This window comes from Amblyomma maculatum, chromosome 2 (assembly GCF_055883805.1).
Source record: "Amblyomma maculatum isolate TAMU_Amacu chromosome 2, ASM5588380v1, whole genome shotgun sequence".
Classification (NCBI taxonomy): domain Eukaryota; kingdom Metazoa; phylum Arthropoda; class Arachnida; order Ixodida; family Ixodidae; genus Amblyomma; species Amblyomma maculatum.
This window is the reverse complement of record NC_139345.1, coordinates 113,138,812-113,200,733: the sequence shown is the minus strand read 5'-3', so window position 1 is coordinate 113,200,733 and position 61,922 is coordinate 113,138,812. Positions and strand designations below refer to the sequence as shown.

At 43.0% G+C, this 61,922-nt stretch overlaps 2 protein-coding genes and 1 pseudogene across 4 annotated transcripts; 1 reads left to right on the top strand and 2 right to left on the bottom strand.

Annotated features, from left to right (window-relative positions):
* Nucleotides 1-2,620: 2,620 nt before the first annotated feature.
* Nucleotides 2,621-15,029, top strand: LOC146199591 (proton-coupled folate transporter-like). 2 transcript variants are annotated; one of them, XM_084595106.1, is made up of 6 exons: nt 2,621-2,805; nt 4,089-4,899; nt 6,458-6,700; nt 7,222-7,305; nt 7,857-8,013; nt 11,994-15,029. In XM_084595106.1, exons 2-6 carry the CDS (start codon nt 4,092-4,094, stop codon nt 12,076-12,078), a joined length of 1,377 nt encoding a protein of 458 aa, XP_084451232.1. In that variant the 5' UTR covers nt 2,621-2,805; nt 4,089-4,091; the 3' UTR covers nt 12,079-15,029. The 2 variants fall into 2 exon arrangements, with proteins under 2 accessions (XP_084451232.1, XP_084451234.1); XM_084595108.1 differs by lacking the exon at nt 2,621-2,805 and adding an exon at nt 3,476-3,498.
* Nucleotides 15,030-33,195: 18,166 nt separating this feature from the next.
* LOC146199590 (carbonyl reductase [NADPH] 1-like) lies at nt 33,196-44,833 on the bottom strand. The gene is made up of 8 exons (XM_084595105.1): nt 44,603-44,833; nt 41,488-41,569; nt 39,581-39,763; nt 38,886-38,994; nt 35,297-35,422; nt 34,984-35,125; nt 34,076-34,139; nt 33,196-33,511 (listed from the first exon to the last, which is right to left on the bottom strand). Exons 1-8 carry the CDS (start codon nt 44,624-44,626, stop codon nt 33,408-33,410), a joined length of 834 nt encoding a protein of 277 aa, XP_084451231.1. The 5' UTR covers nt 44,627-44,833; the 3' UTR covers nt 33,196-33,407.
* Nucleotides 44,834-47,060: 2,227 nt separating this feature from the next.
* On the bottom strand, nt 47,061-61,460 carry LOC146199589 (carbonyl reductase [NADPH] 1-like; annotated as a pseudogene). The gene is made up of 8 exons (XR_014705096.1): nt 61,255-61,460; nt 56,182-56,263; nt 54,445-54,624; nt 53,402-53,514; nt 51,140-51,265; nt 50,830-50,971; nt 48,961-49,024; nt 47,061-47,353 (listed from the first exon to the last, which is right to left on the bottom strand). The product of XR_014705096.1 is annotated as a carbonyl reductase [NADPH] 1-like (transcript).
* Between the last annotated feature and the right edge of the window lie 462 nt (nt 61,461-61,922).

The following is a 61,922-nucleotide window of genomic DNA, read 5'->3' as shown; positions in this document are numbered from 1 at the left end:
AATCCCAATTTGTAGACTTTATAAGGACTTGCTTTTGTGACATCCCTTCCACGTGTTTCCAGGTCAGTGTACTAGCCAAAGCTCTTAGCAAGCGAAACCGTGACAAAGGACAAGTCGATGCAGGCGGCAGTCATCTGGCCTCGAAGCAGACATGGCAGTAGTTGAATTACTGTAATGAAATTGCTGTAATTTAATTACTTTTTCCGGCCATTTGTAATGTATTGAATTACTTTTCCGGTATGGTTATTTAGTAGTGTAATGAATTACTTTGTGGCAGTAATTTTGCAGCAAAAGTAATTATTTCTTTTTGAAATTACTTTTACTAAAGTGCGCCACTACTCCTTCAATAGACAATAAAGTAGTGCCGCGAAAGCAGGAATGATGTGCGGCAAACCGAAGCCAGCGTAACGGATCGGCAAACGGAGACAGAATTGAGCAGAACAGTGCGTCTGAGACCTTCTGTGCAGCAGGGTCATTTAGTGCGGTTGTCCCATGGCAACAATTCTCCAAGCAGCAGGATATAAGGCGCCAAGGGAATACCGAAGGGGCAGATGGTGTAAGAAGGCCGAAGTTGAAAACTATAGTCCGGAGCGTGGCGTGTTGCGTCGGCTAGGACACATGGTGTCTGGTTACACTCGTTATCACGGGGCAAGGGAGGGTTGGGGGAATGGGGGAGATGGACGGAAAGGTCCATGACGTGAGCCACCGTGGTGTGAACATTACTGAGCGCAAGGTGCCGACTTCGATTCTTGGTACTGCGGAAGCAATAAATAAGCTAGCTTCTTCTGGCCCTTCAAATGGCGGAGACAGCTACGGTCCAGCAAGACGCTGGGTTCGCCGCTCATTTCACGACCGTTAGACCATGCTTCTGCTTTTTTTTTTTTTTTTGTGCTGTTGCCTTGTTTTTGTAATGGCAAGCGCTGTAGGAAAGAGGGAAGGAGTAGCTCTCTGAGACAGAATTTCGCGGGAAGATGAAATAATGTATGTGCTTCACGTCTGGAAAACAAGTTAGTTTTAGTTTACTAACTTTACATAGTTTCTGCATGAATGAAACCTAGAAAGTAATTTAAAAGTAACTGAATTACTAAGCAGAAGTAATAGTAATGTAATTTCATTAGTTTTTGGGAGCAGTAATTAGTAATGAAATTTAATTCCCTTCCAAAAGTAATTTTGCCATGTATGCTTCGAAGGTAGGTTATGCTGTTGTCATTTAAACGTCATTTGTCTGTCCAGAGAAAAGACCGGCAGACTTGCACTTCGCGCACATATGTTTCTGCTGCCCCAATTTCGCTACAGGCTCTGAAATTTCCACAAGTGACTAGTATGGTTTGGTTTGGTTTGTAGGATTTAATGTCCCACGACTCAGGCTATGAAAGACGCCGTAGTGGAGAACTCCGGAAATTTCGACCACCAGAGATTCTTTAACAAGCACTGACATCGCACAGCACACGGGCGCCTTGCTTTTCGCCTCCATTGAAACGCAGCCGCCGGAAGTCGGGTTCGAACCGGGTACTTCGGCACAGTTGTCGAGCATCTTAACTACTGGGCCACCGCGGCGGGGCTATAAATGACGTGTGGTGGAGTGGCCATCAAGTCTCAATTGTTGAACTCTCGAATGGACTGCTTGGTTCCAGACACACTCCTTTGAGAGTGATTTTCGACCATACGCGTATTCGTTGTCACTTTTAGGCGGTACATCGACCAAAGAAGCCGGAATATCATTAAGGAAGCCGATCAGTAATCTGGTGACGTCCACTGGTCGTTGTGAATATGATGTAGATAGTATCCGTTCAGTCGGTTCTTCGATCAACAAGCGATTCTGAGATGACTGCGTGAATGTTGAGTGGTACGCTCGGACCAGCTGCTAGAAATAGGAAAGTTTCGAGCGTAAGCAGCGGGCATTGCACTGGAATATGTCGCATATGTGAAAGATGTGAATGGCCAACTCAACTGACGCTGTCGTAGAATCCATGATCAGTGCGGTGTTTGTGCGGTGCTGGCTCCATTGCGCTTTTCTTTCAGGAGAGCAGGACGAATTCTCTCAGGATTAAACACGTGTAGATCTTGTCAAACCACGCCTAAGCACCTAAGTATAATTATGATAAAAGCTTTAACAAAAGCGGGCTTTTAAGAATTTGCTACTCCACGTCAGCCACATAACAGTGGTAGTAAACTGTTACTCTTATCTATTGTTTATACTGTTTATACTTCGCGGCAGGTATAGTGGACGCGATCAGAGCGCCGCTTCGCGGTAAAGTCTTGATGTCGTCGTTCTTTCGGAGATCTAGCAGTCTCGGAGGCTGCAAACATGCAAGTTATAGTGAACTAATGCGAAGAGATATGGTTTGTGGAAAAAAAATATGTTTCAGGGACCATACAAGGGTCAAGACTAAAATTTATGAAACAAACCTACCTATCAAGAGAAAATTAATCAGACTAATGGAAAACAAAGCACTTTTATTTAGAATCTGTGCTTTGATACACAATCTGTTCTTGGTAAGCAAAAACAGTTGAAGAAGCACAAAAAGAATCAAGGATGTCGCGTGAAAATCAAAACCGAAACTGCGGATACTGCAGCGCTCAGAGCCCTCCAGTGCCAGAAACAAGAGGCAGCCTTGCTTGTTCACGGAGTCGGACGGCTGTCTGGGCTGTCCGCGTACGCGTGTAGCCGCTGCGTTACCAGCTGTGTCGTCTTCACACGCGCTACAATAACAGAATCTCGTGCTGCAAGCTTGAGTGACAGATTTTCTTGCCGCGCATTTCGCGCGCCGGTTAACACTCGTGTAGCCGCATCCAAATTACCAGGTAAGTGCCGAGAAGCACAGTACGCATGCGGCTATTCATTTCTAGTTGACGTGACGCGTAGCGCGCTCTTGAACGTTTCTTTCTATCGCGAACCACTAACGACAGAACTTTTTTATCTCGGTAGACAGCTTAAACTGCCCTTTCATTTCGAGCGCCGCACCTATTGTTGTCTGGGGGCTTTTGGCTTTTGCCATGAGACGGAAACATATGCGCTGGTAATTGTTTTGATCTTTCGATAACCTGCCACGAGCTTTCTGGCTCGGAAGAAAAGGAGAGGTCCGTAACTAGGCCAGGCGGTCTCTCGTAGAAGCTTACGTGAATTGTGTGCAAAGGAAGCGCTTTCAAACCGGACGTAGGATCATGTGGCAGGTGCAGTCGGCGTGAGCAGTGTAACTATGTTTTTATTGTGCCCGAAAATCATCTTGTCAAATTCTTGTTCTCTGTTTCGTTTTTTGTGTAAAAACTTCGCAGCTGCACACGCACTCACAAAAAAAAAAAAAAAAATGCTGACAGTCGGCGGTTTCAATGGTTTTCCTGTTAGAATCTCTCGATCTTTATAAATGTTTTTAATAAAAAGCGTGATTTAATTGATTAAAGACAAGCATTAATATGGTGTGTTTAGGTAATTATTAAGGCGACAACGTTAAAGGCCTCGTTCTCCAGAAAATCCAACATCGGCGCTGCCGTTCACAGGTACGTTTCTGGCAGGTGGTAGTTTGGAGGTGACATATGCTCGAGCACTGGTTGAACGTTGGCTTGTGTGACGTCACAAGACCACATGACATGATCTGGTTAGCGGGTGGTGGTGGTGGAAGGCATTTTGGGATCCACTAATGCTGTCGCGTCATACCCTTAAACGCGGAACTCCTGTGTTCAATTTTTACGCATACAGTGCAGAATAACAAGAGAGCCTTTGCATGACGTTGCTGTGTCTCTATCTCTGCTATAAAGGGGAGATAACGTCGATAACCTAATTGCCGGAAAAAGAGCTTTCGTAACTGGCTGTTGGTCATAAAATCTGCTGTTTTTTTGTACTGTGTAGCATTGTTCAGAGTAGACATAGATAATGATATTTGTTTGAGTTGGCTGCTAGAGGATTTTGTCCTTAATTCTCTCGTTGGTACCATTTTCAAACAGGAGAGAGCGAAGCATGTGATCTTTTGCAAATGCTTTTTACTTCGTAGTCATTAAAGCTTCAATCTGCTAGGAGCCTTGTGTCTGATTTTTTCTCTTTTGGTTAAAAAGCATATTTTTTCCTTTAGCCTATATACATCTCATTGCAGAAAATGGGGATTCAAGTCACAGTGGAACCAGTGGTGTTCCTGTTCTTTTCTACAATGCACCTGGAGATGAGTGCCGTCCAGGATATCATAAACACGAAGTGCTGCTTCAGGCACCTCAACACGACCAATGTTGCAGAATGTCACTCTGCCCAGAACCAGACACGAACTGACATTAAAGCCGAAGCCTCCCTGTGGATTGCTTTCTATTATGGAACAATGTCTGTGTTGACGTTGATCTGTGGCATGTGGGTTGGGTCCTGGAATGACCGCTTCGGCCGCAAACGCCCCATGCTTGTCCCTCTTGTTGGGGGGATGGCAAGTGTCCTCAACTTCATTTTTCTCTCGCACTACCTCGACAGTAGCGTCTCACTCATCATGATCAGTGCTGTCCTGGTTGGTGTGTCCACTGGAAGCTTGGGAATCATCTCAAGCTGCTTTGGCTACCTGACTGACGTGACGCCCTTCCAGTCACGAAGCCGGCGAATTTCTATTTTGGAGGCCATGATCTTCACGGGTGGGGCACTTGGAATGTATCTGGTGGGAGGCATGCTCAAGACAACCACATACGAAGTTATCTTCTTAGTCGAGCTCTTCATCTATGCTGTTGCTGTCTTTTATGTCCTTGTTGTCATCCGTGACAAGGTACCTGGTGAAACAAGTGTCGACACTGGACTGGAGCACCCCGGAATCTTTTCTTTCCGACATGTGACCGACATGATGATGACTGTGTTCAGGCTGCGTGACCGTGGCAACAGAGGCCATATTCTTCTCCTGCTCCTTGCTGCCTTTGCAATGTTCTATGGCCTGGCAGGCAAGTAGTTATGTGTATTTTTCTGAGCCCATTGGCATAGTTCTGAAGCTTAAGTTATTTCTGCATGCTGTTTGCCTCTTTTTTATTTATTGGTTTCTTCTGTTTTTACTTCCTCAATTTTTCCATTCATTTCTTTGTTTCTTTATGCTTTGCATCTGAGGGAACTTGATGAGTACAAAAAATGAGACAGTCAAGTGTAATTTTCACACCTTTGTGACAAAATAGAAGTGTCAATAAGGTGTTCGAGCTCTAAGGCCCAAGTGCCTCCATCTGACTTGAAATTTTTTTTACTCTTTCAGGAGGCATCACTAAAGAGACTTGTTTCCCTCAAAAAAAAAAAAAAAAGGCTTTCTAAAGAGTCTCATTATAGCAACCTTGCTGCCATTGTAGCCAAGCCAAGCATCTCACAATTCCCTTGATGTTGCGTTCTCCAGAACAACTTTGCCAGTTGATAAAGAGCTACTATTGAATGATTTACGAGAAGTCTACATCGCATGCCCTTTCTGAGCTTTACTTTCAGCTGTGTGCTTTCTCCTGCTGCCTAAATGTGGCTGGCCACAATAGTTGATCACGGTGATGTGCCTTGAAATATGGCTACCGAAACAGAAGGGTTATAAACCATGCTAAGATGTAAGTGGCAAGCTTAGAATGAAACTGTACTTATTTCAGGAACTTTCAGGAACTGAAAACTTAATGCGTACTTATTGTGCATTCCTCGCAAGAAAACATATGCAGACTGTAGTCAGATGCAACTCAAGAAAAAATCGGCTTTTGCTCCTCAAAGCACTTTCTTGCACCTGAGGATGTTGACCGGTTCTCATGAATGATCCCGGGCCTACTAGCAAAACAACGTAGAGCGTTGCAGTTGAAAGGAAGCTCACCACCCGTTAATCGGGTTAACTGCAGTTTCGAAAAGTTCAGTCTACGCCATTGATTGAAGGGCCTTGTCTGGGGGCATCTGCCACTTTTTTCTTGAGTTGTGAAGCTAAAAGGCTTATATCCTCATGATGAAAAACAAATATTTCACTCAAAGAGAAGGCACAGTGCATAAGTTACTGAATGCTGGACAAGTATATTGCCAGCCATTCTAGGTGGCAGTTGGTCTCTTTGCTGGCAGCTACATTGACATTATCACTGCTGTAGTAGGCATGCGCAAAGTAATTAGATTGGTTAACTCAGGCATAAATTTTTGCTGTCTTTTGCAGCATGCATAATACATGTTCTGTAAAGGCAGTCATAATTACCAAATGACTATATAAAGCTGTGCCAAATGAGCATAGTTACATTTGCTTAGTTGGAACCCCCAGACCTCACTAGAAATTCTGTAGTATATAGGGCGTGTTCTATATGCAGTGAACTTGTGAAAGAGATGTAACTGCGGTATTGAAATAAGTTAATTTGGTCATTGCTATATCATTCGTTTTTTTTTTTTTTTTTTTAATAAAAACATGCTTGATCATATTTTCCAACAAGACTTGAATCCGCACTGTGTCTGTTGGATGCACAGCATGGCCTTCTATCACAGATGTGCTTACCTACATCAATTTGTCCTCTACAGCCCAGACATACCTGACGTACACATTCTTGACTGATGAGCCACTTCGCTGGAGTGCAAGTCACTACAGTTTCCTACAAGGAGTCAATATTGCTGTCGAGGGTGCAGCCCTTCTGATAGTGCTACCCTTGGCTTACCGTTGTTTGAATATCTCTGATGCCTTTGCTGGCCTTCTTGGATCCCTGTCAAGATTCTTGGGTCTCTTGTGGCTCGGTCTATGCACGACTTCATCCATGGTTTACTTCAGTGAGTGCAACCAATGTTAATATTTTCATCTTTTTCTCAGCAGAGGCAAATCTGGGAATTCACTTGTAAGCATGTATACCTTCTTTGCAGACATTTGGTTTGTTATCAGAAACCTTTTGAAGGGAAACATACTATCTAACCGTCTGAGCAAATGCAGGATTTTAAACAGTGATTTTTGAACGGTAAATCGAATTCTACTTTGATGAGCGAGAAAAAGTGCTGGATTATGATGCGCCTGATGCTAATTTTTTCTTTTGCTATCGGTTCAAGTTCATAACTGCAAGGCATATCCATGACCATTTCTCTTTGTTGTTTGTTGCACACTGACCTCTTAATTTGAAAAATGCATAATGTTGAAATATCTTGATTATGTTATATATTTTTGTACCTCTTCCTCTTGGTATTGGTGCATAGTTTCGGACCATTGCTCATGCTTGTTCTAGGGACCTTATAATACCATTCAGCTTACTGTCTTGTTGTACTGATTTATCTCTTCTTTTTTTTCCTTTTGAATTTTCCAGTTCCAGTTCTTTTTGTGTTTAGCGAGTTCACAAGCCCTTCAGTCCGTGCGTTGCTGTCAAAAATTGTTGCCATAGATGAAAAAGGTGAGATGCTCTTTATGTATCTTATGGATTTTGATGCGAACGTAGAGGCAGGAAAGATTTAATAAATATTCTTTTGCTATATGCTTGACAGTTCTGGTGGTAAAAGGCCTTCTAAGTGCGTGATTGAGAACCTTATTTGAACTCCTCATTCAGCTGTAGTCTTGGTTCAACATTTATGTAGTAGTTTTTAATTTTCTTATGAAAACTTAGGATATGTCCACGATGGTGAAGGCTGGACGTTTATCTGTATAGACATGTGCAAGTCTATTAACTCTTCTGGTGACACGTTTCTATATTTACCATATTTAGTGATGGGCTACCTTAAAGAATTGGGGTAAAGCGCTAGTTGTAGTCATCAAACTAGCTATTTTGCAAGACGATCACTTTTAGAAAACTTTAAAGCATTTTGGCCTTTATCATAGGTATCTATTTTAATGACTGTTTGTTTATATATTACTATCCTTTTGTTTTATTTGAATATGGGTGGTACATTAGAGAGGAAAAATGTACTTATCATTGCTTCTGTGTGTATTCTGTTACACTATACGTAGGCAAAGCCTTTGCTGTGATGAGTGCACTGCAGTCCTTTGCAATGTTCACGGGGTCCCTGCTCTTCAATGGCCTCTACCCAGCAACATCAAAGTTCTTCAAAGGCTTTGGCTTTGAATTCGCTGCTGCTTTGCAACTCATCCCCATTGGAATTTTCCTGTGAGTTAACTTCGGTGAAGGTCAAAGTCATAGGAATAGTTGTGTACCTATACTTTTTCCTTGCAGCCCTATCTGATGTCATAGTCTAAAAGTTACTGGGACACAGGCTTTGCCAATCAATCGTCGCAATTTACACTCTTAAATTTATAACATAGTCAACAACACCGTTTTCGTCAACTTGGGGATTAGTTGCCGAGGTTTCTATTAGATTGCTCTGAAGGTACTCACTTTAGTTTTGCTTGTGTTGCATGCCTTGTTCACAGCTGCCAACTTTACTATGTTATGTACACTTGTAAAGGGAGCATGGAGCCCTATGAGCAGCATGATGCACGATAAAGTTACACGTTAAAATAGCAGTGGCCTGCACAGTGCCGTGAACAAAATACTGGCAGCCTTGTATGTATGCATGCATCCATGCCTTCCGATAAAGTTGAGTTAGAGTATGTGATGTAACTGTGACTGCAATGCTGTTTCGAGAGGCTGCAGATCCACTCAGAAACACTGTTAGTTAATTAAATATATTTGCAGAACATTTAGATCTGTAGTACTCATTTGTTGTATAAGTTACTGCCATCTCTTTAGAACATGTAAATTATTTTTGCAGTTGACTAAAACCTGTCTGCACATGACAATATTGTTACTCCGCTTATGCTGCATGTTTTGCTTAGTGGTGTTACAGTATCAGTCGACCTAAATTCATTGATGAATCTTGTATATGAACAGTGCATGTACCATAATATTTAGAAGATTAGTAAACAATACACCCGCTGTTTCAAGTAAGCTTGCCACAAATTTATTAAAAGGAGGCAGTGTAATAGAGGGGTGGCTTTAGTGGAATAGTAATATCAGTTTGGCGGGCGTCAAAAAGGAATGAATCATATTAACCAGTAAACTGGGTAAGTAAGCTGTAATATTTAACTTTAACTAATGCAGATAAGCTCCTGTTTGTAATTAGAGATATATTTACCTTACGATTCATAGTGGCCATAAGAATTTTTAAATTTTGAAACGCAAATATTATTGGTGCTGTGGCTGAAACAATTTTAGCTATTATCACGCAATTCGAAAGTTGTGCAAAGTAACGTCTGCAGCGAACGGCACTCTACGATGTATGTGCCACGGGTCCTCACCAGCGTCTTGGCAGGAGCAGTTAGCAGCGGCGAGCAGCGCAGCTCAATTAGTGCCATTGGCTGCGCGGGTGGGGCAGAGAAGGTCACAAGCGCAGAGAAGCGTTGCGCTTTGAGGGGTCGTTACGAAGTGCGCAGCCGGAATGCAATTTTTATATTGCTGGAGAAATAGCCAAACTTGCCAAGCTGCAGCACCGAGGGTAATTGCATTTTTGAAATTGTAAAAACAAATGTGGCTGTTAAAAGCTGCCCTCAACAAATCTCTGATTGCAACTAAGTGCTTATTTGTTACCAACGTTAAATTAGTGAACCACTTTACTAGCTAACATGACTTATCTGTTTTTTTAGTGTGACACTAAAAAACAGATAAGTCATGTTAGCTAGTAAAGTGGCAAAGCAACATAAATGTTGGTGGACACTGTGTCCACCAACATTTATGTTGCTTTGCCTGAGAACTATTACCTTTGTTTCAAACAGCCAGTTTTTAGAAATTAATGGAGGTTTCTCAGAAACATGTGGTACAGTGGCCTGAATACTCGGTAGATTTTCATGGGAATGAAATCTTGTAGATGGTTAGTGAGCTTCATTGTGAATATTATTTTGGTAAAAATGGAGGACCTGTAATTAGCTGTAGTGATATGTAAATGTACAGATACATTGCATGCATACTTAAAATGGACCATGATGCTGTCTGACGCTTAACTGTGGCAACTTGACAGCATGCTATATATACTCTCTATGCAAAGTGTGCATAGGAACAGGCAGCATTGTTCAAAAGCCCAAAGCATTTTTTGTGTTACTGACTGCCTTGTTATTACATCCAGCTTAAAGGAGCAGAGACAGCTAATTTATGGTTGTGTGTCTTATTTTCTGTAAAGATACTTATGTTACTATGCATACATGGATCACCATATGTGTCTGCCAAAGACCACTGAGTAATTTATAATTAAATTTCTTCTCTTATTTGTTTTGTTTGGTTTCAACAGCCTAATGATGGCTGTGACGTCAGAGTTTGCATAGGTCGTGAGAGGGATGAAAAAGGTGCGATATAGCTGCTTCTTAGTTACTTTTCTCCAACAATGTTAAAGCCAGCCTCCCTCAAGAGCCAGAATTACAACCAGTGGGGAACAGCGATTATATGAGTTATATCAAAGTTTTCTTCATACCAATCATGACCTATGCATAACTTTCGCATCATAACCACCACTCAGCTGTCGGAAGGGAAACAGGCAAGAGAAAAAATGGAATTATAACTTTAGTGGTCTTAGCTGATTATCATGTGATGATCAACAATATCTTTCACATCTTTATCAAAGAGAAAACATGCACCCAAAAAGTAGATGCCTGTACTCATTTAAATCCTCATTCTATCATTTTTCTTTCTTTTTGCTTGGCATCAGCTTAGGTCAAGCAAATAAATATAATGATTGCCATGAGCAAGTAGTGTCAGATTGCAGTGCTTTGCTGGCTGACCATTATCTGGGATTGTCGTGTGATATAATACCTCGGGAAAAAATATTCTACATTTGAGAAGCATAAATTTCAAAGTATTGTTGTTTTTCCCAAGTTAGGAAAAGGGGAAGCAAAGAATTGTTGTCTTAGTGATGAACGCTTTGATTTTACTAGTTAGCTGTTCACACTAAGTGAAAGTCTCTTTGCATGTTCTTGAAATAGTGCTATTCAAAACATCTGCATCTGTATCAAGGCCATGACAAATACTCTGTAAATTGGTAATTTTTACCTAGTGATACAAGTGTAATGTGGTTTCACTGTAAGAAAGATGTTATCTAAAAATGATATTATTGTAAAAAAAGATATTGTAAAAAAGATATGCAACTTGAAAGGATTCAAAGAAAAGCAGTTAGATTTATTTTTGCAAAATATAGTGCTTAGCTTCGCCTTCTGATTTAATGAATCGCAATAACATACCTATGTTAGAAGCTCAGAGAAAAGTTAGTCGTCTTACATTTCTTTATAACAGTCTTTTTCTGAAAAGATCAAATTAACCATCCCACGATCTGTTAAGCAACATAGTACAAGGAAACACGACACAATCACAAACATTCTTTAGCCCCAATTTTTGCTCACACTAACACATTAGTGTATAGTTTTTTTCCCTGCACAGTCACAGAATGGAATTCTTTGCCACGTAATATTTTTAACAGCAATAATTTTTATGGAAGAACTAGAGGGCCACATATTGTATGTCTAGTGTATTCTATTTTCTTACAAAACAAGCTACTTGTCATGCAATTTCACATCCTACCTTGCAAGAGATTGTTGCCTTTATACACCCCATATTTTTGTCATAATGTTCTTTTTGTGAAGTGAGTTGTTTCCCCTGTGTGCCTTCTCGTGTTGTATGTGTATTTTTTGTGTATACTTATATTATTATGCTCCTCCTGCTTGGGCCAAATCAGTGGCCTGCAGTATATCAAAATAAAAATAAGAAAAATAAGAATCTGTACTGACATTTTTTTTATTCGATGCACAGAAATGTAGAGACTTTTTAGCTTTGAACTGAATGCTGTTTGACGTACCACAGGCCTGTCTTGTAATTGCAATAGCAGTAATTCCAGAACCACGTGCATGAACAAAGCTACACATTTTCTATTGTAGATGAGGATAAAACCAACTACGCTTCTTTCCCCATTTCATCACTGCATTGGGAGGTGTACCTGTCCAGTCAGGCTTGTCTCAATTATTCTTTATAATGTGACCTTGATTGTTGACCTCTGATATTTTGATTTTCCTAACCAGGAAGTGGTTATTTTCACTGCAATCTGTTTTTGGCAACAATTTAGTCATGCAGTCGTCATGCTGTTCCCTTCACTGTCGCTCTCTTTTCTGCAGGTACCTCTACTTCAGATTCAAGAAGGAAGCACCTTATGCAGAAATCGAAGGTGAAAGCATGAGCTCCAACATTGTAGAGAGTTGAAAGGTGCCAGAGAGCAGCGCTAGCCTCACACCTCGTGTGCCCAACAAAGTGTACGCTGGGTGCAGCATCAAACCATGCACAATTTTGACTGGTCGAGTAGTGCCATGTTTTACCTAATTGCACCAGTAGTGAGACTGCGGTGTACATACTGATGGTAGGATAAGGCACAAAAGCTTGAAAGCTTAGTATGCTGCTGTGGTATTGGGGGCGTGGAGCTGTCAATGGTGTTGCATGCACTGCCCTTCGTTGTTACCACGTGGTCCAGTATACGATGGAAATGTGGTGCTTTATACATTGTGGGTGAAGTAGTTCAAGAAACTATTCTACATTCCAAAGTGGTGTAGGCTGGCCAGTTAACCAACTCTGAACTTGGCAGCTACATGTCTATTCTTGAACATTGTGTACTCATTTAGTCTTTATATAGGGCAAATGATGTGCAATTATGAACAAATATGATTTTGAAATTGTGTCAGTAATATAAATTTACCCAGCAAAGGACTGGGTACGGTTACAAATCTGCTGTTTTTAGTTTACTGCAAATTAGTGATATTGTTGACATCCTATAACCAGCTACAAGTGTAGTCATTGTTACTCATGCCATCTGTCATGAGACTCAGAGTCACATAGCCAGGCTGCCATCCTTTTCCATCAAAATGTATTCAGTGGAAATGCCATTTTGTGGTTAACATTCTCATGGTGGTTGGAACTTAACGTGTTTATCTGTGAAGATTTTATGGGTCCATATTAAACAAGAATGTAAAAATTGCAGCAGGGTGTCAAGCTCTGTAGTTAATTATAGCACTTGTGCAGTGACTGCCTACCCAGATGTCAACTACATTTGTTGTTTTTGTAGATGACTACTGGTCACATAAAACGACATCGTACACCCTTTGTCAAACATTTAGAGCCAAGGGGGTCTACTTTTGAGCCATACTTTGTGGTTCATAATGCATTCCCAGGTTTCCAAATTTGTTGAAGGCAAGATTTTTCGTCCTACCCTCTCCGATGGCTAGGACTTCCACGATTCTTAAAGAAGTCATAATATATGGCTTAAAAGCAAACCCTCTGAGCTCTAACTTTTGACAAAGGCTGTATATTCTGCACAATTTTAATGCAGTTTGAAATGTTCGGGGTTTTTATTGCTGCTGAATACTGGACATTTCCTGTGCACTGTTCACAAAGAGTTCAGGTAGAAATGTCATTTTAATATTTTCTCATGGTGTATTGATTGATAGTCTTTCAAGAATTTTCTTGAGAGAAATAGAAAATCAGTTAATTCTGCTGATGATTTAGTTATTACTGCACAAGTGCCACTTACGCAGTGTCGACAATTAGATTGGAGTGATTTCATAGTCATCTGTTGTCTTTCATAGTGCACTGTTTACCCTACATAAATTTTTAGTTTAATGTGATGTTGCATTTACTTTTTCGTCCTGAAAGCATCGAATTGTCCCTTTTGATTGTTGGTGCATATGATTGCCTATTGCGGTTCTGTAGGATTGCATATGAGCACATTACAGCACTGCAATATAGAAATGTCTAGCAATTGTTTTCTGTGTTTAGCCTGTACTCTGAAGCAACTGTTTAAAATGCTTGTTTTGAAAGAATGAGGTTAATGCAGGGAACTAGACTAGCAGTTCTTAGAAGTTTTATGGAAAGTAAGGACATTCTGTCACCATGTTAAGACAGAAGTGGTATTCTAATTTTCTTGAAGTCACTGCAATACTTTGTCTTTTTGGCATGTTTTTACCCTGTTTACTAAGAGCTTGTAACCTTGTTTAAGTAATGAGCTGTTGGCAGCTTTAGTTGTATTACGGCTGTATCAGTGCTAATGGGTTGGAGAGTACCTATATTGGGAATACTTTGCCTTGCAGCTTATTTGAGTGGGTTTTGAATGCAGCCTTGTCATGCTACATGGAGAACACTAAGGAGTGTGAAATGTCAAATGTCTTGTTTAAGCAAATGCTCTCCTTTTTTCTTTTTTTTTTCTTCACATGGCTGTGATACCACTATGTTTAAATACATCTCAAAATAGAGGTGCATTCATGACATGCTGTCACTTTGCGCACAGTGAAGAAGCACCTGAAACTCATTGCATTTCAAATTATATCATTCTGTTCACTCGGTCAGTTGCCTTGTTTTATGGGCCTCTATAGTTGGATATAACTTGAGCCTGCAGTCAGTAACCGCCACAAACAATTCCGTTGTGGCAGAAAGTAGTCCACTGTAAAGGCTTTTCTGATTACCTAAAATAAATAAAAAGCTAACCATCAGACCAAATTAAAAACTCAAGAATTTCGATGCCTCTGGGTTGTTTGCTATAGTCAAGTATTAAAAACTGATCCTGTGTACTGTTCAGCAGAGTAATATTTATGTTGCGGAACGCTGCCCTTAGCGACTACTGTTCACTTTATTTTAGGTTGTATCCTACTATAGCTCAGATTTGTGTTTCTTATCTTTGTACTCTTAATCAGCCTATTTCAAAGGTGGTGGCTATTACTCTCACTTAACATCATGGGGCTTTCATATTTTCATACTTGTTATTGCTGTCGAAGCAGAAGATGCATCCTTTCATTTATTTATATTCTCAGCTCTCCACTGCGGAGTTTTGCTCTTCTAGCATGCAGTAACAAATCAGTTCCCCTTAAAAGAGTTAAACTGTAGGATATTTTCTTTTTTTTTATCTTATTATCAGTTTCTTTTAGATGAGAATATTTATTCAATTTATCTGTTATTGTACTCTTCCCCTACTCAGAAAAGACATTTCTGAGGCACTGCATTCAAACACTGTCCAGCGTTTTCATGTTGATGCAGTATATCTTTAAGAACTAAGATCTCCTAGCAACATTGTAACAACTTTTTGAGAGCCCGTTTATTTGCACCTCGAGCACAAAATGACCCTGCACAGTCTTTTTATAATGAAGCAATAAATTATCTGGTTGTTAAAAATACTTATTGTGACCTCATGTGTGTTGAAAATTAGAATGGTGCATGTCGTAACGAGGTTCGATAAGGAGCACATCTTGCAATAGCTAGCAGAGCACGAGTAGCGCTGGTGCATCTGCAGCTGATACGGAAGTCACGATTCTGTACGTCGTCGTCCGCGCTTCAACCGACGCCAGATGCAGACACGGTAATGTAAGGCCAATCTCGCTCGCGCAGCATCACTCTCGCGTCTCTGATCTATGTTCACTAAATCAGGCGGGAGGTTTCTTCAGTAGCTGTCCCGCTGGCGAGTCGAACGTGTTTAGGCGCCAAGCAGCTGTTGCGCGACACGCTCGTAATATGATTGTAGCGAAGGAAAGCTTGCGCCGCTGTGTGTTCACTGTGAACCCATAAATCTTAAAGTTGCGTTGGAATCTGTTATCGGTGCTAAGGGCGCTATTCACCTCGCTGTCTCGTTACTTCTCTGCATATTGTTCGTATGCGTCTCACGTCACACCCTGCACACCGCATGCCTAACGTGCGGAAACTTTCAAGCTTCTTTTTAAAGCTGCCTGGAAGCGTACGAAGAGGAATGAAGATTTGCTAATAGGTGCATTCGATTCGAACTCGATGGGGCCTGAAAATTTATTCGGGTTAATTGCGTGCAGCTCGAATGGCGGGGAGTCTAGACACGATGTCGGGCCTTGCCGAATAAACGCGGGAGTTCAAATCAACTTTTTTCAGACGTTAACTTTTATTTCCATCAAAGTATTTTCCGCCTAAATACAGACTACTCGTTTAATTTCCAGTCCAATGTACGTATCAACCGGAAATATTTGCCGACGTTTGAGCAAATGCGCACGTATACGTATCTTGAAATTGCAAAAAGAAAAGAAAACATCTAGTGACAGCAGAGAGCTTTAGTACGGCGTAATGAGCGCTACGTACGCACAGCCTACGTACTTTCCGGAACGCTATGGCATGGTCACGTAGTACATGCCATAAAGATTTTTATTGGGGCGGAAACGCATATATACGTACGCAGGAGTCCGAAATGACGTAACATATTTTGCCATATACTTTGTCTTCGAAATATTCGCTAACTTTTAAGCATCTGCCGTGTTTATTGGTGCTCTCCTAAACTGGAAAATTATTTTGGTAAGTTTTCTCTGCACGTGTTTAAAAGGGCATTGCTCCCGACTTGTACGGCCCCCATACTTTTCGCGGCATTTTGAATATACTTCGCCTCTCTAATGATGCTCTAATGAGTCTTCATAGGACCATTTGTTTAACCTGGCAGCGGCTACGCCAGTGTGAGAAATCTCATATACTTACAATGGATTTTTGTTGCACTGGTGTAGCTGGTGTAGAATAAAAAACTGGCCCTATAGTATCACGATGTGTTCTCTGATGTTCATAGTTACTTTTCACCGAATGATGACATCATAGACGCACTCAGAAAACTGCTTTGACATGACATCGTAGTCTCGGCCCAACGGTTTGCTTCTTCGCATTTAAATTTTGCACGGAGTTGTTATTTTCGCTTTTTACTACGTTTGCATGGGCAGTGTCCCGATTCGGTCAAAGTTAGACATTACTTCATCCTCCGCAAAGACGACGAACCAAAGCAGCACCTTTGCAGCATGGGTACCATATCTCGCCTGTCGGGAAAACAAAGAAGCAGTTCCTGCGTTGATAAATTCAGTTATTGGATGTCCGCGAGATGGTGCTACACAGGCTTGCCGCGTTTGCTTTCGGACTCCTGCGTACGTATGCGTTTTCGCCGTAATGGTAATAATAATTGGTTCACTTTTATGGAGGTCTTACAAGTCGGGAGCATTGCCCATAAAAACACGTGCAAAGAAAGCTTACCAAAATATTTTTCTTGTTTAGGAGAGCGCCAATAAACATGGCAGATGTTTGAAAGTTAGCGAATATTTTGAAGACAAAGTATGACAAAATATGTTACGGCATTTTCGAGACTACCAAGTTTTAACGTGCCTTGATAAATCTACGTTGTAAAGACCTACATACCCCAAAAAACTAGCTGTCCGCTGGGTGCACGCTTCTCGCAATCTGGAAAGCTTCACGTGTTTTCCTACATGTCGCGCAGGCTACGTTCCCTCGTAAATACAGCCGCCCAAATGATACAAGCTTTTAAGCTGAGTGAAGGCAGTCCTCAATCGGCACGAAAAAAGAAAAAAACGCGCTCAGCAGCAGACTACAAACAGTCCGTCTGCTCACACCATGGAGGAAGGAAGCTCGCACGAATGTCGTTCACGGTCGCCGGCGTCGTCTGCATGCGAAAGCGGTGGCTGCTCCGCCGTCTGCTACAATGGGCCGTTATCTTCCATTCTCTTGCTTTAACGTTTAAAAAGGGCTTTTTGAATATAGTTTTGTCTATGGGCTGCTTTGAATGACCGGTATTAAGAAAATTTACTACATGCGGCAGCATATCGGGCTATGCGGGAAGCTTGCGCGATTGGGATGAAGCACCCAGCGCATAATGAGTGACCGTATAACGGCCTTTAAGCGGTATGTACGGCTTCACAACACATATTTTAGCGGTGTTTATGAACACACGCTTCAAGAGACGGTGGACACGGTCGTGAAGTTTGTAGCAGAATTAACGTGGGCTTGCATGCTCGCCGGAAAAATCAGATCTGTTTATTTGCAATCTACGGTACCTGTGGAACGAGCATAAAGTGGGTATACAGATTTCGGTACAAGGACAACAAGTGCCTTGGCTATAACGGAGAAACTATTAAGAGGATTGAGCGGCATGTATCTCAAACAGTTAGCCTCATTCGCCGAGTTTCGAGCAAAGGCAGAGGACTTGAGGAAAAGAATTTTCTGCACATAATCCAGGCGTTTATCATTAGTCGAATCAGCTATTCTACGCCATACTTACCCCTTAAGGCAGCAGCACGGGAGAAATTAGGGAGCCTTATCCGCACAAGTATTAAAATAGCCCTTGATCTCCCGCGCTGTGCTTCCACCGCTAGCCTCCTGCAACTGGGCATCCATAACGCTCGGAACGAGATAGCGGAGGCGGTGCGCACTTTACAGGTAGAGCGGCTCCGCCTGACTGCCACAGGCAGACCCATGCTGGAAAAAACTAGGGATCGACACTTGCGGAGGCGCCCAACAAAAATCTGAAATAGGCATGGCTATACGGGATAGGCTATGGATACCTCCGCTGCCAAAAAAACATGCATTCCGAACACCATAAGGAGCATCGGGAAAGGAGAGCTCAAATGCTCAGTAGGCAATTTAGCCTGCCGCCGGAGGAAGTAGCTAGCCTTTGTAGATGCTGCCGGGGGGACAGGCCCCTTTATGGTTGCAGCGGTAACGACGGGGTCTGATAGACCGATCACCGCAGTCACACTGAAAACTATATCTCCGGAGATAGCTGAGGAAGTGGCTGCAGCTCTATCCTACGCCCAGACGAAGACGCGTTTCGTGGTCTGCGACAGCAAAACTGCCATACAAAATTACAGTCGTGGGTTGATTGCCCCCCAGGCGAATCGAATATTACACCAATATCCAATCTCGCGGACTCCGGCGCACACTGGCGTTCCCGGCAACGATAACTCCCATGCCATGGCTCGAGGGCTTTACCACAGAGCTGGCGGCAGAGAGGGGAGGCTTGGAGCCGGTAGCGTATAGTGTGCCAAATCTTACATCGAAATTCTACAGCACTATCGACTGAGTAGGCAGGTGACTACTGAGCCAGCCCCTACCCTAAATTGCAGGCAGGCCGTCGCCTGGCGTCGCCTTCAGACTGGGACATTTCCGTACCCGCTCCTGGTGAGCCATATGCTCCCAGGAGAACGATCAGAATACTGTATAAACTGTGATTCGAGAGGGACCCTCGAACACCTCATCTGGGACTGTCCATTTTCTCCCGGGAGGGGCCTAAATCTGACGCCGCAACTCTGGGAGACTATGCTGCGCAGCTCGGACCCTGGACTCCAGCTAACCGCCATCCAGCTGGCCTGGGACGCCGCCGGCCAACGAAGTCTGCTGGCCTGCGTCTGAGGCGGGGCCCCGCCATCCATACCGAGCGACGGAGGGCCGGAGATCCTTTATCCGCTGGTTTAAATTAAAAGTTATATATATATATATATATATATATATATATATATATATATATATATGTGAAGGAAAGAAGCCAACAGTCGGCGAGGCCAAGGAAAGCGTTGGGGATAATACTTTTATGTCTATTTTTTTTAATGTTTGCTTAGACAATCACAGAAATTAGTAATGTAATCTGTTAGGGGAAAGAGATTACATTACTCATTTCTGTGATTGTCTAAGCAAACATTAAAAAAAATAGACATAAAAGTATTATCCCCAACGCTTTCCTTGGCCTCGCCGACTGTTGGCTTCTTTCCTTCATGTATTATAACGAGCACCCTCATTTCCCCTTATATATATATATATATATATATATATATATATATATATATATATATATATATATATATATATATATATATATATATATATATATTGTGGAAGTAGGCTAGGTCAAGACGGCGAGGTCGTGGCGGCAAGGACAGCGAAGCCTTGTCTAGCGTTTTAATCCGGTCACCAACCCAGGCACGCGCCGGAGCCGGCGCCGCGGGACGATGATGATGGTATGTACAAATGAAAGAAGATGATGATGGCATGTACAAATGAAAGAAGGTCCACAGAAGGCTCACACAATCTGCCCGGGGGGTCGGAAGCGGCCAGCCTGGCCGCTCAACTAACCGATCTACCGCGGCGCACAAACGGTTTCAAGCGAGAGACATGAACAATTTCAGTTCCACGGTGGCGTCGATCGGCTGGGGGATCAACAGGTGTGACTTTGTAGTTAACTGGAGAAGTTTAGCTGATGATCTTGTAGGGACCAAGGTAGCGGTGGTGGAATTTGTCACTAAGGCCAGGGGTGCGCAGTGGAGTATAAAGCAGTACTTCGTCACCGGGACGATAAGAAACCACGCGATACGTAGAATCGTAGCGGCTCTTGCGGTCTTCCTGGCACACTGCTGTGTTGAGGCGGGCAAGATGACGGCATCTGGCCACACGAGATAAGAACTGGGTAGGTACCGATGTGGAGTAGTCGGGCGTAGAGAAGAAGGAAGCGTCGAGAATTGTAGTGGGAGGACGGCCATAAACGAGGAAAAATGGAGAATAACCGGTAGTCCGTTGTACTGCTGTGTTATAGGCGAAAGTGACGCATGGTAGAATAGTGTCCCAATTTCGATGATCCGGTGTGATATACATGGAGATCATATCAGGATAAGGTGCGGTGAAATCGCTCAGTCAGCCCGTTAGTCTGGGGATGGTAGCTCGAGGTTGTCTTATGAAGGGTGGATGACGCGTAAAGAACTTCGGCAACGACTGTCGATAAGAAGGCCGCCCCGCGGTCACTTAGGAGCACCCGAGGAGCGCCATGACGCAATACAATTGACTGCAAAAAGAAATTTGCTACTTCTTGAGCGGAACCGGTCGGTACGGGTGCTGTCTCAGCGTAGCGTGTAAGGTGGTCGACAGCTGTTATAATCCAATGGTTACCCCCATCGGAGAGAGGTAGGGGACCATATAAATCGATGCCGACTACGTCGAATGGCGTGGCGGGACAGGGAACAGGTTGTAGAAGGCCAGCGGGTGAAGAAGTCGGCCGTTTGCGACGTTGGCATAGAGGGCAGGATGCGACGTATTTGGCAACGCTGGACGATAGGCCAGGCCAAAAGAATCGTTTTTTCACGCGGTCGTAGGTTTTGTCAACACCAAGGTGACCTGCAGTAGCGTCATCGTGGAGAGCCGCCAGTATACGTTGACGAAGCACACGCGGCACGACTGGCATCCAGCGAGTTCCATCAGGGCAATACACGAAGCGGAGTAGGATGCCATCTTCGAGCTTGAAATTGCGAAGTTGTCGGCGAAGCCGAGCATTGGGTGGGTCCGAAGCGCCAGTAAGGCGGTCGATGATGGGACGGCAGTAGGCATCGGCTAATTGCTGTGAGCGGAGAGCGTGTTTGTTCTCTGAGTCGTCAAATGAAACTGTTGTGATATACGCCGGGGAAAGAGATGGTCGGCTGTGGTCATAGGTGGAAATGCATTGGGAAGAAAAACAGCAAGCCGATTCCGAAAGTGGACAGCGAGAAAGAGCGTCGGCGTCTTGGTGTTGGCGACCCGATTTATAAATGACGTCAAAATTGTATTCTTGCAGGCGTAGAATCCAACGGCCAAGTCGGCCTGTCAAATTTTTGAGCGAAGACAACCAGTAAAGAGCATGGTGATCGGTCACAACTGTGAAGTGCCGACCGTATAGGTAAGGGCGAAACTTTTGAACAGCCCAGACGACGGCAAGGCACTCCTGTTCGGTAATAGTGTAGTTTTTCTCAGCTGGAGTCATAGTCCGACTGGCGAAGGCAATCACTTTCTCACGCGAAGTTGCATCGCGCTGCAGAAGTACAGCGCCAAGACCGATACCACTGGCATCAGTGTGCAGGATGGTTGGAGCGCTGTCACTGAAGTGGCCAAGAACAGGGTCTGATGTGAGGGCGGGCTTCAGGTTATTAAAAGCAGCTTCGCACTGTTCAGTCCACACGAAAGGGCTGCGTGCTTTAAGTAGTTGATGAAGTGGAGCAGCAATACTTGCAAAATGCCTTATAAAACGCCGGAAATAAGATGCCAGGCCGAGAAAACTGCGCAATTCTGTAGTCCGTTGTGGACAAGCAAATTTCAAGACCGCGATGATTTTTTCAGGGTCTGGACGAATGCCGTCATGGCTGACTAGATGTCCCAATATTTTAATTTCCTTCTGTGCAAAGTGGCACTTCTTGGTGTTGAGCTGAAGGCCCGCTGAAGCGAGACACGTGAGGACCTCATTCAGGCGCGTGAGATGGTCGTTAAAAGTTGACGAAAAGATGACAATGTCATCCAAGTAACATAAACAGGTTCTCCATTTTAGGCCACGAAGCACAGTATCGATCATCCTTTCAAATGTCGCTGGTGCGTTACAAAGTCCGAAAGGCATAACATTAAATTCGTAAAGGCCATCGGGAGTTGCGAAAGCGGTTTTTTCTTTATCGTCCTCGTGCATAGGTATTTGCCAATAACCTGAGCGGAGGTCCAAAGTCGAGAAATATTCGGCGCCTTGGAGAGAGTCAAGGGCGTCATCAATTCTTGGCATTGGGTATACATCTTTGCGGGTAATTTTGTTGAGTGCGCGGAAATCAACACAAAAGCGTACCGAGCCGTCCTTTTTTTTTTAACTAACACTACTGGGGAGGACCATGGACTTGTCGAGGGACGAATAATATTGCGATGGAGCATGTCATTTACATTTTCTTCAATTACCTTTCGTTCAGAGAGGGAAACCCGATAAGGCCGTCGGCGAACGATAGAGTTACCTTCAGTAATGATGCGATGGTGCGCAACACTAGTCCGTCCCAGTGGTGGGGAAGTGGCATCAAAAATGGCTTGGTGTTGTCGAAGCAATGTCAGCAGTTCTTGGCGTTGGTTCGGCGTGAGGTTAGGATTAATAGTCTTTGTGAGAACAGAAAGAGAGACGTCTGTCGAAACACGGTGCTGAGGCTGAGGGGCGGTGAGCACCATCAAGGACAAAGGTTGAACATCCACCTTGCAGGGGAGAGAAGTTCCTTTTCGGAGCACGAGGGATTCACGTGAAGTATTAGTGGCCGCTACTGTCGCTGAGCCGTTGCAGAACCTCACAAGACTAGACGGGAAGGCGATACCGCGTTCAAGATGACGGTAAGATGGTGCGATGAGTACGTCCCCGTCAGCGATGTGGTCAGAAACAACGGTAAGCAGTTTTTCGCACTGAGGAGGCAGAACAGTATCAGCGGCGGCAACGAGGGGATGATGTCGTTCAGAAACTTCAGATGAAAAATCGCTGTCTGTCATATGGATAACACGGTCGCCACAAGAAATTAAGGCCGAAGCGGTTGACAAAAAATCCCATCCAAAAATCATCAGATGCGCACATGGAGAGAGCACAGCAAACTGCACATGATGGCGTCAATAACAACTCGTACGGTGCACTTTGCTAAAGGTCTCAAAGGGACGTTGTTGGCTCCACGGAGTTCAGGCCCATCATATGGTGTCGTAACTTTTCGCAAACGGTAGCACAAATCAGCGTGAATGACAGAAATTGCAGCCCCTGTATCAATCAATGCTTCGACCGGTAATCCTTCAGCGAAAACAGAAATCACATTATACGGGCGATCTGGAGGACTTTTGGTAAGTTCGCAGACTGCAGTTTGACCTCCGGAAACTGCAACGCTTAGTTTTCCGAATGGCGGACAGGGAGAGTTGTTGCGGGTCGGAGAGGGGAAACTGAGCGGCGGTATGGGGATAGGGACCGACGTCGGGATGCATGGGTTCCACGAGGCTCAGACGAGGATTCTGGAGGTGGGGATGATCTTCGAGGTGGGCTGGAAATAGGAGGTCGTCGCTGATAATATGAGGGTACGTCACTTTCGAAGGCGTCATAACCACGCCGCTCGTTCTGAATACGGCGACGGCAGAAGCGGGATATATGTCCTCGTATTCCACAGTAGTAGCACACTGGGCGAGAGGGGCGCCAGGGTGCGTAATAGGGTGGCGTAGGCTGAGCCGTCGTCACGGCGTTGATGTGGTTGTAGGGCGATGCCAGTTGGGGCGGCGGAACAAAAGGAGGGGGTGATGCTGCGACGTGCGCGTAAGTCGATGCTTGGCGGGGTGCAGGAGGGTCGGACGGCATAGGTCGCGTGATTGTTGCCAGCTCATCTTTAATGATGTTGCGTAGACCGGCGTCATTAGAAGGTACGGAAGAATGATCGCACCCGTGTCGACAGACAGGCTTGAGGGCTTGGAGCTCCTCCCGGATGATGGCTCGAATCAGTGCCCGTAGATCCAGGTCAGCATAGGTCGGACCAGTAGCAATGCCGGGCTGCAATCGGGAGGACTGCAGCTGGTCGATGCGTTGGCAGGTCGCAGTAATGGCGTCAACAGTAGAAGGATTCTGGGCAATCAGGGTATTATAAGCCACAGAATTAATTCCTTTTAAGATGTGGTGTACGCGTTCAGGTTCCGGCATGGTGGGACTAACACGCCGGCAGAGTGCAAGTATGGCCTCTATGTAAGACGCGTACGACTCATCGGGACCTTGGAGGCGAGAGGCGAGCTTGTTCTTCGCGACCTCAGTGCGAACTGCTGGGTCGGCGAAATATTGGCGGAACTGCTGCTTGAATGTTGTCCAGTTAGTGGTGTGGGGTTCGCGGTTAATAAACCAGGTTCTGGCGACCTCAATGAGGTAGAAAGAAACGTTCAGAAATTTTAGAGCGTCGTCCCACCGGTTGTAGTTACTGCAGCGTTCATAGGTGTCCAGCCAGTCATCGACGTCTTCGTCGCGACGACCAGCGAACAGCGGCGGGTCGCGTTGTCGTGCGGGCACAATCGGAGGGGGTGGTGCAGCCGAGGTAGAGGGTCCTGCCGATTCGTGGGTGCTCTCGGTAGACATAACGATGGTGGCAGGCGGTAAACAGCGACCGGAACGTAGCTCCAGCGAGAGGCAGGGCACAAAACAGCAAGGGGATCAATTCTCACCTCCACCACTTGTGGAAGAAGGCTAGGTCAAGACGGCGAGGTCGTGGCGGCAAGGACAGTGAAACCTTGTCTAGCGTTTTAATCCGGTCACCAACCCAGGCACGCGCCGGAGCCGGCGCCGCGGGACGATGATGATGGTATGTACAAATGAAAGATGATGATGGCATGTGCAAATGAAAGAAGGTCCACAGAAGGCTCACAATATATATATATATATATATATATATATATATATATATATATATATATATATATATATATATATTGTGAGCCTTCTGTGGACCTTCTTTCATTTGTATATATATATATATATATATATATATATATATATATATATATATAAAGTACCACCGGAATAATGTAACATACTTTTTAACACATTTGTTCAAAGCGCTCGCCAACTTTTATTGATCGGTAGTGGCCACTGATTGCGATATCACCCTCCCGTATGAAGGCGGACGAGGTCGCACGAACAGCCCACCAAGACAGCGATTGTGTGTTGATCCCCTTTTCCAGGGCAGACGCAGCGGGCAGGCTTCGCACACCTGCGCGGGAACATATACGCTCTCCTTGTGGAATTCTGGCCAGTTTGCGAACTGCCGCTTAAAATCCCTGGACCCTGATCTGAAGCTCCGGCTTCCACCTGGCCTGCCTCGACGCGAAGAAACTTTGCTGTGTCGCCTGTGGGTTGGTGTAGCATTCACAAACTCTTATTCTTTTGTAATAGGTATGGCAAACAGCCCTGCATGTAGAAACTGCGGGTGCGACGAGGCCACATTCTTTGTGAGTGCCCCATATATATACAGTGAGGAAAGACAGTGTCTATGCCGTGCGCTGGAGCGTCTAGATGGAGCCTACTTACTGAAATTAAGATAAATTAAGATCTTTGGTCCCTGGCCACGGCGATGGTCTGCGGTGAAGGCTTCCTAGGCACTGCTCCGCTTTATCAAAAGCACAGGTCTGATCGAAAAGCTATGACTTTGCTGTTATGTTACGTGATATGACTGTGACGTGATGTGACTGTACTGACTTCACCCATCCCTCTCTTACCTACAACTTTTATATCCACTCACCCCTTTCCCCCAGTGCAGGGTAGCAAACTGGTTCCATTTACCGGTTAACCTCCCTGCCTTTCCTCCTCATCTTCCTCCCGTATGAAAGGAGAGGCTCGAGTTGGCAGCTCGGCCATGTCAGCTGCCGTTACCGCTTCCCACGACTACTGCGTCTGCTCAACAGCTCAAGATAAGCGTAACCACGGCCAAGGTGCGATCACGGCGAAGTGGCTACCGTACTGTTGCTCTCGCTACCGAAATTCTAGGCGCACTTTGTACCACTAAAGTGTGATGAGGCAAAAGCATCTGTTACGCTGTAGCCCGAAGCTCTCCACTACGGCACCTAGCTGTTTTCTTTTTTCACTCCCACCTTCCTCCCTTTCCTTACGGCTCAGTTAAGGTGTTTGTGGAGAATTGTGGTAGATATTGCGCCTTTTCTTTCCTGCAAACCATTTTGAAACGCCCCTGATGCCTGCTGTACTGCGTTTGCTTCTATAATATCACTGCGACCCAGCACGAAATAGATGAAGCTAAGGCAGAGTAGAAGTGCTACCCAAGCAAAAGGGGGAACAAAACTTATACATCCTTAATGCATACAGCTCTCCTAAGACAGGAGCGCGGGCGTCCGCGGACCTCCTCAGACGAGTGGAAAAGCTTGTGGGTAAGGCGCAACTTGTCATTGCTGGGGACTTCATGCGACATCCAGCGCGGGGATATCTCAAAGGTGACCCGAAAAGCGCGAAACTATGGGAAATCATTCAAGACCTAGGCCTAACCATCTTGAACGCCAGACAACAACCGACCCGTATAGGCAATAGCGTGAAGGGTGGCAATTCCTGGCCCTACGGGGCCTGGAACGGTAAGTCAACGCTGCTTGCGGCGGGGGCTGGCCAGCCACCGAATTTTATCGGTTGTAGGCCGTCATTGCACCCGCCACTGCTTCGGTAGTGGACGACGGCTGTTGTTGCGGCGCGCGTCTTTCTCTCCCTCTTCTTTTTTCTTTCTTGTCTATTTTGTCTTCTGTCCGCACGAGGCAGCGGAGGTGGTGGTTGTAGGAAGAAGGAAAAGAAAATTCACGGTCCTGCTACTGTCTCTGTAGCTGAGGCACCTCCGCTGCCTCGTGCAGACAGAAGAGAAAATAGAGAAGAAAAGGAAGAGGGGAAAGACGCGCACTGCAACAACAGCCGTCGTCCATCACCAAAGCGGTGGCGGGTGCAATGACGGCCTACAACAGACAAAAATTCGGTGGCAGGCTAGCCACCGATGCAAGCGGCAGTGACCTACCTGCCCCAGCCCCATCAGGGAAGTCTGCTCGCCCCGCCGGGGTGGTGCAGTGGTAAGACGCCCGACTACTGTGCCGGAGTACCCGGGTTCGAACCCGACTTCGGCGGCTGCGTTTCGATAGAGGCGAAAAGAAGAGGCGTCCGTGTGCTGTGCGATGTCAGCGCACGGTAAAGATCCCCAGGTGGTCGAAATTACTCGGTAGCCTCCACTAAAGCTCCTTTTTCTCTCTTTTCACTTTTACTCCGACCTTCCTCCATTCCCTTACGGCGCGGTTCAGGTGTCCACAGCACAAGTGTAACAGATACTGCGCCTCCCTTCCTGTGAACCAATTATTATTATTATCGACAGAGATCTTTTTCTTTCATTCCCTCTCGTTTGTTGGGGATCCGTATGATGAGCCTTATACATTCTGTGGACCATGGCCGTGAGTCTGTTAACTGTTTCGGTATTTTTGCGATTGTTCTGTATGTACTCTTTGCCAAAAAGTAACCAGGCTGCAGGGTTTCCTTCTCAACCGTGTTTGGAGCCCTTGATCTATTTCAAAAGGCAAAAAATGGTCTTTACAGATAAGAGTGATGGGCTTTTTTTCCACACAAGTGATTAATAATTTGGCATGTCCTATAAAACGCTTAACTACAGAGTTATGCAGCAAATCGGGCAGCCTAGTTACTTTTGGCAAATACGGTACATGCCCAGTATGCGCATGGTTCGGACCTCCCTGACCGGTTGGCCTCTCACACATACATTCAGGAGGATCGGGGAGGGCCTGGTTTTCATTTCTTCCGCATTGTTTGGCCCTGAAACCAGCAGTTGCGATTTCGCGTGCGAGCATTCAAGGCCCGCTCCTGACGCGTAAGTTTCGGTATGTCGACTGCCTGCTGCAGCATATCCTCTATTTGGCCGTCATTCCCCGTGGTTACCCACAGGGTGATGTCGTCCGCATAGAAAGTGTGCTGCTGCCCCGGCAGTGCAGCGAGCTTGAGGGGAAGTGTAATGAGTGCTAGATTAAATAGGACAGGCGAGAGCACCGAGCTTTGTGGTGTGCCTCGGCTTCCCAGAGGAATGGGATCCGATTTAGGGCTACCTAGAGTGAGCTCTGCTGTCCGCTCGGATAGGAATGATCGGACATAATTAAATATCCGTTCACCCGGGTTCAATTTAGAGAGATTCGTGAGGATTGCCTCGTGCGCGACGTCGAAGGATTTGCTCAGGTCTAGCCCGAGTACCGCCTTCGTCCCGGTTCCACATGGAGGGTCCAGCACGTCCTTCCTAAGCTGAAGTATCACGTCCTGCGTGGACAAGTTTGCCCCAAAACCAATCATTGTTGGAGGAAGTAAGTCGCGGTCTTCCGTGTAATTTTGCATTCGGTTAAGGGTGACATGTTCCATTAGCTTTCCGATGCAAGACGTGAGGGAGATGGGCCGCAGATTCTCGATAGAGTTTTTTGCCTGGTTTTGGGATGAAGGTGACCCGTGCGTGCCTCCATTCCTGAGGGATCTCTCCTCTAGTAGGTGTTCATTAGTTCCATCAGACAGACAGAGGGATGCAACAAAAGTCGAGCATCCCACAGATATACCGCGATAATCTAACCATTTCCCCTCTTCCTGCAGGCATGCATCAGCAGACTATATTTTTGCACAGCTGAATATAGAGCCGTTCACAAGCTGGTGAGATATTTCCCTTAATACCATCATGCAAAATTCCACAAAATGGATGTGGCATGTTCCTATGTGCGCTTGCACCCTCTGATCACAAGAACCACGTTTAACTGTTTGGTGGTGATCAATCTTAACTGTTTGCCTGTTTGGTGGTGAACAAACAAAATGTGAACCCCGTGAACCAGCTCTCGCACAAGCAGGTGGGACCAATGTGGCTATTGCAAGTGGACACTGGTTAATTGGATTCAGGGAAATTTTAAAATTTTTTAGGAGATACCAGTTTGCACTCTTTCTCCCACATCTCCCCTCCCCTCTCACTAATGACAAACATCTTGGACAAACGAAAACAAAGGTTTCCCGGCTGATTTGTGAACTCACATTGACTGCCACTGCAGATCTTTATTATCTTTTTTACTTCAGGATTGCAGAAAAATGCTTTTTCTGACTTACTGCACCCAAAGGCTGTCAGGCATGCTGCCTTGGAATTTCTCGTGTTGACACTTTGACGAACAAGCGAAAAAACAAAAACAAAAAGGAACTCTCGCACAATGCGCATACTCAACGCAGGCGCTTGGCAGGGATACTGCAATGCACGTGACCACATCAGCTATTTGGCAAGCCGGCGGGCAGCACGTGCAAAAGAAATATGATACTCTGAAATCTTTCGCTCTTTCTATACTGCAGATGGACATGTAGTGCAATCTATCAGCTCATTCAGACATCACTGGCATGCTCTAACTTAAGTAAAGCAGTTTTGTTGGTGTTGCAACCATGGTACAAACACAAAATTCTGTTAAGTGTGAGGAAAGTGCTGCACCTGCTACAGCAGTGTATAAAAAAGAAGGTAATAATGTTCTGCAACCACTGTTTCGCACGCGATTTAACAAGCACAGATAGGCTGATAAAAAAAACGACCAGAGGAAAAGCAATATATTTAGGGCACATACTTCATTTATATATATATAAATGTTGACCTTCGTGGTATCTTGCAGACTACAAGAGTGCTCAGTGCCATGGATCCTGCCCAGTAGATGCATCTTATCACAGTTGTAGAAGGGCTCCCTTTATCTGTGTTGTTAACCCACTTATTGTCAGTACTTGGCACAGCCTATCGTGCAATCTTTACTGTGCTCTTCTAGGTGGGAACGAGTGCCTTGGAAGCAAGCAATGAAAGTGGCAGTGTTCGGTGATGGAACAGTTTTCTATGAACCTCTACTTTCTCCGGCTCGACCATTAACAGGGTGGTCATCCAACAAAATAATAACCAGGCAGAATTGGCACGTGTCAAGCTCGGGTCAAAATCATGCCCAGGAAATGTTACTTGACTAACGATTAACATGTGACAATGATCCCCTTATATGGAGAGTTAGTTACATCACAAGAAATGAAAAAAAAAAAAAAAATCTTCAGAGCAGGGGGATCTCCTCAGGTTGACACTATAGAGCAAAAAAACAGCGCAGGCCATAGCTTTTTAATGACAAATATTCGAGAAATTAACCATCATGAGGAACAAAAGGCAGCTCAGCTGAAATGTTAAGCCGGAACCGCATGGCGCGATTTAGGGCGCGATTGCCGAGCGGATGGTGGTACGCGCGCGTCATTCTGACGCGTTTCCACTAGTTCCCACTATGAGATCGCGCCGCCGCGTGGTTCTACGCTTCGTAGAAAAAAACGCCTCGCGCGGCGCGTCCACTGACGTCACGGCCGACGTCCACCAATCAGCGTGCAGTCACGTGTCACTTTCGTTTTTTGGTTTGCCAACCGATGGCGTCCAAGGAGCCACGTGCTTCACGTATCGTGTTCGTTCGCGTGTAGCGTTTCGCACGCAATGTTGATGTTCGAAATTAAGTTTGATAAATACACTTTGGAGGAAATGTCGCTGTATAATTACATGATGATTGTTTTTATTGTAGGGTCCTGTAATTTAAAGGGCATATTATATATGCGGTAACACAGATAACTCGTCTCGTTGGGAGTTATGTGGTCTGGCAACCTGGAAAACGCGGCGCGACACCGCCGCTCAATTTTCTCGTGCGGGTGCTCGCGCGTCGGCGGCAATGCGGCCGTTCGCCGCTCGTCGCGTTTTTCGCTCGCGAAAAACGCTCCAACGAAAAACGCTCCATGCGGTTCCGGCTTTAGATTTCATCATATGCCATTGCAATCATTCCGCAAAAGTTAGATTTTTTTTTTTTTTTACAATGAATCTAAGCAGCATTCCATGCAGCAGGATACCATCCTCTATATATTCTACATTTCCACAACAAATAGACAATCTTCTGAGCAGGATCCTAAGTAGAATTTCGTCGTAGAGCGCACATGCAGGACTGCCTGCTTACAGTACACAAACAATTCTGCCTGAAAACTTGCAAAACTAGGACTTGCAAAAAAAAGAAAAATGGAAGAAAAGGTGGAATATTTGGCAAATTGGTACTGATCCATAACGTCAAAAGTGTGCAAAACTTTGACGACTGGCAAAGGATAGAAAACATATAATCGCTAACTTCCAGCTGAAAGAAACTTGAAACTTTGACCATGGAGAAAGATACCAGAGTGCAACAAGTGTCAACCTAAGGCAAAATGAAAAAAAAAAAATACATATAAATAAAAAGGAGAGCAAGAAAGGAGGACGTCTACCGATGAAAAGTTCGCGGCTTCTTTGAACCGTGGAAGGCCATAGCTCTCTTTTGGATACGGAAATTGAAGGGGTACTAAGACCATTATTTTGCAATGTATACTGATCTGCACAGCTTCCTTTTTGCACAACTGAGTACTTATCAAGAAAAGGATGCACTCGCACTTGACCCTTGAAATGTAAAGCTAGATAACTGCCAGTAGTATATGTTTTTATGTTTACGTGCTCACAAAGCCTTTCATTCTTTTACCTACCGGACTGTCAAACATACTGCTTCCACAAGAAAGTGGAATGCCAGATAACTGTGTTGAAAAATAACTACGAGATAACAATGTTTTAAGAAAACACTGCAAAATGGCAGCATTAGAATTGCATCCATTTCCTTGCCCAAGAGAGAGCTTGCCTTCCTGAATTCAAAAAACCCGTGAACCTTCCATTGGTGGGCGTCCCCCATTTTTTTTTTTTTTTCTTTCATTGTTTTCTCTTAGGTTGGCACATGCTCTTGTTCCAATCGGGTCCCATTCATCACGGTCAATTTGAGCTTCTTTCAGTCAGAAGATAGTGCTTCTGGCATGTTTTCTGTCCTTTGTCCGTTGTCGTGGTTTCACGCTCTCTTACGTCATTTATTGAAAAAGCAAAAAACCAAATGTTGAGATTCGACAGGAGCATATTTGTTGCGCCCTGTTTTGGCCATATCACACACATACACACATGGCAAAAACAGCTGCAGAAAACTTGCAGCAAACACGCTTCCTGCTGGCATTTTTTTTTTGGCCAGTGCAACTTTTCATTGTTACATTCAGTAAACTTCTATTACACAAGACGAAAACAAAACTAAACGTCAAAAGTTAGTGGAACTTTAGTTAGTGCAGCATTCTCAAAACATTTGAATTGTCTACGTTAAAAATGAAATATAATGGATGCACCTTGTCTTGAGAAGAAAAATAATTGAATAAAATGCATGCAAAACGTATGAAGCTCATGGCAGACACTGCATTGAGACGATATGCCTGCACCTGTAGTGGGGCCCCTGTTTTGACTGATCATCTCATTAATTTAGGCTATGAGTAACGATTTTGCTTAAATAAGATATTATTAACAGCGTACACAAGTTTACGGATGCTCACGTTGGATTCTTTATAGATTTCGTGTGCTACGGTACCAGCTTCACATGTAAATAACTTCAAAGAATGTCAGCCAATAACCTTTATATATCATAATTGTAATGCAAGCATAGTGGCTAACACCTTGTGTGGAACAATGCCCATAGCTACAGCACAGCATTGATGCCCAAAAAATTTGTCAATCCCAAGAAATGCCTTAGGATCCTGCAATAAACTATGGCAAATTATCAGTTTTTCCTAAAATGCGGCATTTTTTGCAACCCAGAGCAAAATAAACGCTTTCACATTACTTTGTGTATAACCGTGCTTAACAGCGACATATGCAAAGGCATCATTAGGGTGCACAGTGCCTACTGCAGTGGCATGGTACGTTATGCTCTTCCCCCTTTATCATAGCCTCATTGCCTGTCACTGCTTGATACTTGTTTGAAAAACTGCCCAGTAGAAATATTTACATGCTTATTTCTGAAAAAAAAAAAAAAAGAACAAAAACAAACACTTGGCACTTTTAAGAAGAAAAAAAAAGCAATGAGCGGTAAGTAAAAAACTGATAAAACTTAGATACACTGATATGAATGACTGTCTGGACCAGGACACTGAATACTAAAAGAGTGTGCAAGAAATACAAAGATTATCTGAGTATGTAAAATGAAAATACTAGCATCATATGTGCAGCAATCTAGCAAAAGTGGAAGAAGTGAAGGAAGAGCGTGCTTCCAATTTTGCCTGTGGCATTTTCAACAAGTTTGCTCGAGTGAGAAGCGTAGTGTCAAAACCAGAGTCATGGAAAGACAGTGATTTTTACACATACAGGCATTTCCATCCAGCCTCGAAGAAAAGTAGTCAGAACAATCTTTATTGCATAAAACTCAGATGGCCAATAAGAAAATAGGCCATATATCTTGCAAACTTTATGCATACATTAGTACAAACAGGGCTACCCATATTTTCTCTTTATGAGCTAAGAAATAGCATAGTACGAAATAGCCACCACGTGCCTTCATGTGACCGCACCGGTCCACAGCTCAGGGCCTTGATCACTTCAGTCCTACTTGTCCCATGGGGTAATAGTGCGGTCATTCCACACAAATTCTCCCTTGGGTGAGTTGATGTTAGGAGGCAGCATCGCCAAATATGTTGGTGCATCAGCGCCTGTGGATTATTTTGCAAAAAGATACCACTAGCTCAAGTTTCACTACAACCACTAATATATACTTAATGACAATATACACTTTTTATCACATCTCATAGGAAAACATTACCTATCTTTTAATAAAATATTTCACAATGCTCAGCTCCACCAAGAATTTATTTCACAAATCCAGTATATATGTCATCTTAGACAGATCAACTATATAGAACAAAATACCATTTTGTTATAAAGATATTTGTTGTTTCTTACCATAGACATTTTAACAGTGGAGCCCCTTTCTTCCTTCAGTCTCTCTTATTGATCAATTAGTATTCTATACACAGCAAATTGTTTTGCAATACAAGGACACTGTTTTAGGTCAGTTTCTATTTTTTGTCACTCCACTGTTTAATGCAGTAGCACCATGAGGACCCATCCTTCTTTTGTGAATAGGGCAAGACTGGGTGTTCGTAAGTGTCAAATTTACTTTCAGAAGAGAAAGCAAAAACAAACTACACTGAACCCACAAATTCAACAGCACAGTGAGGAAATCAAGAAATAGAAATCATGCGCAAGTTATTCACCTTGGTCAGGAGTCAGAGGCCCCTTATGGCTTGACATATCCGTATCAACATAACCCGGATGCACCTGTGATTGAAATCTCAAGATGTCAGAAAAGCAAGTCGAAATGCTATTACAAGAAACTTCCTAGTTTACTCGTGTCGATCACATCAATTATGACACCATATGCTGTCAGCATATACTGTTCTGGAAGTAATTGGCTTGTAATGACAGAACTGTAGTGTCAGTGAATATATTCTACAGTACTTTCTTGCAGAGAAACTTGCATCTAGGAAGCATTACACATTGGAAAGTATAAAACAGTGCCTTCCATAGGTTTCTGCTGCATAGTCAAGCAATTATTTTACAGTTTCTCATATAAGTATCAATGCTATTCACATAAAATGTATTAACAGTATAAGACTGCAAACACAGCAACAAATACTGTTCCAGTGCAATGCTGGCATATTTGGCACAGTTTAATGTAACCTTGCACTACGTCAGTCATTCCTCTGCCACTCACTTCCCAAAATAACTAACTTTTTACAAAAAGCAACTCTGGTTGTTGTTGCCTCCCCACTCCAAAAGAAGTGCTTTAAATGGAGAGGTAATGCAAAAGACTTTTTACTCTGCAATATTTAAGAAAAAGATCCCTACATCACTCCTTAACCATTGATAGACTCGAACATTTGAAGTCTGAAATCAAAAGCAGAAAAGTTCAGAGCACCAATTAGTAAAAATTGGAGCATGTGTGCTCAGCACTGCACTGTCCCCCCAACTTTGATGCAAATTGCAGTTCCAGAAAACATGGACATAATCTTTAGACATTGCTTTAGCATACAAAGGTCAAAGCATGTTACAGTCTGTGCGAATATTAGAGCATGTTACAACAAGTGCACAAATGACAACAGAAGTGACGATATCTACTTACAGCATTCACAACCAGGTCCTCCCGAGGGTCTTCATTGAACTCGCGTTGCTGGATGAAGCTTAGCACGGTGACTCCTACCTTAGACACATTGTAAGCAGATTGCCCCCAGCCTTTTTCTTTATTCTTGCCTTCCTTGGCCGCCCTGTAAACATGAAATATGTAAGTAAATGTGCTTGAGTAAATAGGTAATATTTCACGCAGAAAAAAAAAAAAAAGTAATGGTAGAACAGGTCGGCCCTAACATGTTTTACAGGGGAATCCTATCATCATGAATACAAAAACAAACTACCAAAAAAATCGAGCAAACACTCACTGTACAAACTCCTCCATGAGGCTGCAGAGCTCTTCCAAAGTGATATTAGGGTTGCTGAGCTTCTTCTTCAGCTCTTCTCCAGGAATTCTCTGCAGCATGCCACACATACTGCTCACGTTGACCACCCTGTAGAAAGTAATGAATGAGTACACATATTACAAAGTTAAAGTGCACACTACTATGTAGTACACATGCCGCATTAAAGCTTGTGCTGTACGTAACACTGTCTCCCTTAAACAATTATTACACTGTTGGCTAGTGAAAATGGTATATGGCGTGTATATATGGCAGCAAAAGTTTCTATTTAGTGTCTTTGCTATGGCTAGGTATAACGTTGCCAATATGTTTATGACTGTCAATGTCCCCAGTTAATGCTGTGCTGCCCTGATGATACCAAAGTGGGAAAACAAAGCTCCGAAGATATAGGTGCAGTCAAAACTTTAGAGCTCGGGAAGTTTGATTCTAAGCCGCATAATGGTGCCTTTTCACCATTTCTAGATGTCCTTCTGAGCGGAGAGGGTAGGACAAAAAATCCTGAGCACACAAGATTTGGTACATTAGGAATGCATTACAATGCACACGTGCGCCTCAGAAGCAAACCTTGTGGGCTCTAAACTTTTGACAAAGGCAGCAGTGTGGCAAGTCGCAGGCGAGGAATGCCACTACTTCTACGTGCACACCATCGACGAATGAGTGCATGAACTACATGCTGCTGATTCTAGGACTGATATAAGCAAGAACTGTGTTTAGCAGCTAGTGTACTTTTACTAAAGACAGCCACCTGCAAATGTGCTAGCAGCCAACAGTATTAGGAGAACAAAGTAACACTGATGTTAACCAAGTTTTGCTTCTGGGATATGTGCGAGCATCAAATGTGCACTTAGCCTCTAATATTTTTGAACAAGTTTTTAACAGCAGCTGCAACAGGTGAAGGTTGGCCTTCTTAGTCACTCAGCTAAAACCAAACGGCAGCAAGGGTTGCCCTAAGGGTGTAATATAATGGATTCTGTTGGTGGCTGTAGTTCACCCTTTAATCATTCGGAACCGCCCGATAGAAAATCGGTCATATATGACCGCTGGTTTTCAAAGCGCTGCTAAAATCTAATTTCATGTGATATAATACCTAGCCACACTGAGGCAGGTATTATGACAAATGTAGTTTCGGTTTTACGTGCAGCTCACATTTCTTTTCCAATGCAAGCAACAACATAAAAGAAACAATTATTCATAGCAGAGTGGACTCAAATGTCAACATAAAAGGTGTCACGATCACGTGATTGCACTGCTTTTATCGCAGATTAATTTTTTTATGACAGCTATAGCGAAGAATCCAAACGCGAATTTGTAAGCTCAGAGTTCAGCTCAGATGATAAATCAGGCAAATATCAGCCTGGAACTTTAACAAGGGCCCAGCATGTTTTCAACTTTAGCTCGCTCTTAAGCAGTTACGTGTTTTCACCTTGCATACTCCGCTGCTTTATTTCTATTCTCTAGGATGCCAGCAACCTATGCTAGGGTTTCAGCAACAAGGAAAGTCGAGGCACGTGAGACGGCTCCTCCAGAACTTTACCGAGTGCGAGGCTCTTTCAGCCGCACCCAGTGGACTTTGAACACCTAGCTTTTAGAGCAGAGCTCCTTGAGCAAATTTTCCATTTTGACGACAAACTACATTACACTCCGCCACCCTCTATAAAATGTGCTACAAAACGCACCAGCCACATGCCACAAAAAAGTTTAGAAACCCCAAAACCAGAAGCTGCGTTATGGGGGAGATCGAGATGAAATCAAATATCTATTTAACAAAGTTGCTTTGACATTGGCACACCTCCACAATGGAGTCCACCATATTGCATAATTGTTCCTTGGTTATTCCGTTTCACTCCATTTTGTTAGCGCAGTAACTGCTGTGAGAGCCGAGTAATGACCACTGCTTCCAAACACCACAAATAAAACCTGCAGAGAGGCGCACTAAATTTTTACAACTAATAAACGAGGCAATGCAACATTTTTTCTATATGCTGAAATATCTCTCTAATTTATTTTGATATTGAAGCCTCCCTTTAATTTCTTCAGGGTTCTGTCAGCAAGTTCTCAGAGTAAGATTTTTTTTATGGCAAATAAGGCAAATAAAAGCTTTTAAATACCTGAAAGACCATATAAACAAACACATTCTACAGTACATTTTACAGCACAATCGTGCAATTATTTCACTTAATAAAATTTCGTTAAATACAATTTCGCCTGCCTTACTCCAAGGTCCTGAAAGACTTTACATCAAAGAAATGGCACTTTCATAGCCCATATCTTCAAAAACAAGAAAAGAAGCATAACCTTTTGCATTTTTTTTAAGTTTTCTAAATGCCATTTTTTAATTTTATACGCATCATTTTTCAACATTTTGTAAATTTCTTCCCCAAAACAACTTGGATTTGGAAGATGTTTTTCCATGTTATGTATCTATGACATGCAGCTATATACTTCATGTGTATAGAAGTGCATTTAAATACTGTATTTTTGCTATTCTAAGCGCCCCCCTAACTTCACAAAACATTTTGGAAGAAAAAAAAAAAAAAAAAAGACATTTGCATGCTAATCTCACTACCCATTTCTTGCAAGGAAGAATGCACAGACAAAGCTGCCAATGCACTTCCTAATTTGGTGATCGAGCAGGAGCCGTCAAATGTCTCGAGGTGGTGCGGCATCCTCGGTGCATGTCCATCTTCTTATGTTGCTAAGTTCTGACACTACATGACAGTTGGCAGCACAGAATGCCAAAAGCCGTTTGAAAGGGACCCCAATAACTATCAACGTGATGTCACATGGACCGGATATCAGTGGCCATTAAGAGAAGCACGGCAGGTCTCGCAAGCACCGCGGGCCTGCATTGCTTCATTTAGTGTCAGTTTTTGGCAGCCGTAACACAAGTCAGAATGAGTTTGAAGAGAGCTGCCACAGTTAGAACTGCAAGCGAACTGTAATTGAGTTTAAAGAAGGCATTTGCAAGTCTGTTTGCAAATAAAATGTTATTTCTAGTGTCGGGCTCACCAAGCTATCGCCACAAATACAGAAAAGGGGGGGGGGGGGGGGGGGCAGAGATTTTAAATTTTTCGAATCTAAGCACCTATGTTTTCGGCACCATGATCATGAATAACAGGGGCGCTTAAAATCAAGTAAATATGGTAGCTACATTTCAATATACTTTATGCCAAGGTTGGTTTGAAGTTGAAGAATAACTTTATAGCATATATAAAGTTTTTCAAGAATTTTCATGATTACCTGCTATTTTCACGGTCCCAAAGGAAGTGAGGTCAGTTATTACGCAAAATGTGAAAGAGAACTTTCTGTGGGCAAGCAACAAGTAGCTCTTCTGACAAAAACAAGCATACATAATTCTGTTAATGTGCTACTGGAAATGCAAGTATGCACTATGGCTATAAGCTTCAGGGATATTTCTAAACCCTAAAGCCAAAACCTGTGATGTTTCCCGTTTTGTAATTCCAGAATTTTTCAAGAAACTTGCTGAAAGAAGGAAAAGATTGCACTACCTTCTCAGTCAGTGATGCATGAAACATGAGAAGGGATAACGTACCTAGCATGTGGGCGTAGCAGTGGGAACAGTTCTTTGCAGACGTTGAGCGTGCTAAAAAAGTTTGTCTTCACAGTGACTTCTGCTTGCTCTCCAAATGGTGCAGTGGAGTCTTGCTGGAATCAAAGAAAGAGAAAATGAACTCTCAGAGAGTCTAATAAATAGATTCTGTCAGTGGCTCACTCTTAAGGCCAATCATCAACACCCTTAATTCATAGTTCAAGGCATGAAAAGACCCAAGACTGTTTATATGCTCTTTCTTGTTTGCATCTCCCGAAGCAACAAACAGGGTATTGTGAGTTCGATAAATAGTGACAACCTGCTGAAACATGAAATGTCAACGTGCTCAGGCTTGCATCTCATGAAGAAAAACTGATCTGAGGAGCATGACAATCCCAGTTGATTATGTGCTACAGATCACAGAAAGAATTTGCATAGAAGTGAAAGAAGCAATCTGAATGCTAAGAATTCGTAAGCAATTGAGCACACATTAATATGCAATTTTTTTTTCATGTGAATGTGTGAATGCACCTGTGCCTCAGTCAAAAGTTGCTGTAAATTTCGCTTGTATATGACAAATGTACAATGGTACAATACATAGCAGATCAGTGAAAGTTTCACATTTTAACTGTCTATTTTGAGCTCTGGACATGCAAGCAAGCAAATTTCTTTTTAACAACAAGAAAAATAAGGGACACATGCCTTGTACGCAATTCCAGCATTGTTCACAAGCACATCCAGGCCACCGTATGTGCTCTTGAGGAAGTCCCGGAATTTGCGAATGCTCTCAAGATCGTCAATGTCAAGCTGGTGAAACTTCGGTCGGAGAAGTTGCTTGTTGAGCTCCGACACAGCTGCATTGCCACGTTTCTCATCCCTAGCTGCTCAGCAAAAAGAAAAAATAAATAAAAAAAGGAGGACGCGGTTTCCTTTCCCAAGCGATTACAACAATGCATGGAAGAGCAAAAAGAAAAAAATTAACAAGAATACCAGCAATAGCTCAAAAGTTAGGCAATGTAAAATATTCACTACAGGTCCCAAACAGGAGAGGTGGTTCTCCTAGCATCATTTTTGTTACATTTCAAGCTTTCACTTTTGCACATCTGGCATTACTGTAAAATCATGCATAATGCAATGTAAAAATCTCCAGTGAATATTTTGCATTTGGCTCATTAATAATTTGAGGTCTAATTGAATGCAGAAATCCACGCACACCAGAGTGAAGAAAGCTTTGTTATGATGTAGTTAAAGTCTAGACGTATGTTTGTGGGACAAGTGCCAGCATGCAACTTAGACATTTGAATAATTCTGTCAAGACATCTCGAAAGCAACATAACAAAGTGACAAGCATTTACACACAAGTACAACATTATTTTCCAAAAATATATGCAAAAGCCCAATACCTATTAAGTTCACCACGCTGTGAGGCAAATGTGTAGTAACCAGGAGCACTTATAGACAGCCATAAATGTGCACACATTTTTTTTTTTTTTTGTTCTAATGAAATTAGTGAACTTTCACCCTCTCCAGCTACTCTCTATTACAGTGCTTTACATTAAATCATTAAATTAAACCACATGAGAATGCTTACTGTGCTCAAAATTAAATCTCTTCCTTTTGCCACTATTAAAATGCGGATAAGCTTGGAACCTTCTAACTAGTGTTAAGTGCCCTTACTGAACCACCACAAAGGGTTTTTTATGAGCTGTTTCTCATCGAGATCTAGCATGTCAAACTGAGTGCAGAGGCTTTGGTCATAAGGAGCATGAAGGCCCCTCTATTTGGAGTCTCTCTTCTTATCTAGCTGCCTTTTCGTACCATTTTCATAACTTCAACCAACTCAATGCGACGAAGAGTTTATTGAAATTGATGTGCAATACCGAAAGAGTGATAAAATAGCAACCAGACACAGATGCGCATATCTGACATCTAACTTATTTATAGCAAAGGACATATATTTGAATAATAATAATATTAATAATAATAATGATAATAGCAATAATAATAAAAAGCAATAGTGGCCTCATTAAATTTTTAGAAAGATTCCAGCTACAGACTGGAGTTATTCAATAAAATTATTGGGCAAAATGCAGAAAACATTACAGAACCCATTTACTTAGTTTGCAGAAAACATTACAGAACCCATTTACTTAGTACAGGTTGCCCCGCCGGGGTGGTGCAGTGGTAAGACGCCCGACTACTGTGCCGGAGTTCCCGGGATCGAATCCCGGCCTCGGCGGCTGCGTTTCGATGGAGGCGAAGCGAAGTGGCGTCCGTGTGCTGTGCGATGTCAGCGCACGTTAAAGATCCCCAGGTGGTCGAAATTACTCCGTAGCCCTCCACTACGGCTCCTCTTTCTCTCTCTCCACTTTCATTCCCACCTCCCTCCCTTCCCTTACGGCGTGGTTCGGGTGTCCACAGAGCAAGTGTGACAGTTACTGCGCCTTTCCCTTCCTGTGAACCAATTTAGTACAGGAAATCTCAAGTTGCACTATGCCGGCTACTCAAAGACGTCACTATTGTATGAGAATGCTTATACAGCAACTGTTCTATTTTGCTGCATAAGCCAGCAAAGCCAAAATCACGTTCAATGTGAGGCACTAACCTGTCAAGAACACATCTCCATCAAACTGTTGGCACAGGAACTTCACTATTGAAAGGCCAATGCCCTTGTTGCCCCCTGTAACCTGTGCATATGAAAAATACTGATTAATCAATTTCCTGTATGCTACACTGACTGATTTAATATGCTCATGAGTGTCACAACTTTCTGCAGAATGCATGCAATTTTAATGCTACCATTTCTCCTGGTTACCAAGAAGCTTTGCATATTTACACTTCCAGAACTGCTTCAGAACTAAAAGGCTGTGAAAGCATATGTTACATTATGGCAATGGCTTATGAACTCAATGCCCCGCCACGGTGGCGCAGCGGTTAAGATTCCTGACTACTGTGCCAGAGTGCCCGGGTTCGAACTTTACCACTGCCAGCTGCATTTCGATGAAGGTGAAACTGAGTCGCAATCCATGTGCTGTGCGACGTCAGTGCATGTTAAAGATCCCCAAATCGTCCAAACTACTCCCTAGCCTTCCATTGAGGCTCCTCTGTCTCTTTCTGCTTTCACTCCCTTGTTCCTCCCTTCCTTTACAGTGCAGTTCAGATGTCCACAGAATAAGTGTGACAGATATTGCACCTTTCTTTTTCTCTAAACAACCTATATATTTGACCTAAACAAATATAAAAGAATTTAAATTTACTTTTCATGAGATTTAGGATAAAAAATATATCTCTACTGCATAGTTTGAAAGACCAAGAAATATACTTCTAAACTAAGTAGTTAATAGGGAAAGTGAAATGAAATATCAAAAGGTTCAAGATACAAACACACACACCTTGAAAATGCTGTGTTACACTTTTTCAGCAAATAACATTGACAGAGTCTTTTAAAATACCAGTGTTGCAAGCATAACTGCTGAAATACCAATGGAACCCTAATCACTTTCCCAGCAGTTCTAATTTCAGAAAACTGTCATGTGTGTACGGCATCTGAACTTCAACACCGGAGTACACACTTCCCAGGAATTTGAATAGATAAGAAACAGAATCACGCAAACAGCTGTGATTACAGCAAGATCTAATATAGGGCCCACAAGTATTGCAATTTGATCGTATGTGATAGAATGACAAAGTTACCTGGACCAGTCAATCGAGGCTCCATGTTACAAACTATTAAGGATGAAGCCGGTTACAGCTCATAATTGTGCAGCGATACAATATGTATGGAACACTGCGCTGCAGACATGAGAGGCATATGCAGAAACCTGATCCAAATACTTTGTCCAAAACTAGACATAGCTTCCTGCTTTGATGAGTGAATTTTGAAGCTTGCTTTTGCAGTGCTGCTCGTGTTATCCCAGAAGATTATGTCTACCAGATTTGCACTAGCTCATGACAGAATATACTCTTTTAAGCCATTTTCAGTGTACCTGCAACACAGATGGTGAATCCATTGTGAGTCCAAGTATAAACTGCCCGCATGACTAATGTATTGCATGTAGGTACACAGAAGCAAATAAAAAAGAAATAAAAATAATGTTGCCCAGAGGTAGAAAGACAGTCAGAATTAGCTTCAGACAACAGATCCACGTACGAGACAATTAAAAGTAACGATAAACTAAAAAGCCTCTGGGCAAGTATTCCACTTTGCTGCATGTGTGTGTGTGTGTGTGTGTGTGTGTGTGTGTGTGTGTGTGTGTGTGTGTGTGTGTGTGTGTGTGTGTGTGTGTGTGTGTGTGTGTGTGTGCGCGCGCGCGTGCCATATTGCACAGCTGTATAAACTGATCCAGTCCATCTGCTGCTGTACAATCAAGATTTATGAGCATGAACACAGGAACACGTTGCAGGTGCCTTAGATCCTCAATTGTGGCTATATGCTGCAGGCGCATTTAGAAACAGATTTGAAAGGCAGGCACGTGCGTTCCTCAGCAGTTTCCAGAAGGAGGCACTGTACAAGAACGCTTTCCATCATGTTGCAAAAAGCAGCCGCAGCACATCACCGCAAGTAGTGGTCGAGGTTATCTACCACGTGACCCCGTGTTAACGCTCAGAAACCTCACGACTGTAGCCACAGTTAAAAGCAAGACCACGTCTGATGGCAACACCTGCGAAATTGGATCAATTTACATGATGGCATTTTTCATAAAAATGCATAGACTTCATTAGATATTCAGGAATAACTATAAAGGACCCTAAGCAATTTTTTTGTATTACAAGAGTTGTGGTCGGGCTAGTTTGTGATTGTCTATAGAGGCCATGGGAAAATGAGATAAACACACACACACAAAAAAAACGGACACATATAGTACAGGATGAGCGCACCATATGTTACATATATCGAAGGACACATGACAGAATACACTCGTCCTGTTCTATGTCCTTCTTATGTGTGACGTGTTTTTAGTGCATTTTCCGACGACTTCTGCAAACCCTTGTAGGTGCATGATACCAAACAGGCTTGCTCTTCATTTCTAATTAAAATGAGAGAAAAGAACAAATCAGATCCACGAGTTTTCATTCGACCACCAGGGCAGGTTAGCCGACTAATATCAACCACGCCCATAAATCGAACTATGAATGGGCGTGTCATACACGAGCGGAAGCGTATATTAGCGTTTGCCTGCGCTGCTCGCAGCATTGGCGCCAATAAGTATTTAACAGACGCACGCGCACAAGCACACGCATGCGGACGAGCAGCCCCTCCTACAAAGCAACGTGTTTTTCTTTTGCGCGGGTACGGAGCAACGGTCAGATAAGAAAGTTATGGTTGGAGAAATTTCAAGTTTCACTTCACTTGGCTGCAGGAATAGCACGATATAGCAGCAGAGCCCGAATTACGCTCCAATCATATCTCAAAAACTGTCACAAACCTGTCAATTAAATCGACACGTTAACCGCGCTGTTGTTGGCCGATTCTGACCGGCGGACCTGTTGATTAGGGGTTGGGGCTGATGACAGGTTTGTGATGTGATCGGAGCGTAATTCGGCCCCAGACATGTGACAATAAATACAGGAACAAATGAACATGAGGAATGACGCATTAAAGGTTGTAATTTGCTCAAGGCCCTTCCGAAAAGACGCGTCGTACTACATGCGATTAGGTGGGAAAGGCATGCCAAGCGCGCGCGATAAACAGATATAAAGTTTCAGCAATTCTGTCTCACCACAGCGACACGAGTTGATGACATGGTATAACTGTAACACCTTGCAGGTCTGCGACAAATAAGCAAGGATGATAAAATGAGGATGCGAAGCAGGTGTTTTCCAAACCGGGATACTGCTCGATGAACTAATACCTAACGCAATGAGCCACTAGCGAAGCCCGCGAACCGTGCTGCGAACAGGCGAACGTCACGTGACTACCAAACCGCATATCAGATGCCCCCACGGACCATGCCCCCGACAGTCCTAGTCATAGAGTTAATACATAGAGTTAATGTATTAACTCTATGGTCCTAGTAGTACTCCAGGAACCTGCCCAGCTCAAGAGTCGCCTCCGTAATGCATGCAGCGGTGGCGCTGTACGCAGTCGGAGCAGTCGGCAGGCGATGACGGCTGGGCTAGTTTCGTCGTTTTCAACTGTGCGCTTTGTGGCCCTCGTGCGCCTCCGTAATTTAGGCGAAGATGATTTCTTGCAGTTGAGACATCAGAAATGCATATTCTACCTCCCGAGAAACTGTTACAATCTGTTTTGTACGCGCGTGCGGACGCAGGCTTCCATTAGGCGGCTGTGGACATGTTCTGCGACACCAAGGCCAGATTGAAATGGTCTTGCATTTCCATACTACTTGCTGACAGAGACTGTACCTCATAGAAAACGCAAATCTCACAAATTACAATAGAACGAAGCCGACAGGTATTGCCACCAACGCCTGTACATTGTGATGACTTCATGCAAGGAGTTTTGCGGAACAAGCAAAAAATGGACGTTTACCTGAATGCCGGTGCAGATTTATATTGCTGCTATCAGTGAACTTCTATTCCAGAAGACAAAAACATAACATCGAAAATTGGTGGAACTTTATTTTGTGCTGCACTTCTCAGAACATTTAAATAGCCAAGATCCAGAATGAGATTTGATGAATTGTACAGGGTCGTGCACTTTTAGTGCAAACAAGCATGCTCTCTTCAGAGCGCAGTCGCCTCCGATCCGACCACACATTGAGGCAAAGCTTCCGACTATGCAAACAACCGCTTTTGGGCCACTTCGAGCCTGCGCTGCTTTAATTTGATGTGCGGCCTCCTCCAACGCAATGCCACTTTGAAGAGAGCATGCTTGTTTGCACTAAGATTGGATGTCTCTGTACCTTGTCGTGAGAAGAAAAATAATTCAATAAAATGTATAGCAAAAGTATGAAAATCATTGCAAACCTACTTAGTGAGACGACATGCCTGCACTTGTAGCAAGCTCACTGTTTTGACCAATCATCATTTTTTGTTTAGGCTATGAGTAATAGTTTTGCTTGAATAAAACATTAACAATGTGCACCAGTTCAAGCATACTCAGGTTGGATTCCTTAGATTTCGTGTGATACAATACCAGATTCACATGTCAATAACTTCAAAGATTGTCAACCAATAACCTTTAAATATCCAAATTATAATGTAAGCATAGTAGCCAACACCTTGCGTGAAACAACACCCGTAGCTGCAGCAGAGCACTGGTGCCCAAAACATTGTGTGAATCATAAGAAATGCCTTGGGGAAATGCAATGCACTAGGGCACATTATTAGCTGTTCTGCCCAAAACGCATTTTTCTGAAACCTAGAACAAGAGTGAAGCTGTCACATTATTTTGTGCATGCGACGGGTGACGCTATGCAACAGGTGCAGAGGCATCACTAAAGTGCCTAGTGCAGCGTCATGGTAAGCTCGTTCCCCCTTTACCATAGCCTCACGGCCTGCCGCTGCTTGACGCTTTGCTCTGCTGCGTACAATACACTTTTGAATAAAACATTGCTTGATAAACTACTGAGTGGAAATATCTACATGCTTATTCCTGCAAAAAGGGGGAAAAAGACAAGTGCTTGGCATTTCAAGGAAAAAAGCAATGAGCAGTATAGTAATATAAAAAGAACAGATAAAACGTAGCTACGCTGATATGAATGACTGTCTGGACCAGGACACTGAATACTAACAGTGTGTGCAAGAAATGCAAATATTATCTGAGCATGTAAAAAGAAAATACATGCATTATATGTGCAGCATTTTCTTGCAAAACTGGGAAAGTGAAGGGAGCGCGTGCTTCCACTGCTGCCTGTGGCATTTTCAACAAGTATGCTTGAGTGAGAAGCATAGCGTCAAAACCTTGGTTTGACTTGATTTTGGGGTTTAAAATCCCAAAGCAACTCAGGCTATGAGAGACGCTGTTGTGGAGCACTCCGGAAATTTCGACCACCTGGGGTTCTTTACCGTGCACTGACATCACACAGCACACGGGCGCCTAGCTTTTCGCCTCCACCGAAAAGCAGCCGCTGAGGCAGGGATTCGATCCCGCATCTTTGGGCGCAGCAGTCGAGTGCCTTAACCATTGCGCCACCCCGGCGGGGTCATAGCGTCAAAACCAGAGTAATGGAAAGACACTGATTTTCACAGCTACAGGCCTTGCCATGTAGCCTCAAAGAAAAGTAATCAAAACAATCTTTATTGTTTAAAACTCTAATGCACAATAAGAAAATAGGTCACATCTGTCAACCCAATGCATATACTATTAATAAAAACAGTTTCTTAAATTTGTTCTTCACAGGCCAAAAAACGACATAGTGTGATTGTATGAGAGGTTCACAGCTCGAGGTGAAGATCGCTTCAGTCCTACTTGTCCCACGGGGTAACCGTGCGGTCATTCCACACAAATTCTCCCTTGGGTGAGTCGATGTTAGGAGGCAGCATCGCCAAATATGCTGGTGCATCAGCGCCTGTGGATTATTTTGCAAAAAGGTGTTAGTAACTCAAGTTTGACTACATCCAATAATATATTATTGCTCACAAATCAAAATACAGTTTTTATCACATCTCATAGGAGAACATTGCATATCTTTTCATAAAATATTTCACCATGCTCAGCTCCACCAAGAATTTATTTCACAACCCCAGTACATGTCATTTAAGACAGATAAACTAGAATGAAATACCATTTTAAGAAAAAACCGGATATATTTTAAACTTTCTTATTCCATACGTTTAAAGGGACAGAACACTGGAATTTAGGTCTCAAATTTTTTTCGGTGCAATGGGAAGATTGATGTTTAAAATGTTCGATTTCATAACGATTTTGGTAGAAACGCTGTAGAAAATTTTTACCGAGAATTTTTCGATCAGAGCATGCACCCGTTCTTATATATAGTAGGATGCTGGAAACCATGAGCAGCGACCGCGATGACGACTGGTGGTCGACAAAAAAGACTTACCGAAAACAAGTATAATATTCCTTCGCCAGGCAGTAATTCGACATTTGTTTGCTTATAGTAACGTCCTTTTCAGTTTCACACTCAAGGCTGTTACGGCACAATAACGCACGCCTCGTCGGCGAAAGTTTTACTGGGTACTATCATCGCTTCATTCACGGAATTCCAAACACTGTCGCGCTATCTAGTGGCAAAACCTGAAAGCATTCCTCTCGCGGTGCGAAAGGAGGGGTGGCTTTTATTTAAAGACGCAGTGGCGAGAGCGCAAAATATAATTAATTATGACAATCACTCCTAGGAGAAAAAAGAACAGTGTAGTTACGAAAATCAACGATATTTTGCTGACACGTAGTCACGTGGGGTACTACACTGAAAGTAATAGGGTTTCTCCGCTAGATAGCACCTCAGTTGTTTTTATCTGATTTTGAATGGCTAATCAAAACTGCACAGTCTCTTTTCTTTGATATTGTAGTGCTCGGCCTGTACTATATGAGGCAAGGTCTTTTCATCTCCACCATAATCTCATGACATATTGACTAGTGTTCTGTCCCTTTAAGAGTAAAGCCCTTACCTTGCTTCATTGTCTCTTATTGATCAATTAGTATTGTATAACAGCAAAATGTTTTGCATGACTAAGCTCATTGTGTTAGGTCTTCTTCTATCTTTTGCCACCTCGAGGATGCCTTTCTATAAATAGACTGGCCGCCTGTGTCACCAGATACACTTACGACAGCCGCAGATATAGGGCCATATTCAGAGTTTGCATTGTTTTCAGAAGTGTCCTTTTTTGCCATTTTCACTATAATCTGATTGGTAGAAATGGCAGGACCGGAAGTGGTGGCAACCAAACTGACATCCAGTTTCCAGCGTTTCCATCAATCAGATGACTCAAGGTGAGTGCGAAAATGATGCCAACTCAAAATATGCTTTAGCACACATCCTTCTTTTTCTGAAGTTTGCTATAGACGCATATGAATGTATACTTCAAAGAAGTCAGGACTGTGAGTTCATAAATGTCAAAATTACTTTCAGAACAGCAAACCAGACTGCACTGAGCCCACAAATTTAGGTGTAAAATGAGGAGATTAAGAAACAGAAAACATGGATAGGCTACCTACCTTGGTCAGGAGTCAAAGGTCCCTTATGGCTCGTCATATCCGTATCGACAAAGCCAGGATGCACCTGTGAATGCAGAAAGATTGATACCAGAAAACCAAGACGACATGCTGCTACAGTAAAGCTCCTTATCTATTCATGTCGATCACTTCAATTATGGCACCACATGCTGCCAGCACGGTGTTCTGGAAGTAAATGGCCTATAGGGTCAAGTCATACGGTACAGTACTTTTATGCAGAGAAACATGCATTAAGAAGGACGACACACTGAAAAGCATACAGCAGCAGTTCCTATCAGGTTTCTTCTGCAAAGTCAAGCAATCATTTACAACTTCTCATATATATATAAGCTATTCACATAAAATGTAACTGCAATGGCAGTCTCTTTCTCTGCAACAATATAAGGCTGGAAGCACAGCAAAAACTATTGTTCCAGGGAAATGCTGGCCTCTTTCGTGAAGTTTAATGTAAGACTACACTTTCTAGGTACAGTAGAACTCCTTTACATAGTGAAGTCATTCAGAGGAGCAAATATCTTTATTATATCAATGTCTTTAATACATCAGTTGCTGGTGATTGCATGGCCATGAAGATGATGTCTAGTAACTGAACGGCTACTTGCTACTTGCATGTTGCTACTTTATGAAAAAAAAAAACTCAAAAATACTTTCTATCCTTTCCTTTTCTCTCCGTGAATTTTCTTTTTCTGCATTATAAGATCTTTTTCGTTTACATCTTGTGGAAGTACCTCTTTAGCTAGATAATAATGTGGCTACGAATAAGGCTGAGTTTGATTTCATGTTGAAACCAAAGCTCTGCATGAATATGGAGTTGGCTTTCGCTGTTTCTGTCATTTAAGACGCAACAGATGAGAAATGCAAACAATACAATCAAGCATGAAAAAACCGCACGTGCCATATGCCTCCACTCCTTGCCACCACTGCCCCATGCTTCACCCTGCACAATGCTGCGAACGTTTGGCCGTTTCTTTTCTTCTCTACATCATGCTGCACTTCTGCTCTCTTTTACTTTCTGAACAGACTGTGCCACCTTCATTCCAAGTTCTACTTTTTTCCTTCCCTGCATGTCGCATGTATTGCTTCACAGACCCAAAGCTCACCTAAAGTTTGATTCTTCTTACAGCTGGTGAGCGTTGCGGTAAATCAATAAATAAATAAACTAAAAAAACACTCCATTTTATTTTCGTATTTTTTTTCCAAACCAGAAATATTTGCCCCGTGATCGTAGGTTACGCATGTGCGGCCGGGAAGTATGTCATTGCAGCCAGAAGCAGTTTACTATAATTTATATTTATCATAAACGTCTTTACTACAAAAGGAAAAAAAACTGTACAGTCATTTATGAAAGACGAACTGGGACTTCGGTTTTACTTTACTATATCCGAGTATTTAATATAATGTCAAACATTCCTCAGCCTTTTACTTTCTGTAACAACTGTAACCTTTCATAAAAAGCAATTATGGTGGCTTCTGGCTGAAAAGAAAACCACTTTAAACGGAGAGGTAATGCAGAAGGCGTTTTACTCTGCAATATTTCCTTTAAGAAGGTCCCTACGTCACTCCTGACAATTCATAGATTTGAACATCTGAAGTCTGAAATGAAAAGCAAAAAAGTTCAGAGCACCAAAAATGCATCAGCTAGTAAGACATGGCGCATGTGTTCTCAACACAGCACTGCACCTCCAACTTTGATGCCAACTGCAGTTCCAGCAAGCATAGGTGCAAGCTATTGCTGCTGTGTATGCTTTAGCATACAAAGGTCAAAGCATGTTACAGTCTGTGCAAATATTAGAGGGTGTTACAACTCAAACAAGTGCACAAATGACAACATAAGTGATGATATCTACTTACAGCATTCACAACCAAGTCCTCACGAGAGTCTTCATTGAACTCGCGTTGCTGGATGAAACTTAGCACAGTGACTCCTACCTTAGACACATTGTAAGCAGACTGCCCCCAACCTTTTTCTTTATTCTTGCCTTCCTTGGCCGCCCTGTAAACATGAAATATGTAAGTAAATATGCTTGAGTAAATAGGTAATATTTCACGCAGAAAGAAAAAGAAAGTAATGAAAACAGGTTGGCACCAATATGTTTTACAGGGGAATCCTATCATCATGAATACAAGAACAAACTACCAAAAAAACTGAGCAAGCACTAACTGCACAAACTCCTCCATGAGGCTGCAGAGCTCTTCCAAAGTGATATTAGGGTTGCTGAGCTTCTTCTTCAGTTCTTCTCCAGGAATCTTCTTCAGCATGCCCAACATACTGCTCACGTTGACCACTCTGTGGAAAGCAATGAATGAGTACACATATTACAGAATTAAAGTACACACTACTAGTGCAAGTGCCGCATTAAAGATTGTGCGGTACATATCCACACCTTCCTTGGACAATTGTTACACCGTCAGCTAGTGAAAAGGACTGTGTTTATGGCAGTAAAGGTTCCTACATGGTGTCTCTGCTATGGCTAGGTATGACTTTCTGTCTATAACTTTATGACCGTCGCCATCTCCAGTTAATGCTGTGCTGCACTGATTCATACCAGAAGTGGAAAAAATTCCAAGAATGGGTGCTTCCATGTTCATCAGCAGCACTTGCATGGCAGCAGTGTGGCCAGTTACAAGTGAAGAATGCCTCCACTTCATTCATGTGCACACCATCCACAAAACAGTGCATAAACTATGCAGCTGCTGATTCCAGGTTTAATATGAGCATTCTTCCATGGGCAAAAAACTATGCATGGCAGCTGGTGTACTTTTACTTGATGAAAGCCACCCGCAAATGATGTCATCATTATCAGCCAGACTATACCCACTGCAGAGCAAAAGCCTCTTCCATATTACTCCAATTAACCCGGTCCAGTGTTAACTGCGTCTACTTGGCCCTTGCAAACTTCTATAATCTCGTCCACTGACCTAACTTCCTCCACCCCCTGTCGCGCTTTCCTTCCCTTGGAATCCAATTTGTTACCCTAAGCGACCACCACATGTCCTGCCCATGCCCATTTCTTCTTGATTTCCCCTAGAATGTCAATAACTCGAGTTATTTGTCTGACATGCCCTACACACTTCCTATCTCTTAATGTTACACCTACCTTTTTCGTTCCATAGCTCTCAGCGTTGTCCTCAACTTAAACAGAACCCTTTTTGTTAGCCACCAAAGATATTAAGAGAACAAGGAAACAATGATGTTACACAAGTTTTGCTTTAGGGATATATACAAGTGTCAAATGTGCACTCAGCCTTCAAGAATTTTGAAACACTTTTAACTGTAGCTTTAATAGGCTTAAGTTGTCCTTCTAAGTCACTAAAGAAAAAACAAAACAGTAGCAAGATCTGTCTCCAACAGACTTGCACTAGAGCCTAATATGTGGATTCCATTATAGGCTATAGCTCACTTTTAAGGTCAGTTACAAAGCAAAACATCAGGGGAGAATTTTCTGTGGGCCAGCAACAAGTAGCACTTCTGATAAAACAAGTAATTCTGGTAATGTTCTCCTGGAAATGCAAGTATACACAATAGCTATACGCTTCACAGATATTTCTAAACTCCATAATTACAAGCTGTTATGTTTCCTGCTTTTAAAACTGCAGAATATTTAGTGGCGTGCAAATATTCAAAAATCTAAATACGAATCGAATATGGTTGTTTTTCGATTCATATCTGATTAAAAGTTTTATATTTGCAGTTTCCAGATATCCGAAAAATATTGAACACACTAAGATGTCTGAACAGTCAGAGATTGCCAAATATCCTAAAGTTATTGAATGCAGTACACTCATTAATTCAGCCCTCAAGGGACCATAATGGCATGAAGTTAAAGCGAAACTGCGAATGTGTGACCGACGTATATTACGGAATTAGGGGACAGCCGATCGTGGTTAAACATGCCATGTGTGTGCACATTTATGGGCGGACACCACTGTTCCAAGCAATTCAGGTTTATTTCGGTGACCGCTGGCTGTGCGGTCATGCATCAATGCAATCTGCCATCTGAATTAACTAGAGCGAATAAGCCCATGTCTGAATTAAAGAGTGTCCAACGCAATAAACTTACATGGGTGGCGGCCAGGAGCACGCTCCAAGTTCGAATTATCAAGATTTCTCAAATAAGGGGTTGAATTAATGAGGACTCTACTGTATGATATGCAGCTGTGAAATAAACGTGACAAACAATAATTGCTGTTATTTATTTTTTCTTTTATTTTTATTATTATTTATTTATTTTTTTACCGATAAAATATTCGATTCAATACCTGAAGGCATTTCTTTTTTTTCTCCATAGTCGTAATCCATTTGTATTAAAAGTTTCTTTATTAGTGTGGCCTAAAAAATTTTTCAAGAAACAGGCTGAAAAAAAGAAAAATTACACTACCTGCTCAGATAATGATGCATGAAATATGAGCAGGAACAACATACCTGGCATGTGGGCGTAGCAATGGGAACAGTTCTTTGCAGACGTTGAGCGTGCCAAAAAAGTTTGTCTTCACAGTGACTTCTGCTTGCTCTCCAAATGGTGCGGTGGAGTCATGCTGAAATCAAAGAAAGAGAAAATGAACTCTTCGAGAGTCTAATTAAATAGACTCTGTCCGTTGCTCACTCTTAATGCAAATCATCAACACCCTTAACTCATAGTTTAAGGTTTGAACAGGCCCAAGGCTGCTTATATATGCGCTTTCTTGTTTACATTGCTCGCAGCTTCTATGCAGAAACTTAGATTACCTCCCCTTCTGTAAAGATTCTTGTTTATAAATCTCTTGTTAGACCCAAACTGGAATATGCATATGCAGTTTGGGACCCTCAAATCAATCCAGAACTGCGCAGCTAATTTTATTTACAATGACTATTCATATTACACCAGTGTTACATCGCTCAAGCTTAATGCAGATCTTCCTAACCTTGAAATCAGGCGAAAACTTATCAGGCTTAGCCTCTATCATAAGTTATATCAATTTCCAATTGACTGCATCCTCATTTCACCAGTACAACACCATCCCTCCCTTACAATTAAATCATTTAAAATTGGTAAAACCTCCGCATGCACGCGCACGTCATCGCATCTTCATTCTTTCTTCGTACAAACAGCGAACGCCTAGAATGATCTGCCCGAATAAACCGTGCATAACTCTGATGCTGCCAATTTCAGGACTGCCATTGAACATGTCTTCCTTCACTGATGATGGTCACCCCTCACGTAAGACCCCTAGCTAGGAGCATTTGAGGAATAACAAATAAATAAATCTCCTGCAGCAACAAAGAGGGTATAGTGTGCTCAATAACTAGTGACAACCTGTTGAAACATTAAATATCAACATGCTCAGGCTTACGTCTGAAGCAAAGAAGCTTAATCAGTGAGTCATATTTTGCCCGCCTATTTTGAACTTTAGACAAGTGAGCATGGCATTTTTTCTTTTCTTTCTTTCTTTTTTTTTTTTTTAGCAAGAAACATAGAGGACACATGCCTTGTATGCCATTCCAGCATTGTTCACAAGCACATCCAGGCCACCCATATGTGCTCTTGAGGAAGTCCCGAAATTTGCGTATGCTCTCAAGGTCGTCGATGTCAAGCTGGTGAAACTTCGGCCGGAGAAGTTGCTTGTTGAGCTCCGACACAGCTGCATTGCCGCGTTTTTCGTCCCTAGCTGCTCAGAAAAAGAGAGAACACTGTTTATTTCTCCAAAACATTACAACAATGCATGGGAAAGTAAAAAAGAAAATTGTTTTTTTACAACCTTCAATAAGAATACTGGCAAAAGCTCATGAGTTCAGCAATGTAATATGTTTACCATGGACTCCAAGCTGGAGAGGTAGCTCTCTTCACATTCATTTTTTTATATTTCGGACTTTCACTTTTGTATATTCGGCATTTTATATCCAGTGAATATTTTGTACTTGGCCCATTAATCATATAAGTCTTATTGAATGCAGAAATCAGTCTACATAACATAAACATAGTGAAGAAGGTTATGTTATGATGTAGATAATGTTCAGTTGTAAGCTTATGGGACAAACACCAGCATGTAACTTACCCTTTGATTAGTTTTGTCCCTTCCGAAAAAGCCCCCTTTTTTTTTTTTTTTAATGAAAGGCAGCAAGCCTTTCGAGACGCCTCAAAAGTAACATAACAAAGTTCCAAGAAATTTATGGACATGCACGAGCTCAATTTATTGAAATTCAAAATGCTGTTCGGCAAATATGCAGCAAGTAACCAGCAGCACTTATACACAGCTGGAATTGTGTAAACACTATTTTTTGGCCTAAAGAAATCAGTGGATTTTACAATTTCCAGCTACACCATATTACAACTTTTTAGCTGAAGTTAAACCATACGAAAGTGTTTAATATGCACAAAATTAAATCTCTTCCGTACATTACTGTCAAAATGTGGACACTACACCTAGGAGCAAGCTTGCAACCTTATGGCTAGCATTATGTGTCATTACTAAACCACCATAATAGGTCCTTTATGAGTTGTTTTTCATCACCATCTAGCATGTCAAAACTGAGTGGAGAGGCTTTGGTCATAAGGAACATTCTCATTATTCTTCTTTGATCATCTCTCAGTACCATTTTCACTAATTCGTCTTAACTCAATAAACAATTTGTTAAAATTAATGTGGAATGCTGAAAGAATGGTAAAACATCAATCTAGCACAATTCTGTATAGGTAAAAGCACAGACAAAACTAAACGAAGCACGCTGTCACCTTCTAACATTTATGACGTGCTGCCCAGTTGGCATAGGCAGCTGTGGTATGTGCAGGCAGGTAGTAGACGCAAGCACACAGTCTCGCTCACAAGTAATGTTTCTGTTTGTTCGATAGGAAATGCATGATTAAATTTACCGAAAAAGTATGCTGCGTTTACCTATGTCCACGCCTTTATACTTGACTCACTTATGCCAAAGGACACATTTGCTTAATAAATAAGTAAATAAATAAATAAACATCAATGAACTTGTGCAGTTTTTAAGGAGATTCCAGCTGCAGGGTGAGGTTAGCCAGGAAACACAATTAGCAAAATACAGAAATTGAACATTACAGAACCCACTTACTGATTTAAAAATATCAGTTCCATCATGCTTGCTGCTCCGAGAGGCTGCATTGCCGCATTTCAAAAAGAATGCTTGCAGAGCAACTATGCTATTTTTATATATAAGCCAGCAAAGCCAAAATCACATGCAATGCAGGGGGCACTAACCTGTCAGGAATACATCTCCATCGAATTGCTGGCACAGGAACTTCACTATTGAAAGGCCAATGCCCTTGTTGCCCCCTGTAACCTGTGTACATAAAAAATTCTGATTAATCAATTTCCTTTATGCACTGATATAAGCGAGTGCTACAGCTTTCTGTAGGATGCATACAATATTTAACACTACTGATGCTCCTGGCTACCCAGAAGTATTGCATGTTTAGATTTACAGAACTGCTTAGTAAAAAAATGTCCTGTGAAAGCAGATGTCATATAATGGCCATGGCTTACGACCTCAACAAATGCAAAACAAATTGTGTGTGTTTAGGCATTGCTTTAACCTAGAGAAAGAGCAAAAGCTGTGAGTGTTGCAGTGATAGCCTGTTTAACACCCGCTTTTCAATCTGAGTTTTTTTTATAATATTTATTTAATTGGCTCACAGGAAAGGAAAGGTGCAGCATCTGTCACACTTGTTCTGTGGGCATCTCAATCATGCAGTAACGGAAGGGAGGAAGGTGGGAGTAAAAGGGTTGCTGTAGTGAAAGGCTCCCCAGTAATTTCAGCCACCTGGGGATCTTTAACATGTACTGACATCCCACAGCACATGTAGGCCAGTTCCTTTCCATCAAGATGCATCCCCCAGTGTGGTCCAGATTAAACCCTGGTATTCTATTTTGAGGAAAGGAAGGAGCCTTGCACTTCTGAGTGGACAGCATGGAATTCTGGATGACACCTACATCTAACCAGGTCAATAATAATAATTGGTTCACAGGAAGGGAAAGGCGCAGTATCTGTCACACTTGCTCTGTGGACACCTGAACCGCACACTAAGGATCTTTAACACTGATCATGTTTTGATATTTTTTCTTGTATATTGTACATTGGTTTATAAGAAAGGAAAGGTGCTGTATCTGCCTTTGACCTTCAAGGTTGTTCAAGGCGACATCGCACAACACAGGGCTGCTTCTCCATTAATAATAATAATAATAATAATTGGGTCACAGGAAAGAAAAGGCGTGGTATCTATCACACTTTCTTAGTGGACACCTGAACTGCACCGTGGTGGTGAGGTGGTGCAGTGGTAAGACGCCCGACTACTGTGCGGGAGTAACTGGGTTCCAACCCCACCTTGGCCAGCTGAAGAGGCGTCTGTGTGCTATGCGATGCCAGCGCATGTTAAAGATCCCCAGGTTGTTGAAATTACTCTGTAGCCCTCACTACGGCTCTTCTTTCTCTCTTTCCATTTCACTCCCACCTTCCTCCCTTCCCTTACGACGCGAACGCCTTTCCCTTCCTATAAATCAATCAGTTTGCACTGTAAGGGAAGGGGTAAAGGAAGGGACAAAGGCGGGAGTGAAAGTGGGAAGAGGAGCCTGGAGGGCTAGGGAGTAATTTTGACCCGGGGGGGGGGGGGGGGGGGGGGGGGGGGATCTTTAACATACCCTGCCCTGACTAAGTTAGGTTTTGGTGAAAGGCCAAGTATACATTTGGGTGGACACCCTGAAATCGTGGACACCCATACTTAATTAGGTCAAAGTCATTTGAAGGGCATGAAGATCTGCTATACCTAGTGTAGTGAAGGTTTCACTTCCAATGTAAATTGGTTTATAAGAAAGAAAAGGCGCAGTATCAGTCAAGTTATGAAAGAGCACTGAACAAGGGTAGAAGGGGGGGGGGGGGGGGGGGAGCCTCACTTCCACAAGTGGAACGTTGGCTCGACCTACCTGTGATCTACCTGGGAACTGAGGCTTCCCCCCCTCCCCCCCTTCTACCCTGTTCAGTGCTCTTTCATACTGTGTAAACCATCTTCTTCCTCTCCTCCTACAAATATCTGTCAAGGTCACTTGAAGGTGAAAACCGTGCATACACGGAGTAGTGAAGCTTTCCCTTCAATAAATTTAATTTTCGGGGGTGGAAACAGGCTGCAGCATTTCAGAGCAGCTCAGGGAGAAGTAATAATGCCATTTTGGAGCAGCTTCGGAGCAATGAAAGGAGAGTTTTGGAGAAATCTAATTATGCATTGGAGCACGTTTCTTAGGCTAACCACCTTCGATAATTGCAGTTTTCTATTCCTGACACACAAAATTGCAAATCTGATTCATTTTTATGCAACATTAAATACTTGTCCGACTATGCACACTTCCCTGAGAAAGAAAGACAAATGGTCAAAACATGTAAAGATGTTTAAAATAATAGATGTTGACGTAAGGAACAATTAGTAATAAACTAGCAGCAAACGGAATGCCTACTTGTGCACTTTACAACTGAACATCATGTTTGACCTAAAGGTATTGCCTAGTCTGACTTGACAGATTCAAATGTGGAATCTATTTATGCGCTCAAGCAGTGCCATTAGATTGGAGTTTACATCAATGAGCAGCATATTTCTGCTCTCTAATTTGTGCATATCATTTCTGATCCTACGCCTCTGCTAACAAATTCCCAAAGTGCTGGTCATTAGTGCCTTCAGGAAGAATAGATGGCACTCAGCGGTAGCCTTTTCATCCTTCAGCTTCTTTAATTCTCTTTTCTAGTGATTGGCACCTTTGGCACACCACCCCATAATGCTTCAAGTACCTACATGTATGCTTTTGCCTGATATAGGCCTGGCATGTTTGTCATGGACAAAAGGGCTCGGTGTTGAAGTACCAGCTTGTTTCCACTAAAAGCCTTAGAACAAGTTGTGTAAATTTTGCAGACAAAAAAGTTTACCAACGGCATGTTGTAGTTTATGCTATCTGCTTCGCATGCTGCTCTCGCTTCTCTCAACTGTTGATTCAAAAGGCTAGGAGAACGTGCTATATATCACATGCACTGAGCATTTTTTTTGCAATTCCCTTCAATCGCTTGTGGCCCATATTAAGTTTACTTGTGATTAGATATTTATTATGCTCCATGCTCCCGTCGGTTTTGAAAATTTTATTTGTATTAAGCCCAGCGCAAAGAAGTGTTACACCTCCGGCGTTGGTGTGCTGCCATCCTCCCTGTTTCAGCTAGCAAAACATTTGACAGCAAAACTTTGTAGCACCTATTTGAAGCAGTTTTGGAGCAATATCCTGTTTTGGAGCAGGATGGAGTAGAAAAAGCAGTTTGGAGTAGAATGGAGCAATTGGAGCAATGCTTCCACCCCTGAATTTTACTTGTCATGAGATTTAGGATAATCCATGTAGTACCTCTACTATACAGTCCAAAAGACCAAGAAACATATTCTAATAGGGAAATAATAGGGAAAGCAAATGCAAATATCATCTAAAGATTCAAGATACATTCACACACTTACAAATGCTGTGCTGCACTTTAGCAGGCAATAACATTGACAATTTAGGTCAGGTGTGCTTTGGTTGGTTTGATTTCTGGAGTTTAACATCCCAAAGCGACTCAGGCTATGAGAGACGCCGTAGTGGAGGACTCCGAAAATTTCGACCACCCGGGGTTCTTTAACGTGCACCAACATCGCACAGCACACGGGCGCCTTGCTTTTCGTCTCCATTGAAAAGTGGCCGCTGAGGCCGGGATTCGATCCCGCATCCTCAGGAACAGTAGTTGAGCGCCGTAACCAGTGCGCCACCCCGGCAGGAGGTCAGGTGTGCTTTAATGCCAGTGATGTAATCATAACTACTAAAAAGAGGTAATGATAATGTCATGAGAATCTAACCACTTTCCCAGCAGCAGTAATTTGAGAGCACGATAACCAGTAAATGGCATCTAAATGTCAACATCGGAGTATGATGAAATGCCAGAATAGCACTATTGACATACTTCTCACGAATTTAAATATGTAGGGAACAGAATAAAGCAAACAGCTGTGATTACAGTCTAGCAATTCATTGCGTGTAATAGAATGATTAACTTACCTGGTGGAGCAATCAATCAAGCCTCCATGTTACAAACTATAGAGACTGAAGCCGGTTACAGCTCACAAGTGAAATCGAGAGTTTGACGAAAACTCGTCTAGTTGGGATGGTCTGTTAAACGTGCCATTTTTGACGTCATGTTGTGTTTTTTTGTGTATGCTTTTGGTCGGCATCACATTTTACAGCTCACAATTGTGCAGCAATACGATATGTATGGAACAGTCTGATGCAGACATGAGAGGCATATTCAGAAGCCTGAGTTCTGTGATTTTAGAAGATAAAGTCTATCAGATTACTCATGGCAGAATATGCTCTTTCCAGGTATTTTCAGTGTACTTACTGCACAGACTGTGAGTGAGCCTATTAAGATCCCACACCACTAATGTATCGCGGATTGGGAAACAGAATTATCTGCAAACAGATTGATAGGCAATATAAGTTGAAACTCAACTCAAGACAAAGTAATGAAAAACTTTTAAAAAGCCTCTGAGCAAGTATTTCACTTAGCGGATTTAAAAAAAAAAAAGAAAAAAGGTCCTACGATTCAGTCCATCTGGTGTTTTTGTCCATTTAAAATGTATGAGCGAACACTAGAGCCCGACTTGTGGTGATACGCGGCGGCGGGCGCATTTAGAAATAAATCTGAAAGGGAAGTGCATGCGTTTCTCAATTTGCCAGAAGCAGACATGGCACCAGGACCCACTACGTTGCGAAAAGCAGCCCCAGCGCATCGCCACGCGACTCTGTACGTGTTCACGCTCATAAATTTTAAGATTGAAGGTCTGACAACAAACACCTGCAAAACTGGCCCGATTCACGTGATTATTCTTAATAAAAATGCCGGCCCATACGCGTGTCATACGGGTACGTAATACGGATTCGCAGTTGTATCAACGTTTACAGAATGCGCCAGCACGTATGTACAGCCGCACGCGCACAAGCACGCGCGTGCGGGCGAAAAGCCCCGCCTACAATTCAGGCCACAACGCGCTTTTCTTTTGCGCGGGTAACGGACCAGCGGTTGGCTGCAGAGATAGTACGATAACCGCGGGGAGAAGAAAATAAATAAATGAACAAATAAAGAACGCGAGGAATGACGCATTCAAGGCCGTCAGATGTTCAAGGTCCTTCAGCTGGCTGGTACGCGTCGTACCACCGACTACGTGAGGAAGTTCAAGCTGGCCGAGCACACGATCAGAAAACGATATCAAATTTCTGTCTTACCACAGCGACCCGAGTCGATGACATGGTACAACGGTTAAACCTTGCAGGTCGGCGACAGATAAGCAGGGAATGATGCGAAGCCTGCGTTTTCGAAAGTTGCACACCTTGACAAACGTGACGCTACGACGAACTGCTTATACGCGACTGAAATCAAATCAATGAGATGAGCCCGCGCCAGGATTCGTCGGTCAAGTCACGTGACGAACTGCAGACACATGAAACTTTAGTAGTGCTTCTGTGACGCCCTTTCGAAATTTGTTGGCTTCTCCGCTAGGGTATGGTAGAGCCACGGCCGGTATCGAGGAAGAGCGCGAAGAGCGCTCGCTCTCCCCCGAAACCGGCCGTGGGTAGAGTATGGGGCGCTACCTGTTTCCTCCTCCAAGTTAAATGCAAAGTCTAAATTTTCCCTTTATGCTGCCTCTTAGCGCCCGCGGCGCAACATGAAGACAAATGTAGACTCCCTGCCTGTTGTTAAACACTTGGAGGAGCCACTTTGAAATTTTAACTAACGGCTTATTCCCTACGGTATTCTTCCCTCATCCACCTCACTCTACCAACTCTACCTCAACTAGACACGGATAGCGGGCGTCTAGTTCAAAAGCACAGATCGATGAATTTGTGGCGCTAAGGCGCTAATCCATCTGGCACGGGACGCTCTGCGAAAGACG

Coding starts and splice junctions, on each gene's coding strand:
- LOC146199591 (XM_084595106.1), top strand. CDS start 4,092: ATGGGGATTCAAGTCACAGTGGAACCAGTGGTGTTCCTGTTCTTTTCT. Junction 4,900..6,457: donor AATGTTCTATGGCCTGGCAG/GCAAGTAGTTAT, acceptor TGTCCTCTACAG/CCCAGACATACCTGACGTAC. Junction 8,014..11,993: donor ATCCCCATTGGAATTTTCCT/GTGAGTTAACTT, acceptor TCTTTTCTGCAG/GTACCTCTACTTCAGATTCA.
- LOC146199590 (XM_084595105.1), bottom strand. CDS start 44,626: ATGTCATCAACTCGTGTCGCTGTG. Junction 38,995..39,580: donor TGGAATTGCGTACAAGGCAT/GTGTCCCTTATT, acceptor GATTCCAGCAAG/ACTCCACTGCACCATTTGGA. Junction 35,126..35,296: donor CTCATGGAGGAGTTTGTACA/GTGAGTGTTTGC, acceptor TCATGTTTACAG/GGCGGCCAAGGAAGGCAAGA.